At 34.2% G+C, this 53,861-nt stretch overlaps 1 protein-coding gene across 1 annotated transcript; it reads right to left on the bottom strand.

The window, feature by feature from the left end:
- Positions 1-752: 752 nt before the first annotated feature.
- On the bottom strand, positions 753-40,321 carry LOC123713626 (tachykinin-like peptides receptor 86C). Its single transcript, XM_045667385.1, has 9 exons — positions 40,212-40,321; positions 35,600-35,813; positions 29,658-29,792; positions 24,750-24,827; positions 19,210-19,357; positions 13,580-13,776; positions 10,272-10,375; positions 3,517-3,609; positions 753-836 (listed from the first exon to the last, which is right to left on the bottom strand). The coding sequence occupies exons 1-8, from the start codon at positions 40,261-40,263 to the stop codon at positions 3,563-3,565; spliced, it is 975 nt and encodes a 324-aa protein (XP_045523341.1). The 5' UTR covers positions 40,264-40,321; the 3' UTR covers positions 753-836; positions 3,517-3,562.
- Between the last annotated feature and the right edge of the window lie 13,540 nt (positions 40,322-53,861).

The following is a 53,861-nucleotide window of genomic DNA, read 5'->3' as shown; positions in this document are numbered from 1 at the left end:
ATAACTATAAGTTTTAAAAATAATACATAGCTTTAATCCGTTCAAAAAGTGTTTTTCTCTCGGTACTTCTTTAAAATAGCAAATCATCAAACATCACTTATTTTAAAGCAAATATAGCAAATTAATTAGAAGCAGCCGATCTAGCACTAGTCACAGGCCCTTTTATCAACTAGATAATCGTTAACTTTGTAGTTCTCCTTTTTACACAGCTTTCTTTAATACATTTCTTAAATTTATTAAAAGGCAGAGATAAAAGAGCCACTGAGATTTTATTAAAGAAGAGTATCCCTTTTCCCAAAAAAACATTACTACCTTTAGATAGTCTAGAACGGATAAATTGCAGCCTGCGTTTGTTCCGAGTATTAAAAAGATTGCGAAGTATAGCTTAAGACTGTTAGAGAATGTATAAAGTTTGAAATCGATAGTGAAAATGTGACAAGATGAAAGAGCGTTGGGCGAAGAAAATGCAACAGAATAGTATTATCTCAAAGATCTGTAACTCCTGTCCTGAAAGTTTAAAATAACGTCAAAATTGCAAGTCTTATCAAGTTCCCGGAGGTATACTTAAATATTAAAGGATGAGTAAAGAAAGAAAATCATCACATTAACACTTTATTAATAAGTTACAATTCAACAGTAAATGAAGTGTATTCTCTATATATAAAAATATTTATTTACAAATAATTATGGGAATGAATTGAGCAGATGACTAGAACAATATAAAACTTAGATTTATAGCCGATGATCACAGACAAAGCCGTCCTTGGTTTCTTCACTGCGTTTTCTCGTTTTTACCGAGTTTCCATTTGTCATCGCAAACGTAAAGTTCGACTGCCCTGTAAGAGAATACTGCTAGAGTGACTTATGGAAATGCTTTTGTAAGTTGTTCGAATCATAATTCAAACCAATTGAAATTTATTTATCTACATATAGCAGTTTAGCTCAATGATTGAATTGTTGAATTGTTTTATACTGGGTAGTCATTTTTTTATTGACAGGAGTTTTAAAGATAAATGAGCCTTTGTATATTAGTTTTTATAAGGCCAAGGTTAAAACAGTGTTAATATCTAAATAAGTTTCGTTTGAAGCACGACTACTCATTATTATTGAAGTGAAACTTCTTTAGCAGCGTTGGAAAAAAAATTACCGTCATATTTTTTCGTTATACGTTTTCTTTTCCACGGTGATTCGAAGAGATTCGAAGCTATTACTGACAAAAATATATAATAACGATAACAATGAATAATATAGAATAATAACGGTAATAAGTATATTACAATTAATGAAATTCTATAATAATCTTAAAGGTAAAATCTGTATAAGGTAAAATGAAATAATTGTATTATTTGTATTCATGTTCTATGATAATAAAAGCCTTTTCAAAGACTTTATTATTTGACTTTATTTAACCAATTTCTGTAAAGTTGCATATAGTCGAGAATTTTTCGAAAAATAAGGTTATAAAGAAGTTTCAATTCTTACATGTGTACACTAGTACACGCACACATTCTTACATTAAATGCTATATTGGAACTGGCTAGCATTATCTTCCGCCTTTATCATATATAATAATTTAAGTATAATAAAAATTGTACACGAGAACTCATACTAATTTCATTATTTTATTTTTTTTGTAACATTATTATTCTGTTATAACAGGAAAATTTTCGTCCGAGTCCTTTGTTTTTCACATTCAATGTATACTATTTTTTTTTTGGTTTTATATTAATACCTAATTGCTATGTATGAATTTCCATTATTCTTTGCATATTCGCGAATGTTGGTCTAATGGCTTCTGCTTGCGACTCTCATTCCTGAGGTCGTAGGTTCGATCCTCGGCTGTGCACCAATGGACTTATACGTAACACTCGCTCGAACGGTGAGGTAAAACATGGTGATGAAACTAACCAGCTTGCCTTGCAACCCAAAACCTCGAAGGCCTGTGTCAGATATAGGAGGCTGATCACCTACTTGCTTATTAGATTGATAAATAATCATCAAACAGATACAGAAATCTGAGGCCTAAACCTGAACAAGATTATAGCACCACTGTGTGCCAACTCACGATTGCGAGAAAGGCGATTGGATCTGATTGGCTTTAGCGTGATTCATAAGTTCTTATATCATATTAACAATGATCGGACAAGATATTTTTTTATAATAATTACTGCACAACTAGTAGTACTAAACATTAAAATAAAATTTATTTTTGTCTCCCTCTGACGACTAAATTAATAATTGCATATATTTAAAATAACAAAAATTAAGTCCTGTAGCCAGACCACACATCCTGGCAATCATTTATTTTAAGATTTTTTTTATTTTTCTATCTACTGTATACGTTACAAAATGTTTTATCAAAGGTATGACAATTACAACACATAAATGTTACAAAAAACATTAAAATAAATACAAGACAAAATAAAAATACCAGTCATTTTAAGCAGAAAAATATTTACCAGCAAAACATCGTATTAGGTACGAGATAGGACCTTAAAAAATGCTTTCTTTAAAATTAATAAGCGCACTACCGAATATATCCAGCTCCTTAAGTACTGTTTAATCCTTTAAAATCACGTAAAATTTGAAAGATTTCTGTTACTGTAAACTTATGATATGTTTTTTAGTAGACATACCATATAAAATGAATTCTATACAAAAATAGGATGCCATTTATTAAGCTAAAGAGAAAAATGAGTTAGTTGAACTGACAACATCGACTTATGCCTTGTCAACAATTTACTTTTATTCATCGGGTTCATTGACCTATAGTTATTTTCTGAGACATTTACGACTTTACTGAAAATGTTTTGCAAAGGGATTTGAACAGTTCAACTGTTTAAGGATTTGTATACACATCTGTATCGTTTATATAGTTGACTTTTAAACATTAACGACCAGATTTCAAATTAAGTTTTTAGGATAATAAATTATATTATAGACATGGAGAATGTCTATTATATAACAAATATGTCCCTTTAGTTTTTGTGCTATAAATCCTTCGATATCAGTGTTGAGCATCAAGATTTCCATACGTAATTGCTAATTTGGCCTTGACTGAATGTAAGCTACATTTTATGTTAATTAAAGTTTATGTAAAGATCTTAATTAGTTGTTACTCCGCTATTCAAATAATATTCTATTTTATTACATATTTCTAGATAATTGTAAAGTAATTGGTTGGCCTAGGTAACGCTGGATCAGGACCTGCTGCAGCTGTAAGCCAGCAATTGGAGGTGGCACAGGAAGCGTTGTTAGATTCTCGTTTCGGAGGTCAAGACACTTTTTTTTCTTTGTCTCCTTTTTCCGCTCAAATAAAATTATATTTCTAAGTGTTGTACCAGGTAATAAACTCGTATGCAGCTGTTTAATATAATTAACTTCACTGAACTAAATGTATAATAGTTTTTAATAGACTGATATCACTAATTGAACTTTCCAACGGGTTCAACACGTACAATTTTACGTAAATAATATTTTTAAAGTATTGTTCATTAATTAGCAATATAATATTACCATTCGGCGTAAGGGAGCGTGACGGATTGCTCCGACGTCGCGAATGTCAGGCTCTCGTGAACGACGACGCTTCGCGGCAATGTCTGTGGCTCGCTGTAACAACAAGCTGTTATTAATAACGTACACACAAAGAAATAATGATTAATAACATTTATTACTGCTTCAGGGCCTTGTCACTTCAGTGTGCGACTCAGGGATCATCCCTGAGGTCGTGGGTTCGAACATCAGCTATAAATGGACTTAAAAACATCGTGAGGAAACCGACATGCCTTACACATAATTAGGGTGTGTCAGGCACATATGACTGACTTTCCTGATATCAAATGATCACGAAACAGATACAATAATGTTATCAACCTAATCTGATAGATTACTACTGACTACTATTTATTTTCTATCTGAAAGGAAAAAAATACCGTTTTACGAAAGTGCCTTAAAATGTATTCTTTAAATATAAATCTCGCCTATGACGTTTAGTATCTCTATGAAATCGTACTTCAACAATAAGTTTTGCTGTTTATTATGAATAACCAACTCTGTCTTTCATATTGCTATGATACCCTGGAATGTATTGATATATAGAACTGAATTTCAAGTTTAGATGCGCATTACGAACGTAATACGACGAAATAGGTTACCTCCAAGGGCCATTAAGTATGCTTGTTGAAATAGAAATTATAAGTTGCTTCAACTTTAAACGCTTACAATAATATTATTATTAAAAATAAATAAGGTAAAAACGCAAAAGAAAAAAGTTCTATTATGTTAAGTAATGGTCTGTGATAAGCACAGAGCATAACACTTGACGCTCGGGCTCCTTTGTATAAACGTCGTAGTGATGTCACTTTCAGTTATATTTAATTACTGCTTTTAAAAATCTTCTATAACGCTAATTTAAAAAATATATTTTACAAGCTTTGATGTAGAGATTGCCAAAATACAAAAAACATATACTTATGGCTGTATTTTCTTACCAAACCATACAATAATAATACTAACTATGACACGTACATTACATTACAATTACTTGCTAAATATAAAGAATGTCAACCCAGATGTGACAGTTTTGATACCTTACTTTATTAAATCCCATAAATATGATTAAACAATAACTGTTCACTATCTAAAATGATTATACCGACTGACAAACTTCGTAAAACTAACCTAAGACCTATTATTATTATTTATAGAATTGACGATCAAGATTAGATTATACTGTCATTTTCATGCAAAATTAGTTTTTGACTTTCTACATAAACTACTCTTAAGGCATCTAGACTAATATACTTTAATTAAATAATTTGTGTCTTTAATTTTAATATAACGATATTTAAATTAATATAATAGGATATTATTTTGTTTTTAGTTTTTTTTCGCGTCAAACCAGCCCACATTAAAAACAAAAGTCATGAAACAAGTCATACATCATATTCAAATATTAGGTCCTTACGTATGAAATTGGCGTCTTGTCGTATTGGCCACTTTGACCTCAAATACCTCCTCTTTGGTTAGGAATTTCAAATTCAAATTTGTACAGCTATTTACTCATGTATTTGTGCTGCGATGACCGTCATTCATTTGATTTTTCCTTCCGTTTTTTTCTGTTTGCGTCACTCATTTTACAAAATGGAAAACTTAAAGTATCGCATTATTTACGAGTACGAGTTCCGCCTTGGCACTAGTGCTGCGGAAACGACTCGAAGGATGAATGATGTGTATGGCGGCGGTCATGTTGCAAAAGAAAACACACACAGTTCGTTTTTGGTTCCAACGTTTTCGTTCTGGAAATTTCGACCTGCACAACAAGCCCCGTGGACGGCCTGAGATTGCAAACCATGATGGAAAAGCTAGCGGCTAAACAACCTAGGCTGGTCAATCGCTCCACGCCACTGCTACTTCACGACAACGCTAGACCACACGCAGCACAACAGACGACTACCAAATTAGAAGAGCTCAATTGGAATGTCTAAGACATCCTCCGTACTTCCCGGACCTTGCTCCAACAGATTACCATTTTATTCCAAATTTGGACAACTTCTTGCAAGGGAAAAAATTTAACTCTGATGGGGCAGTCCAAATCGCCTTCACAGATTTTATTGATTCCCGTCCGACTGGTTTTTTTAGTAAAGGGATCAATGAACTACCTATGAGATGGCAAAAGTGCAAAGAAAACAATGGTTCATACTTTGATTTATTTATTTATTTATTTATTGTTGTATAAGTGTTCTTAATATAAAGGTAGTTGATGTGGTGGAAACACAAACTGTGCACAGTTTTTCTATCCACCAGGACGTCGAACATAATTAAATCATTAACACACATATATATATACTAAGGCCAGTGACATATAAACTGTAAATTTATAACAATCAAACCATTCAAACGATTTAAAATTGCACGTAAAACGTCATAAACAAATCTAAACACTGACGCGCCATATTTAGCCGATGCAGGAAACCTGTTCTTGTCGAGAATTCTTATTCACATACAGGATGAGTTCCTATATTCGAATATATATATATTTTAATGACGTATATGGCATAATTTATGTTATGCATAATTTATAATTGTTTGACTTATGTAGTATTTTTTTAATTTAAATTTAATATTGTTTCTTGTTATATTCGTAAGAAGTGTAGCTGGTATCGAGTTTATTAAATTTGGAATAATGTAATCTAATGTTTTTTTCCCATATAAATTATTGTATTTGGGTAATAGAAATTCGTTTTTTAATTTTCTACGTGTTGAGTAGTGATAGTGAGTTTTAATTGTTTTGAGATAATTTTCTGTAAAGTAGTTTTCATTTAATAATCCTAGTTGTACTTTCTCGTGTATAGGTATAATTTTGATTAATTATATATATTAAATATATTAAATAAATTATTATTAAATATATTAATTAAATTCGAATATTTAAAAATATTCGAATTTTTGTTCCTCCCATACAAAACGCCAATTTCATATGTAAGGACCTAATATTTATTATTGTCATAACATAATTACAAGAAAAAATACATACCTAAATAGCTTAGAAAATAACATTTGAGATTACGACTGTTTTAGTTTAACTTAGGTTGAGATTGAGCCGTATTTGTAAGTAATAAGTTGCGGAATAATACATTTTCTTTATCAAAGAAAAGAAAAGTTTTTCGCAACCGAAATGAATACATCGCGTTATGTTGTTAAGCGCGTCGAAGTCTCGTACGATTTAGTTAAGAGAAATAAAGGAGAAAAAATTGAAAGGATTTTCCTCGGATTTCCCAATTTATACGGGAATTGAAACGGAAAATTCGTAGTTATCTTTAGACTTTTGACATTTTAAATTTTTCTTACAATTGAATTAATTTTTATGCAACTTGATTAATTGAAAGCAACATCATTAATTCCGCTTTAAAAGTACTTGTAGAATGTTATCTAGGAATTTAAATACACTTAGAATGTTGCAATAACCTCTATGCTAAAATTAATAAAAAATGAGTTTGTATCTGAGGCGGTAAAAGGCATATTAATTAATCAATTATTTACATGAATCAGACGAAGTTTGATTTCCGAATTTCCGAAACTCCACTATCAGCTGATTATATAGTTTCTGTCAAATCAACCGTATAGTAAGCAAGAAGAAAGAACGAAAAAAAAAAGAATTACACATTAAAAAGGTATAGTTAAAAAATAAAAGTTCACTAGACCTTACACTTTGATTTCCTGTGTTTTCCTTCCTAGGTATTTAACTCAAATTCTACATAACACTTACAATTTTTTAATTAAACTACTGTTGCACAAGAAGAATACTTTCCGTTTCATTATAGAACAGGTTTCTTAGTAATTGTATAAAGGTCTGAATCGATAGTGGAAAATGTATGGTACTATAAAACAGAAAAAGCATTGGGCGAAGAAGCGTTTTTTGCGTTCTATGGGGTTTGTTCTTCGGTATTATGCAATTAAGTATAGTTGTCAACTGTTACAAGTTTTGTTTCATTTGTAAGGGCTAGTTGATCTAGTTCTCATGGTAGGAAATGAAACACTCCAATAATGACATGATTCACTATAATTCACTTCACTGACTTTACAGTTCTGTATAACTTCAAATTTAACAAAAGCCCGTGCGCATGTGTCACAACCACTTCTTATCTATTCCCTACTCCGACTCGACCATCCCACTTCATTGATATGTTCAAGTCAATTCGTAAATAATTGAACTAGGCAAATGCGCACTTGTAGCAAGATTCTTAACGATTTCGTCACGCTAAATCATAAAAATAAGTAGGTATTTTACAAACTGTTTACCGTAATTTTTAGTTATAATCGACATATTTCGACTAGCATCTATACCACATCTACCTTTCGAGCGGCCAGATATTTTATTTTTTATAAGAACGTCTTAATCTCACTTTGTTGAATATAGAGCATGATTTAACTAAATAAAACTATATTAAAAGTGTTACTTTGCCGATATCTATATTTCCAAAATAAATTACTTGTAAATGTATTTTGTTTTTTCAATACCCTAAACTTGAGAAGTTAAAGCAAGCCAAGGGCCCCTTGATAAATTTGCTACAGGCCTCGCGCTGGCTTAATCCGGAACTGACACACCGTACAATTTTGAAGGTAGCAAAAGGATTGTTAACAATGAGTACCTTCAATGTAAAACAGAACTTTTAAAAAAAGAAGGTAAAAGTACGCAAAACTGTATAAGAGTGTGTAAACATTTCTAAAATATTTAACCTACCCGTCCCGTTCTAATGTATTGAGGGTCGACACACAAATTTCATTTGTCAATATTAGAGATAGTCGTTGGCGACAGTCCCTTTGCTTGGATAAAAATGGGTTACTGAATAGCTTAATATAAACTAAACAAAGATACTACTATAAAGAACACGCTATGTTACGTCAAAAGTATTACTTTAGGTAACTTATGAATGTCAAAAATTTTAATCGAGGGAAAGCGGACTAGAAGAACTGACGAGAACCGCGTCTTTATTTAAAGGCCAGCTATTTTGTTTTATAATACCTGTAGGAACCATTAAACCTTGCTCCACGTAACATGAAGACATTACAAATAATGAAAACAAACAAATTGAAACTCCGAAATTACACCATTAATACACCAAATAAAAATTTCTCTCCAAAATTTGAGATACGTGGGTATGTGTTCTACTTTTGATTCTACTACTAATATCGATCTTTTTTCGCACTCCTCTACTGCTTCATTTAAGAATAGGTTAAAATAACTATTCGAGTAGTAAACCTTGTATCTTTCTTCTTATTTTGGCTACTAGTATATCTGTCGTTCTACCGATCTATAAACTTTGTATTGTAACTTGTGTACTTAAATATTTTGTTCTCTGTCATGTCACGTTTTGTTTTGCTTTATATCCTTTTTTATATCAGTGAAACTTTTTGTGGATATATCCAATGCTTTAATTCTTATGTTTATATTTCTTTTCTGACTTCTACTTTTAGAGATGTATCTGTTTGTTTCCCAAATGAATAAATAAACACTGAATATATTTAGAACTGGCCAGTTAAAAACATTGCTAATGAAAACTTTTTTTGAATTTAAATTTTAGAACTCTAATGTAGTTTATTGCATTCATTTGTCATTTGTTTTTGTGAATTGGCGGCAAATCTAAAACTCTTCTTACATGTGAAAATGAACCTAACGCGAGAAAATTTTCGGTCAATGATTTATTATGACTTTCTTTGTGGGCTTACTCAACAACAAAGCTATGATAGGCTGTAGTATTTCGTAATGAAGCCCCATCTCGTGCCACTATTTACAATTGGTTTAACGTGTTTAAGCGTGGGCGTAGCAATCACAATGATAATCCGCGTGAGGGGCGTCCTTTAACAGCGACTACTGAAGATAACATCAGTGCTGTGCGACGCATGATAGAGAAAGATATGAGAGTGACCTAACAGCAGATACGGACAAGGTATTGGTATGAGTCAAGTTCAAAAATATAAAACGAACATTTAGGCGTCCGAAGCTTTGTACCAGATGGATTCCCCATACTTTAACCGACGACCAAAACCACCTTTGCATGGACTGGTGTCGCCAAATCTTAGTTAAGTTCGACGACGATGACTCAACTGGATATATTGCTACGAACCCGAGAGGGTCTCTTCTATGGCATTGGAAGAAAGAATATGCCTAAGGACGAATGGGCCCACAGCCTTTCTCAGTGGTTCCATCGAATGCAACGATGTGTAGAGAGGAACGTCGATCAACACACAAAAGATATATAGAAATGAATAAAAATGTTTCTGGCAGATTCGTTCGTAGATAATATATTTTTTAAGTGAACTAAACTTTCCTTTATTTTAACATCCGTAAATTTAATTAATAACTTTTTCCTCTACATTTTTTTAAAACTAATTTTATGTTTCAGACAGCTACTTTGCACACTTTTTTATTTAATGAAGTTATACTACTTTTAGCGCGTTAGGGATAAATGATGAGAGTATTTTTTTTCTATTGTTAGTGGCGTTTTTTTGTTACGCCAAAAAAGTATAACTTCTAAAGCGTGTACATAAGTAAACACACGTTTTTTGTAACCATGTTAGCCCGAGTTTCGAAACGCTGCAGACTTTAATTAGCCAAACACCGTTTCATTTGGCACCAATTCTGCTTGCAGGATATACTCCTTATTATACTCCTGTTTACATTCTATTCCAGATCGTTTGGTCCCATATCTCGAAGACTTTATTAGGTACTAAGTAATCTACACATTAGTATAAGTTCTAAAAATACATACCTGAAAATGATTTGTTCAGTTCTAATTGTTTTCTGAGATCGTCAGGTGTCGCAGTTTTCACAGTTTGACACCAACACAGCACCAAACGGAAATATATTCTGAACCTATTGACAAAATAAATCATATAGTCTTACTGTGTTAATCAAGTTTTGACCTTATTAAAATCATAAATGTGAGTTGAATAATATGATATATGCCTTGGTTGTTGACTTCACCGACAGGAGTTAGATTTAAATGGGCCAAGTTCCTGAAATTTATTTTTAACATAGAACATTTTACAACAACTAAATAATTTCGTCTTTTAGCTTAAGTTATATTGGAAAAATAGTCATGTAAGAGTTGTTTAATGGCCAGTTTCTACCAGGAAGCCAAATTTTCGGAAGAATAAAATAAGAAGTTTTTAGCCGTCCAAAAGGTTCGTGTAACACACACGGTGCCGCTCACCAGTACTGTTTGCTTTAAGTTGACTTTGAACGTGTCTAGTACAAAATTAGTTAATATCCTGTCAGGTTTATTAATTATTATGACACTGATAAGGACCAAACATTTGAGAATTAAGTGTACGATTATAAATGAATTCACTTTCATTCAATTATACGTAGAAAGTTACTTAGAGATTTTAATTATGTGCCAGTACCTTCATCCCGATGTGAGTTAATGCAAATGCTAAACATAGCGTAATTTGCAAGAAATTCGTAATTTAATAACATACTATTGTAATCCATATTTTGTATAATCATTGTACTACAACTTGTAACTGAATTATATACGTGATGGATTGATGGATGTTCATAAATGCCACCTTACATCGAAACCACATTTTTACACACCATAAATATAATTTAATGAAGAAAACTAAAATAAATTTCCACATTAATTTATCACCATTCCTTTAGGTCCATTATACCTGACGTTAAATCTCTAATTATAAATTGATATAATTAGAGATTATATCAATTAGCTTTAAATGGTGATCAATATTTTGATTTCTGGCTTATATGTCACAGAAGAATCGGAATACTGTATATTAATATATATTAAAATAATATTTAATATAAGCCATATAAGCCAGAAATCAAAATATTGATCACCATTTAATTTTATTCAAAGAAATAAAGCCCTATATAAAATATTATTTAAATGTTTCATGCTAATAGTATGTTTATAAAGTCGAACGCGAGCACGAAGCGGCGTGGCGCGAATGTAATAATGCGGTTGTGCATTATTATATTATCGAATGTCTAACTTGTACTTTTCCAACTCCTCATTCACCGTCACTCCCATTCACTGTAGCCATGCAGACCTCGTAGACTAAATTTACATTCAAGAAGCAATTTATAACATTGTATCATAAATCATAGTTTATCTATGTGTATTTTTATAGTGAGTAGTTTAACGTTGTTTTACATTCAGTGTTGTATTTGTAATGTCTATATTATTTATGTATGGGTTGTCTGGAAAAAACTACTTATAGGAATGAGACTCATTTAAATATTTTGTCTTCATTTATTTAATATTATTTTTCTTTGACATTTTATTATTAACTTAAAAAAACGTTTCGTGTGTATATTTTGAACTAAACAAAAACACTAACTAACAATAATTGAACGTATATAAAACTATAATTATACCATAAATCTACTCTCAAACTGTCATATTATTGCATTGGCATATACTAAAACATAATAAAACATTCGTAACGGTGACTCATGGCACCGCAACGCGTCGCACTCAATTCAAGTTCACCGGATCGGACCGCTTCATAATCGCCTTTACCAACATAGAACATACGTAAACGTTTCATTAAACTCATAATAGCTACAATTCCAGCTAGTTTGCACATATTTCAAATAAAGAACCAAAGTTTAATAAAATAAGAATTTCATTTCGATTCCTAGTAACATCGTGCGAGAACTTATGTTATTGTCAATATCGTTTTATTCAAATCTTGCGAGTGTTACTTGAAATCCAGAATTTGCATCTTGTAGATTTCTGTTCGTAAATTTGCTTTATTAAAAAATCAATTTAATTCATTCTCGTTCTCATTAATTCAGAGCATTTGTCTATGATACGTTGCCAATAAGATTAGCAAAAACATAAGCAAATCTAAATTCTGTCTTTTGGTAAGCTATGTTTTTTTATTGTTATTGCCTGAAACAATTAATCAATCTTTCTTTAGAATATTTTAAAAGATATTATGATATACACAAAGAAAATACATTATGAGTCTCGTAATCATGTAGGATAAACGTGCCTTTTGCGCCTAACAACTCGAAACTTCAAGTTATATATTTTGTTTTGTGATGATGTTAAGTGATACGCCCATGGACACTCTCAATGCCAGAGGGCTCGCGAGTGCGTTGCCGGCCTTTTAAGAATTGGTACGCTCTTTCTTGAAGGGGACCCTAAGTCGAAATGGTTCGGAAATACTTTAGTGGGCAGCTGGTTCCACACAGTGGTGGTGCGCGGCAACAATTGCCTTGAAAAACAAATTGCCGTGGAATGCCACGACTGAGCGTTTTTAGTCGGACGTCGCGGTGATACGGGTGGGATTGATTTTTTATTATTAATATATAGTATATACCACTGTGATAACCCATCTCTGAGTTTACCATTGCTATACTATTTGTCGCAGTATCTAGTCTTCTATATTATATATCTAAAATATGTTTTGAATAAAGCTCACCGGTTTTCCAGATGATAAATATTCCACAATAAAGTGCTGGCTAATATACTAGCCTTTTTCGTCTCTTCATTAGTGAAACTGAAGAATTTGTTTGTTTGGTTCAACGAGGTAAATACCTAATAAATCTAAAAAAGACAAATCTTTTGCTGTTGGATATTACATTTTTATACGCTATTATTTCTGTTATCCGTGTTAATTTAAAGTATGGCGTTCTACGGCAGCTTTGAATGCACTTTATAAATACAACCACACACACTCCTCCCCTCACACTTTGAAATCTATTTTTTTTTCTCTTGTTATGTTAGCCTGTAAGTGCTTGTCAGAATAAAACGTGTATTTTTAATGTCTAATGTACCAATGTATCAGTAGGCCGAGATTTGAAAAATCTCAAGCATCTCAGCATTTGTATTTAAATACAGTGCCTGATTCTTTAAAAACAATCAGTGGCGCTACAACCTTTTTAGGTCTGAGCCTCAGATTTCTGTGTGTTTCATGATCATTTGTTAATGTTATATCTAAGCTGATTCTCAAAGGCCTAAACATACAAGCATGAGGTGTTGCAAGTGTCTAGAGCCGATTAGCACTTACCCATTTGTCGTCTGTCCAAAAGGATAATACTTACTTGTTACTCATCCAATAGTAGATCAGAGGATTGAACATAGAGTTGGCCATGGCCAGCCAGTAGAAGGCCAGATATGTATGCTGTGCGAATGGCGCTGAGGCTAGAGACTGGTGGTGGTACACCAGAACGAAGTATGCGTGATACGGTAGCCAGCATAACGCGAATACCATCACCACTAACACGAACATTCGGACAACCTGTGTACAAATATTTAAAAATATTAAAAAAAAGCCTTATCTATTTATTAGGGAAGGCATAAAATAAATAGTGGCCCTACAAGCAATCTTGTTTGTATTGTTTATCTATGTATAGTGTTTTTAGTTACTCTGTGCACACACGCCGTCGATTTTTAGGTCTAAGACATGGCACTTCCCCCATGTTTTCTCCATATGAGTCTTAAAAGCGCACGAAAAAATATCCATAGGTGTAAAGTCCGGGCTACGAACCTACAACCTCACAGGTGAGAGCTTAAGACTAGGCCACGGCTGCTCATAAAACAACAGATTCAGAAATAAATATAGATGTATATAAAATGTGTTTTAATAAAATCTAAAACAGTATAATAAAGTCATAGGTACAACGATAACTTCAGTGACAGAGATTAATTAGTACGGTTAGTCTGGGCCTCAAATCTGTTTCATGATCATTTATCAATCTAATAGGCAAGTAGGTAATCAGCCGCCTATGCCTGACACACACGTCGATTTTTTGGTCTAAGGCAAGCAAGTTTCTTCACAATGTTTTCACCGTTAGAGCGAATGTTAAATGCGCATGAAAAAGAAAATTGGTGCTGGGCTGGAGATCGACCTCATTTGTGTCGCACCTTGAAGCTACTACCAAAGTTATACCAATATCCAAAGTTATAGATTACATATTTTAAAATAGGCTCACTCCGAAAAGCCAGTTCTATGGGCCTGTCGGTAAATGTTGATAAAACAAAGTATATGACGACAACACCATTAGACACACACACAACTTTCTCTACAGCTGTGATACTTTTGACATTCAACACCTTTTGTCTTCAGTCACCGTGACCACGCAAGCTGTAAAGCACGCGAAACGTCGGAAAATTTTAAATTTTTATTTATGAACTAGTAGCCGTTTCTACTTACAAGTCCGATTGATTTATTAAATATACGCGTTGCACTGCTTTCATTTCTTGATAGGTTTCTTGAGCCTTCTTATAGTAGTACAACATAAATCTAATTTATCTTACAAACAAATCAACAAACAAAATGATTCTATGGTATGGCGTCATATAGGTGCTCCATTCTGTGTTAGTAGATTCACGGATCGTTAATTTCCTTAAAGTAATTTGAATTTGGAACTCATTCGGGCCCACAAAAGTTGAAGCCGCGCTTCCATTTAGACCGTGATTCGAAAATTTAATTTGATAACCCTATACATTCCTATACCGCCTTCAAAGTTTTTAGTTGTCTAACAATTAAATATTTAAAAATGGAATTAATTTTAAACACATTCTATTTTTGAACAGTATTTATTAACTTGTTAGGTTTTAGGTATAAATTTAAAAAGAAAACAAAAAATAACTTAATTATTATTTTTAATACCGCAGATATACATACGTACGTAATGTAATTGTAGATTATGCTAAAACATTATGTGTACAAAGAGGGCGTTAATGCTATGCATAATGTCTACAAGAAAGCGTAGCGCCTTAGTACTTTACACCACATTCTCGCTTTTTGTACTGGCAATCAGTCGCTCTCTGTCAAACACATTCGAATTTTGTTTATATTTTTGATAAATGGTATTAGGAAAATGTTTACTTGATGCTGACTTAACTGATGATACCCACGGTAGCCATAGACTAGGCACATAGAAGCGAAATATATCAAAAAAAACAAGTCCTGGTGACTTCTGGGTGTATACGTAATTTACGATAATATTAATTTTAATTTACGGACGCGGTAGTCAGTACGCCCACAGGCAACATCCAAATTAAAATCTTTGAATCAATAACTTCTTCTCGGCTTCTTTAGATGTATGCCAAAAATAAAATTATCCTTAACGAACTCCTAACCCTTCATGTATGACAATTACTTTCAGTCAAAAAATATGGTTTGAATACTAAACAGCCGATTCTTGATAAATGTAATAAAAAGTTATATCAATAACGTAATCGATGAAATTATTGAGATCGAAAGGTGCCAAGTTATTTCTTAATAATGTTGCCTCAAATTTGTTAAGAAAATAGAATTAATTTTTTTTGGTTTCTTTTGGCATTTTCTAAATTTACTTTACAAGTATTTAAGTTGGTAAGGACTAAACTATTATGAATACGGTAGATGGCAACATTTTCGCGGTTATTGAGTTATGAGAAGGTCATTTAGGCCTTCAAATGTTGGTGACTTGGTACGTGACCCGAACCTTGAACCCTTGCTTGAACTTCACGCTGCCGCATGATTATAATTTTTATTAGCCATCAAATATCCTGCATACGCATAATTCAAAAATGCTGGCCAAACAATTTAATACTTTAGATAGAAAATAATATTACTTATTTTATAAAGTATTAAATGTCAAATAATAAATTGAATTGTACGCTTATAAAAATCAGTTCTAAGAAATGGTTTTTAAGTTAACAGAATAAATATTTTGAAATATTCATTGAACAAAAAGTTTTTTAAAACTTGTTTTATTTAAAGAATAAATATATATATTTTACAGCTGAAAAATTGAACTAACGAAAAGTATAAAAAAAACTGAATTTCATCATAACGTATCAACAACTCGACGTTCTTCCACAACTGAGCGTTTTATTTGCCTATGTGGAACCAGCTGCCCACTAAAGTATTTCCGAACCAATTCGACTTAGGGTCGTTCAAGAAAAGAGGGTACCGATTCTTAAAAGGCTGGCAACGCACTCGCAAGCATTCTGGCATTGAAAGTGTCCAATATCAGTGGCACCACTTAAGATCAGGTGGCCGATTGCCCACTGTTCTGTAAAATAGCGCCTTGCTCTGTAACTTCCAATAATGACAGCGATATCCCGATGTTTTTGTGTGCAAGACCAATGGAGCTCTATCAATAACAGTTCGGTAAAAATCATAGTTGCTCAGAGGCTCAGAGCCCTTGCAACTTTTACTAGCGACAGAGCTAAACTCATTATTAAAAGCGTTATCGAGGTCGCCAATGGCAGTAACAGAGACAGGACGTTGGTTGGAAAGAATTTATAGTAATCTGACAAGAATTACCAAATTATTTTTAATGGTAAGTTCCAGTTATGTACTTCGGATCCCAAAAAATATCATAGTTATGTTAGTTATTGAGTAATGAAGGATCCTGGTTCTAAATATTACATATTGCAGCACCTCTAATATTGTGTTAGTCTTAGGACACTGTCGTAAGATCATTTCAGTTTCTTAATCTCTAGGTAATCTCTAGGATGATCTCAAAAGACTTGATTATTCATTCATGACAACTGGATGTAACTCGCTAATTCATTCTTACAATAATTCTACAATATTCACCGTCTATTATTGAGTTCCTAACATTATTTAATGATAACATTAAGGCGAGCAGTGTTGGCCTAGTGGCTTCAGCTGTGACTCTAATCCCTGAGGTCGTAGGTTCGATCCTCGACCAATGGATTTTCTTTCTATGTGCGCATTTAACAATAGCTCGAACGGTGAAGGAAAACATCGTGAGGAAACCGGCTTGCCTTAGAACCAAAAAAAAAAGTCGACGGTGTGTGTCAGGCACAGTAGGCTGATCACCTACTTGCCTATTCAATTCACAAACGATCATGAAACAGACACAGAAATCTGAGGCCCAGACCTAAAAAAAAGGTTGTAGCGCCATTGATTTATTTTATTTTATTATCATTAAGTGCCGTCTACGGTAGGCGTGTTTTAATGATAACAATGACATTAATAATCATTAACTGTGCTTTCCGAACAATATAACTAAAAGCCGTCTTAATTTGTTATCCGATTAATTTTGTAAATAAATAAAGAACGCGAAGTTCATAGGTGCGCTAACGGTAAAACTGAAATTTAAAAAGGCAGGTCATATTGCAAGGTACAGACAGATGGACCGAAATATAGGAAGCTTTTGCTTTTGCTTTTTTACAAAACTTCGCTTTTGGCTTTTGGCTAATGAAACAATTATAATTTCTGGAGAGAAAGGATGGAAGAAGTAAAAAGCACATCCAAATGGAAAGTTCAACAGGAGGCTTTTACCGAAATGTGGTCCACATAGTCAACATAACTGCAAGACACGAAGCAATAAGAATAACACTATGTAACTTAGACTAGTGTGTGTGTGACAGACCAATTTGATATGTTGAGATTGTTTGGAATTATTATTTTTAATAAATTAAAAATCTTTATTGACACCTGAGACTTTAATAATGGCAAAAATAAAGCGTGCTCGCGAGACGGATGTAGTATGAAACGGGTTTATTTGTATTTAACAACTTTTTTATTAATATCGAGAAAGATTTATTTTCAAGTTTGTCAGAGTTATAGAATCCCAAATCTCACTAAAACTACGGACTTATTAAAGTATAAATCTACAGTAGAAACTCTAAATAAAATGAATATAAATGCAAATATGTATTACTTTGTTTAACGTTTGAATGCTTAAACAGTAAGTTTTTATTTTATTGTTGTTATCGCTTTAACTAATCGTAATTAATGTCCATTCATAAATAGTTATCAACAAACAGAGATACACAAAATGATGTAACACATTCTTCAGCTGAATTTACGAAATAACGGATATCTAAATATAAATCTTTTCTTATAACATAAATGTTCGAAATGTGTTAATTCCTTCAACCGTTATTTGTGTAGGTTCAATGATATTGATTTTTACATATATATCGCGTCCTTTATGGATATTTAATTCCGAATTTACAGTATACACTTTTATATGTATACTGTTGTATGTATACTGAATTGTAATAAAAACACATTTGGATCATAATTCGTACTTGTAAAAACCGTTCAAGACCTCTCAAAACCTTTACTATCTATTAAATATAATCTGTAATGAATGTCTTCAAAATTTAGTAGAAATTAAAATGATATATGTGTTAAACCTTTAAATGCTTCTGCGGTACTCTCTAACTTTCAATACCAAATCTTTTTCTAGATAAGTTATGACTTAAAGGTTACCAGGTCATGAAATTAAAAAAAAATCAATACAAATTACACCAAAAGCCCAAACGCCATTAACAAACATTGATGTTTGAAATGTATCAAAATGTCAACATAGGGATTTTATCGTTATTATAACAGAAACTGTGCTGTTCTTCATATACTCGTATAATTATACTCAAAGGAGGATAAGTTTCCTTATCTTTTATTCCTGTTATTGAACGAGTAGACAACTCTTACATAATATTAAAATCTGTAAATTGTAGGACCGCTGAAAAAGATTATTGATTCAGGGAGTTAAACAAAGTACATATTAACTTCATATATTCGGTTATTATTAATTTTTTGGTCATGTTCAATTATTTTCAATGACTAAAGACAAAACATTCAATAGCTATTCAAGGTTTTCACTGAAGTTATTCGAAATATAAAGAAAATATACGAATGTAATTGTAATCCTATTTGGATCATTTAAAGTCGGCTAATAAAGAGATATGTTAGTACCTTTCTCTTAGCTCTGACGACCTGCATCTGATGATGGGTACACTCTCCAATAGTCCTTCCCCGAAGGACGGCACTCATCTTGGCGTAGGCCCATACCATCACCGACATTGGCAGCACATAGGTCACACCCAGAAACACCAGGTTATAACTGCAAGTACAACACACTTGGAAATATATTTAGAAATGGTTGCTTGGCGGTTCCATGCGACCACTTCGATACAAAGAGGGCGGGCTACTCAATTATGGGGAAGTTACATTTAATATATTTTCATAAATATCTAATTGTCCTCATTTTAACATGTGTGATATTTGAGACCAAAAACGAAATCAATACAAAAAAAAGGCTAATGCTCGCCCTAACAATGCTCTCTAGGCTATCATGGTAGCTTATCTCTATGTTGACAAACAAAATGCAAAAGTTTTGGCACACAGTCAAGTCCTCTATTCCATAACTTTCATACTAAGATAATGCGAATATACCACTTGACCACATAAACATCAGAGCATGCGCATGAGAGCTTTACGTGCTTAACAACCACCGCTAACTTCTAAAAACATTTTTTAAATCAGTGATACCGATGGCCTATCAGATATACTAGTCACTGGAACATTGTTGCAGTCTTACATTGCTTGCCCGTCCCGTCTTGATCCTTTCGTTATTCAAAGATATATGATGCTCTTAATAAAAGAATTGGAACAAACATTGTGTAGTAATTGAAATGGCGATATGGATGGAGGCATCTAAGTGTTTAAATGTAATGTTTCTGCCTCTTTAAGTATACCATTAGAAAGTACAGGCGATAATAATGGTAGAATGTTAAAGGGTATTAAGTCACATGGATAGTGCTTAAGCTCCTCGTGTTGTAATTTCGTCTGGCGCAATGTCGGAAATGTATATGTATATTTCTGGATATAAATACTGTTACAATTAAATTAAACAAAGAATACATTTGAATTTGGAATCTGTAATTTTTATTGTTCACTGAGTTTTCTCATTTTGGTGCCAATACATTGTACAATATTTTGTGATATTAAAATAGAGTGGGATGATAAAGAAAACCGAATCGCTGTGATTGCATTACACAAAATAGGTATGGAGCCCAATGCCATTTTTTAACTCTCTACTTGGTATTAGCAAAATGTTTGTGTGTAGCCCGGGGCTAGTTATATCTACAACGAGACCTTCTCTGTTTTTGACAAAAAAGATCTGGCCGTATTATTTCTATGTGCGCATAACATAAGCTCGAACGGTGAAGGAAAACATCGTGAGGAAACCGGCTTGTCTTAGACCCAAAAAGTCAACACCGAGCGTCAGGCACAGGAGGCTGATCACCTATTTGCCTATTCGATTAACAAATGATCATGAAACAGATACAGAATCTGAGGCCCAGATTCTGTATGACCTAAAAAGGTTGTAGCGCCATTGATTTATTATTTTTTTTGTAGAATAGTTCATAATTTTTTTTGTAATTTCCCAAACACACAAGACAGAAGGCAAACTAGAATAAAATTTTCATAAAGTGATAACCGCTGCCTATGGACGACCTGTGACGCCGGGGCCGATCGGGTCTGACGCTGACCTTTCAGGAATTGGTACGCTCAGATACAGAGGGAATCTATTTTTTTTCCTTATAGGCAAGTAGTTTTGCTAACTATGCCTATTCATCGTATCCGCAATCTACGCGTGTATAGTCTGTAACGTAGGTGTTATGCTATTATATAAACCGGGCTACTATTAAGCATAATATAGAAGGCCTAATTCCCATAAGGATCTCCCGTAAAACCACTTCAAACAAAGTACGAACTTTGATGAAATTGCAGTATTTGCATATTGTGATAAGCCAAGGTAGTTTACCTTATTCCGTGTTAATTTGTCAACTAAAATTAGTATACATAGGATTGTTAATGATTAGAAAATGTTAATGTATAAATAAATAATAATCTGACCAAGTTTTTTGAACAAGAAATTAACAAATCATTTTTAATTTATGTTAAGTTACACGTACAAGGTAATAAACTTTGTTTAGTTTACGTTTCCAGATACAGTGTAAACTCCATGTAAGGTACCTCGATTTAACGACGAACTCCATAAAGCATCGAAATCAATTGCACTTGATACACACTACATAGCATTACACCCACTGTTAATAATGACAACCATTGAGTAATAAAGTACTTTTTAAGTTGCTCAACTTAGTAAAAACTGCGCAGCTGTGTACATTCTTTTGTCGCTTTATTATCCTAGCCCGCAATAAACTCGACTGTCGGCTTCATGCATACGAACTTTCTAAGAAATTCGTTCTTTTCTTTACACATTGGCATTGCTTGCACGTGTAGACTGTTGTTGACCGTGACTAATTGTTGGGGTCATGGATTATCTATACATATTTCTCGAAACCACTTAATGACACCATAAAATATAGAGACCCTTCAGTGGCGTTATATAGAGTTAACACTGTATAAATATAAATACATCAAAGTCAATCACTACGCAATTACAGGTTCAATCTTACTTTGTTATTCAACTCTTTATGTGATTTATGAAAGGACTATTAAAGGTTCGACCCACACCTTCGATAAATAATGGTTTATAGGGGTTTAATATAAAATGACTTCAATAAACACGTCGCTTAGATTTTAAAAGGGTTTGAATTGATAAGTAAGTTTAGTAACGGGTCAGATTTAGGCGATAATTTTATCGTGTATCAATAAATAAGTGATTTGACCTTGACTAAGTCAAATGATGTAGTACTAAGTAGTGTACTTTTTTAAATTAAAATACATAAATCAGTGGCGCTACATTTTTTTGGTCTGGGCCACAGATTTCTGAATCTGTTTCATGATCATTTGTTAAAGGCCTCCTGTGCCTGACACGCCGTCGACTTTTTGGGTCGGTCTCCTCACAATGTTTTCCTTCACCGTTCGAGCGAATGTTAAATGCGCAGCGTAAATACCGGAAATAAGATAAATTTAGATTTCATTAATAAATAATTTATAATTATAAGGAAGGAGAGATTTGTGTGGATAAACGGACATTGATTTAGGGGCCATATTTTAAAGATTTAGAGTCTTTATTTCAGATACTTTATATTTAAATACATTTTTATTTCTATGATCTCAATCATTTCTAGGTATCCATGTGGCAAAAGCCTCCTCCAGATCCCGCCATTTCTGTCCCTGACATTTACTTGTTGTTTTCCTTTATCAGTTCTAGCCTTCTAATTTGTCTTCCTCTTTAACGTTTATGTACCTTGGGCACCAGTTTAATACTTTGTTGCTCCATTGGTCTGTTCCTCTTGCCATGCCATGTCCCATGCCTCGGCCAATTTCCAATTAAGATTATTTACTTACATCTGCTGCCTGAGTTATTCTTCTGTCTGTTTGACTTACCTAATAAGGTCTATGACTCTTAAATTTTGAATGATATTCCCACGATATTTTCCTACTAGCAAATTAATATTACTATATGTAAGTGTTTACATTTCGTTGCATTACAATGAGAATATTCAATTATTTAGAAGGGCACGAACGAACGGCCTCGCTACTTTCAAGCGGTCTCTTGCAGGCAACCACTATAACCACTGAAGTATTTCCGAACCTATTTGACTTAGAATCCTACAAAAAAAGAGCGTACCAATTCTTAAAAAGCCGGCGAGCATTCTGGCATTGAGAGTGTCCATGGGCGGTGATATCACTTAACATCAGGCGAGTCTCCTGCCCGTTTGCAATATATGCGTTCTATAAAAAAACATATATTACTAATAAAAAAAACCAGTGCCGCTACAACCCTTGATGGACGAAATTTATCTTCTGGTTTTTCTTAAGGCCGGTATCCTCGCGATGTTCCCCTTCACTGTCCGAGTGAGTATAAAATTGCATACATAGAAAGAATACTCTAAAAGTAACGACAGTAAGCCTGCCGTAAATCGAACACACGACCTCACGGTTAAAACGTCCGCGCCTAGCCTCACACTGCTCCAGTTAACAATATTTTCTAAAAAAAACGAACCTGTTTACCGTAAGATAATAATTAATTACGGCCTTCATCTTAAGAAGAAATTATATTCTTTAATTCTCTTGAGTAAATAAACCCCAATAATAACATAACTCGAGAATTAGGAAGATCTTGTTACAGATTTCAAGGCTCTTTCAAGGCTTCTAATATCGGTTAACGACTTCCGTTTGGGAGATAACCGGAAACCGTGGTTTTAAATGTCTTCTTAAATGGAGATAAGTTCAAGGGAATGTTAATCACATATAATCAAATTAAGCAACAAAATACTTCATTAACATATTGTTTACGTTTTTAATAAAATACCTTAGTTCATTTTCTATCTAAGATTGTGTGATCGATCTATATTTGTGTTAAATTTATTTTAAAATTCGGTTATTCAATTAAATAATAAGATTTTTTGACGCCTCTGGATAAAATAAGATTTTCATACAAATATTTGGTGCATACCTTCTTTACGTTAGTGTTTAATACTTTTCCAAAATGGCCGTAGAGGTACCATATATTTGAAGTTGTGGAGGTAGGATGGTGTACAGTTACAACGTAAAGGATGTTTGATCAATCTAATCACTGACTGCTCGGCCCCAGTGGCTATTTTTTAAATCTCACTGTTGTCCTGAGAACGTTAACAGTTTTTCGCGCATATTTTATCGCGGTTTACAAGGGCGTCTCCTATGAAACTCGGACCTCGCCTTAGGCCGTCTCAGGGAGGTCTGAAAGGCAAGACGGAAGACCTTCTCGGGGAAGTTGGTTTTTATTTATAATTAGCTATGGGATTGGATTGTCTGTCTTGTCTGTCCGTTAGAACGAGCATGTGCCTTCTATTAGTCTTTTTTGTCGGATACGCGTAGTGGTTGATGCTTATACACATGAGTTGGGATGGTGTCGAATAGTCTTGTCGAAGTGCCGTGTCAATTTCATCCATTGAGCAATTTGACTGTAGCACCGGTAGCTGGTGAATTGTGCGCCCACGCAATAAGCGAAAACTATGCTAGCGTAGGCCATACGTGGTCGGATACATGTCGTGTGCAGTGTCATCTTGTGTCTATGTATATCTGACTTCTTTTATTCAGGTGGAAGTTTAAGCGAGAGGCAAACACGGCCTTACGAATACGGAATACTTTTGTTACGACATGGCTTTCCCGTGCTTTACCTTTCTTTTACAATTACACATACTTTCTAGGTCCCACTTGGTCTTGCACGCTGAGGCCTATGATCATTAGAATGTCAATTGGAAAAGAACAGCTGCTCATGACACAGGACAACCTAGAGCGGGACCTGCACTCTCCCGTGTACATCTTTTTTTATTTCACAAGAAGTATAGTTTTAGTTTGAGCTTAAGACAGACAACATTGTTAATGAAAATGTAAGTTTTGAATCAAGAGAGAGTGATCAAAATGTATCAGCAAAACTGATACATTTTGATTATTTTTCTTATGAGGAAACCACAGACATACCTCCAGAAATATTGAAAAGCCAGAAGTTATATAAATATAGAACTGCCTATAAATAGAAAATATCCACTTACCAATAATCCGTTTTAGAAGTAGGATAGCTCCCATCTGGCCATTTCATAAAACATATTTCTCGCTCGCCATTAATGTACCTTGGGACAAAGTTAACGGTCATAAATTAGAAAACCAAAAATTCTTTTGTTTTCTAAAACAAGTATACATGTGACTTTAATTTTAAATTCATTTATTAAAATGGCTGTTAAGGTAAGGACACTTTTGAATCAACGAAAATTTGAAAGCCTGCCAACACAATAGCAAGCCTACTGGTAATGTGCATGGGCGGCGGCAGATATTATATTGGATGATCCTTTAACGCAGTTTTCTCTTAATCTAAAAAAGAAATCGCTTTCAGTAAATTTTGTTCACGCTGCGATGACCTACTTTCGTTAAAACAGTGCTTTCACATGCTATGAATAAAATTATAATGAGGATTAATATGAGATTGATTTTAATTCTATGTGTATAATATACTCACAGAAGACTGACCGCGAAAATATATAATTTAGAAGGTAAGACACTTCACAATCCACAAACTATATAAAAGTAAATGTTCGTTTTGAGTTTATAAATATAAAATTAAAGAGCAGTGTTGGTCTAGTGGCTTAAGCGTGCGACTCTCATCCCTGACGTCGTAGGTTCGATCCTCGACCAATGGATTTTCTATCAATCTGCGCATTAAACATTAGCTCGAACGATGAAGGAAAACATCGTGAGGAAACCGGCTTGTCTTAGACCCAAAAAGTCGACGGCTTGCGGCAGGCTGATCACCTACTTGCCCATTAGCTTAACAAATGATCATGAAACAGATACAGAAATCTGAGGCCAAGACTTAAAAAGGTTGTAGCGCCATAAATCATTATTTATTTAAAATAGAAGAGAATCGGCAAACAATTGCATACGTATTTGGTTTCTGAACGCTCTGGAACCAGCTGTCTAATAGGCTATGTATTTCTGGACCAATACAAGGGCCATTCAAGAGAAGATATATACAACATACAAATTCTTAAAAGGCCGGCAAAGAACTCGCAAGACATCTGATATTGAGAGGCGGGGCGGTCCTGACCTGGTGTTTTCCTCGCTCAACAGTACACACAGAAAGAAAACTTTTAAAAGTACTTTTAGGTTTAGTTAGTTAGCCCATTATTAAAAATAATTATATTTATATTCATTCATTTTATTTGGAATAATTTATAATAAATAAAATATGTAAATCATCATTGAATTGTGAGTCTCGAAACAGACTATTTGTAATATAGAATAAGGTCAACGACCAACTTTAATCATCTAGTAAAACCTCGCCCAATACAACGGGTATTGGGTGACTTACATATTAGGTGATTCAGTTCGTAGGCTGACACATAGTATTAAACACACTACTAGTATTAAACCATTTTTTAGTTAGCCCTAACTTCCAAAAGACTTAGTTAGACAGACTATCAGTATATGAGATATAGTATTAAGAGTGAATGACGTTTGTTTAAAAAAAATGAATAAAATTTCGTGTCGTTACAATAAGACGCAGGTGCAAGACAATCTATAAATAAATAGAAATTAATAAACCTTACCAAGTAGCGACAAAAAAAATATTCCTAACATTCCAATATGATAAGAAGTAAATCAACACTTCGAAACAAAGTTTTAACAACGCTGGCAGGTACTTAGATTACTTTACTTGTGATTGTTAAGTGCCCCTTACAAAAGCTTAGCGGCCTCCAATAGACATTTGAATTCCATGTTATCTTGAAATAATTAATAATTTTTAGGCTTTTACAAAGTTGTTTTCTGTTTGTACAAAAGGTATCAGCAGAAAAAATAGGCCAAATGACACCAATTCTACGTAATAAATAAGTAATCATTGATTGATATTGATATTGATTGACCATTGATATAACTGTAGTGATGCTCATATTGTATTGGAAATCCTTCAAAGAAAACAATTTTTTACCGGATTGAAGCTATGTATTATTATAAACTTATATTTTTTTTTACATAATTTTAAATTTCTCCCGACGTTTCGCGTGCTTTACAACGTACATGGTCACGTTGACTGAAGACAAAAGGTGTTGAATGTCAAAAAGTATCACAGCTGTAGGAAGTTGTATTCTTTAACTGATAAAACCGCAAATTTATTTACATTAAACCCGGACAAAAGTAATGTATTTTAGTGACTTTAAATAATTCATTATTAAAATAGGTGATTTTTGCTAAAACAATTTCATACTTAACTGTCCAGTTGAAATCCCGTGCTCGGCGGCCTTTAATTTATTTGATTAAAACCTAAACACCGGAAAATCCACCACATTCCCATGATTTGAAGACTAAGTTTGTGCTGAGTGGATTTTCGGTTCTGTTGTGTGGTAGATTCATTTGAATTTTATTAGGATAAGACTATTTCTGATGATGACTTCCGTTTGTCAAAAACGTCCTGGTTTTCAATCCTTGGTCGGTTGTCCCTAATACTGTCAATGTTGTTGATATTTAATTATGAATATGACAGTTCCATTGGTCTAACTTAACTCTTATTAGAATTGAATGTAATAAAAACTATATTTATATTTTCGAAAATGTCCTTCTGGCATTCACGCGTCACAAAAACCCGACACCCGCACACCGTCACAAAACACCGACACCCTGAAGTTAGAAGAGTCAACATTTTAAATTAAAAAATGTCAATTTCTATATTTATGTAGAAATATTTTTTTTGTGATATTTAAATAAACTTTATTTAACTAAATAATGCGTTATAATAAAACTTTCAAAGTAATAAATACCTTTTACCTAGTCTTAGTGTCGTTTTTTCTACAAACGTAAAACAGTAAAATATTTAAAAAGATTGATAGGTGATTTGATTTAATGAGTTAGGTTAGCCATCTACTGAAGACTTGGCTGTATGGCCCTTTGCTTACTCAGAACGGGTGAAGAAAACAAAAAAATCTCTGCTTATATTCTTTTACGATTGGTGCCATTTTTCAAAAAAATCTTGATAGTTTAGTTGCTTGTTCACCACCGGAACTCAGTATAATTGCACAAAATGCTTCGGTGAACATTTTACCCGAAAAGTCGCTACATATCTACATACGACGAAATTTGTTGGAGAGAAGAGATGAAAGCAAATAGTTTTATTAAATTGCTTCATTTTTTCGCAACTGTATTAAAAATAGTTGTTCAGTTCACGTGCAAAACCGTCATTGGAACTCTTTGCAATGACAGGCATTCCACACTTGTAATAAAATATAATATTTATCTTATAAGTATCAACTAACGCGTGTACATAAGTACACACAAGGTTCACCTGGATTTATTTGTTTAGTTAGGATACGCCTGAAACTATAGTTATGAATATGAACTGAATATGTACATAAATTATTCGTAAAAACTTTTTGTTATTCATTTAACATAATCGTCTAAAATTTTGTTCAACACTATTGTAAATTTACTAATAAACAACGACCTTAAAGGTTATATTAAAAAAATATAATTAAAATTATTACATTAACTAAAGACTTATGTATCTGAAATAAGGACTTGAGTAACTAATTCTCGGAATCCTCGGAATTGTTCTAATGCTTTATGATTTATTTACATTTATATACGTATTATTTCAAAATTAACGCGACTTCCGTACGCTTTTGTAATAACAGTCTATTTTTAACTTAAATTACAATCAGCAAAAATGAATTGATAATATTAATAATCTTAAAAGGACTTTTCATGGGGGTGTTTTTATGACATAGACAAAAGACTTTCATCTCATTTTTCATGACAAATATAGACGGTCATAAACCCAGGTACCACTTCCTTGTTTATTCAGATTTTATTGCCAATTCTCGAAATGAATGCCGCAATCCCACTGCAGCCTTGGAAATATAATTTTGAGAGAAGAGAGAGAGAAAATTTGGTACATATATTATTTTACATGACCGTTACATTACAATCACAGCCACTTATATAATTCATTAAGTAATTTGGTTGTTCAAAGATTACATTTGATATATATCTTTTAACGAAATTCTGTAAGATTTGTAAAATATATTTTTTAAGTAAAGCTAACTTTTGTTAAACATACAATAAATTAAGTTTTTAGTATTATTTGATTTAAGATAAGAGCGTGGTATGGCGTTGGAGTTCTGACAAATAAATCATTAGTTCAAATGTGACTTTGATAGATAAATAGACAACTTTATTTAGATGATTAATAATTACTAAACGGTTTATTTACGAAATACGTGGAAGATGTTTCCGTAAAGGAGAGCGTTGTTAAAAATATATAAGCATACAAATAGTAGAAAACTACCTTTTAAAACTACGTACATATAATCTAATATATAGTTATTAAACTTTGTAGAAATCAGGAAATACTGGGGTGTGAATTTTTGTAATAGCAACCTAAAACAGCTGGAAATTGTATTTAAATATTTTAGAGAGAAATATAGGCATACACTCAGTGATATGAAGCACAGTGAAAGAATTTTTAAACTTAGTTCAGTACGTAATGAGAATATTCTTTACAAACATACAAATCTCTCCTCACTATAATGTAAGTAAAGACGATTCGACATACATCGATGACATGTCTTAATATCTACCCGCTCACAGTCTACAATCTACAATCTAAAAATACGACTAAAGGACTGGCTTATGAACAAACCCTACGCAGTGTTAAAGTTGCTTCTGAGACCTAGTATGTAGTTACACACTTTATTCATTCCACACGCAAAAGTGCGTGAGTGTGAGGCGGGACCCACACACGCACTTTTGCTACGTTCACATCGGTATAAGGTGCAACATATTCATTACTTATCTGTTATACAATTGTCCTCGTAGTAACTAAATAATATTTCCCGTTTGACTACCGCAATCAGACGTTTCCCCATTCATTTTCCGAATTGCATATTAGGCAAGAAGGTATTAAACATACTTACTTTTTCTTATAAGTATCAGAGTAGAGTAAACTGGGTATCGCTAACAATGCACTTGCAAACCACACTGTGAATAATGCAGCTCTCGCCACACGACGACTCAACCTGTGTTGGAGTGGCTTGACTATCGCAACGTATCTGGAAACGAAATGATTTATTACAATAATAAAAAAAATATTTAATGTTTAAAGAATTTTATTTTTCATTAAAAAATGTATTTCTATTTACATGAGAAACTGAACATATAATATATATGAGATACAAGTCGCCATCAGCCCTCCTAATTTACTCTACTAAGCTCATCCTGTATGCCCTTTTGTATTGGATAAACGCGCTATTACGAATTTTAGACGGTTATTGGTTAAATAATTGCACACCCTCATACTTAAACTTCTTCAAATAATTTGTACGCGCTAAATAATAGTATAGCAAAGTAGAAATGTGTTTTTTAATGATAAGCTACTATGGAGAGACTAATTTTTTTTTTAGGTTAAGATACAGCTACTATAAACAGACACGTAGTTGTTCAATTATCATAATTTTGGTTTCTTGGTAGATTTTATTGGTCTGTGTTAATTTTTTTTATCTAAATAGTGCTTTTATTCATTTGAAACATTAGTTGTCAGAGGTTGGTTATTTTAACTCAAATATTATTAAACGCCTTTTGATTTTATTAATTTTATATTACGGAATGAAGATTAGAAGAGTAACCTATCTTTGTTTGATAATAATAAACTTGTTTATAGAAGTTTACGATATCATGACCTTGTAATTGAGTAATATTCAACTGGTTTATGTTAAAAAGAATTTAGAGTAACTGTGGAGTAAAATATCAAATAATCAACTAGTTAATTTCCAATTTATAAATAGTTAATACATTTGAATTATTTTTGTTTGTTTGATAGCGGAAATTTTCCCATTAAGAACTTATTTTTCCAAGTAAATAATGTAGGTAAAATTGCTGTTTCAATTTTCTGTGCAAAGTCTAATAGAAATGATTCCTTTTTTAAAGACCACACTTTATCTAGAATAGAACTACATCGAACGTAGTAGATTGTAACATTCAATTTTGCGTAGCAAACCGGAAATGCTACGCATATACTCGCGTTTACAGTGTGTTTTAGTATCGACACTAAAATTTATACGACATGGGCACTTGTTAGTTACGTATTCATGATGATAACATATCCAAAAACTTTTTGATATAGCATTTATTAGTTGCTTTGAATTATAATTCCTTCCAAGCTCTTCGTAATATTTTAATGTTTGTTTATAAGAAAATAATTAGGCTAATTACCCCTATTTACAGCTAACTAAGAGAAACATTTAAACTTAAGACAAACTTAGGACCGTTTTCATTCCTAATATCCTTTAATTTGGGAATTAGCCACACCTGCGCTTCCGTAACATCTGGTTTAAGGAAAATCATTAAATAAAACTGATATAATATGGAAATAAAAGATAATACATCATTTATTATTCAATTCCCATCTAGAATGTTTGCAATTTGTATCCGTTGTAACAATTTTCGTGTAATGGGTACGTTGATCTTGAAGTAATTAAATAGTAATTTGTTTCTTTCATTGGGCAATTTTGGCCGGAGTCAACTCAATAAAAATGAGATCGTTATGTCTAATGAGAACTATTTTCATATTCGATTAAATTTTTAATGTATTTATTTATTATTACAAACGGGCAAGCTCCCAGTGTTGGTTTTTCCATTAGGATACGACCGTGTTAAAAGAGCGTGTTTCAACCATAGAAGCAACCCACTAACAGAATGCTTGTCCATGAGCTGTGATAGCTGGCTTTTAAAGCCTTTATAGCCGTATGCTAGTTTGCTATTGTATAAAGAAAAGCTTTGTACTGTTATTTATCGAAATTGGTTGGAATAAACTTTCCTGAGAATGATATCTTAAGATTTATTTTTCTATGAATACTTGAGTAGACTTGTCCCAGGACACCGAGCCAATCATGTGATAAAATTCCACGAAGCTCTCATTGAACGAATCTTTCAATGTTAATGATATATGAAATAATATTATAATTTATCGTTAGGATCGGATTCACTAGTCTTATTGAATACAAGACAGAAATAAAACATTGGGAAAGTTCTTTATGTTCTGAGGTCAATTGAAGCGTTATCCAAATTCTTTTGAAAAATACTATAAAATATTATCCTGTGTACGTAGAACGTTTTGCGAAATCTTATCTATTCTAAAATACGAAGTAAATTTTTTAAATTCTTTTACCAACAGAGCCGCGTTTGTGAGTTTCGTAAGCATATTAACCCGAAAAATGAAAAGATTGTTTGTCCGGATTCGGTTTGGATTTGCAAAGTAACTTGGACAAACAAAAACAGAACTGTTTCAGTTCAGATCAAACAATATAAAAGAAATGGCGCTACAACCTTTTTAAGTCCGGGCCTCAAGTTTCTAAATCTGTTTCATGATCATTTGTTAATTTAATAGGCAAGTAGGTTTATCAGTCTCCTGTGCCTGACACACGCCGTCTACTTTCGTCGACGTTAAAATACACATACAAAGAAAGTCCATTAGTGCACAGCCGGGAATCGAACCTACGACCTCAGGGTTGATAGTCACAACCAACACTGCTAAAAAAAACATATATAACCACATAATAATAATCAACTTTGACCCTAAGTAAGAACACTCAATCATTAATTACAAATATTTGGCATTATTACTAAGTTGTTATTTACAACACAAAGGCACTTTAACAGTTAACTATCAAAGGACTGTGTTGCGTATTAATATTTAGTTATCGAATCTGTTTTAATTATTAATAAGCTATGTCAACGGTTCAGTACTAGGCTTTGTCAGTCGTTACAATAAACACTAATGAATAACTGTGGCACTTAAATGAGGGTACCTTAATTAGGGATTTCATTGCCGTGAAATTAAAATCTAGGATCTGAACGTTATCAATTTAGGTCAACGTAAAATTTTATAGTGTTACGACAGTTACCTTTGCTGGGTGATAAACTTTAACGATGGAGAAATATTGGTATTTTAGGTATAGAAATCATTTAGAGAATATAAACACTTGGTCTTATAAGAATATTGTGAAACTTCTTTATCGTCATTGGTAATAATTTATCGTCATTTTCCGTTACGCACCATCTTTTTCTAGTTCCTACCACGGTTGATTCGAAGAGATTCGAAGCCATTAAAAACAAAAATATATAATAACGGTAACAATGATAGTAATAATTTTATTATAATTAATAAAATTCTGTAATAATCTTAGTACTAATAAGGTAAAATGAAATAATTGTATTATTTGCATTCATGTCTATGATAGTAAAATACTTTTGTTAATCTTTATCTTATTTAATTTTATTTAACCAATTTCCGTAAAGTTTCATATAGTAAGTACATCATTTTTCGAATAATAAGGTTTATGACCTTTTCACATAAGAAGTTTCAATACTTACGTATGTACACGCACACGTTATAGATAAACTTCGTTATATACGATTAATTATGTTTACATTATTAATTTTAAAAATCAATCTTTAAAAATCCCAGACGAGTTTGCCGCAACAATAAACTTTCTCGATCAGCTTTCTAATAAATACCCGGTGTTTGGTTCATTATAATATTTAACAGCTACGATTGTCATAGATAGTTACACCCCTCTTTTCGTGTCGATGTTAATACTTTAAATTATAATATTAACTTATTAAGCGTAGAATTAATAGACATAGAAAACAACAGGTATATCATTGAAGTTTGGATGCCAAAAAAACAAGTGGCTAATGGATTGTTAATGGACCTAAGCGCTTTGTAGCACTATACAGTATAATTAACAAAATAATCTTTTCAATCATAATGACGTTTCCATCTAATATGACCATGTGTGGTGTGTAATTAAAATATATATAGTGGTTATTTGTTTTTGTACAGTGTATTTTTTTTTAATATTTCAAACTTAGTCCCTATGGAATCGTCACGTGTCAGCGGTGAATATATTTTTTTTGTAATTCTTTTCATTATAGTTGTTTTCGAAATTTGTATCTATAAAAATATCTAAATCTCATCTACCTTGATTAATCAAATTATTTTGTAAAATGTAGAGTGCAAAGTTTTGAAACCTCACGTCAGCAGTATGATAATCTATAATAAAATATTATGCATTTCATTAATAAATGACTTATTCATTGATTTAAAATACTTAGTTTACACGAGAAGTTTTTTCGAATGTGGTTATAAGCTAGAATTTGTTTTTTAGATTACTTCAGTTCAAATTGAAACGAAAAGCTTTCGAAGAATTCTTCATCTTCTACTAGCTATAAGATTTAGTTTATTACAAGATTTAGTAATGTCTGAACTCGACACACGAAAAATTTATTATATTTGATAAGCAAAAATAACTTTTGCTTTACTAAATACTTTTCTTACATACGTAAACAAATAATACCTATATTTTGTAAGCTTTGCGAGCTAAATGTCATAAAATCTTTGATGAATTGTCGATGGGACGCTATAGATTATACTAGTGACGGAGTGGGCCGAACCATTCGGGAGTGGCGATTATATTCAAGGAGTGTTAATTTATTAATCTAGGCGGAGAATGATATGATATACATATGAATAACTAAAATTGGTCACCGATTTTGTCCCTTGCAAAATAGCAATATTGCAAAGCGATGAAAAAGCATAAAAATGATTGCGGGCCCACTATGGAATGTAGTTGTGCACGATTCTAGGCTATTTGTAATTTTTTGCGACAAATTATTAAACTAAAACACTTCTAGCCTAAACAAACCTAATCTGTAACTGGGCTGACGTTAAACGTAAGCAGCAATTGTTTTTACGGAAGTAGGTGGCATTTTATACCTGACACACGTTGACATTAGGGTTTAAGTAGCATACCTTACTACTCGCTTCAGAGCGACCTTTTTGTGAAGCGTATGGGGGTAATATTCTGTGATTTAAAAATATACTTCGAAGAGATTACATAGAAAAAGGTTTTCCATTAATTAAAAAAAATCACTTAATTGTAAGTCTTAATCTTTTTAGTTGTAATTTGACCATACATTAGCGAGCGTAACGTACGTAAAAGTGTTAATAGTGCACATCATAATAATGAAAATTCCAGTAATTCACCCGCGGTCAAACAGTGGGTACTGCTCAAGGGTGATTTGTTTAAGACGAACGTTAGGCGATTTACGGATGAAAAATACTTTAATTAAAAGATAACGATCGACTTGCGATATTTGCTTTAATCTCATTGCTTGCGGTAATGATGTTTAAGATTGACAATATATTTTAGTATTCATTAAATATTTAACTATAAATCTTGTCTTGCTGTTGCAGGAGTTAACGATTGCAGATTCGTCAGAGATAAAACTAAGTCGTTCTTTTTAAAAAAAATTAAGTAAAGTAAATGAAGCATACAAAAAATGCACATATTCGAGTAATTCCAAGTATTAGGAAAGTCTGTAACTATTTAAAAGAAATTAATAAAAGCATAAATATATTTATTTTTAATAAAATTGTAACACCTTTACCGCTGAGAATAAAATTTCCGTAGAGTCTGTTGTTACAACAAATAGTTTTGATACGAAATATTTGAAATAAAGTTAGCATTCAGTTTCAGATATTATAATTTGAGACCGCAATACAGTTAGTCAAAGGCAAGTGCAATTTATTTCTCCCAACTATCAAAACCCTCTGAGACGGAGAACAAATTTGCTATTGCCTGTGTTTGTTTATAATATGGAAAATTACTTAATAAAATCGACCTTTGAGGTCTGGACCTTTCTATATTAGTTTCGTGATCATTTGTTTTTTCTTAATATGCAACTGGATACAACACCGTACGAGGGAGTACTAAATGCGCCGGGTTCGAACCGATGACCTCAGGGATGAGAGTCGCACGCTGAAGCACCAAAATATATAATATCAGAAGCGCGTTACCTGTCAACAGTAATGGCGACAAGCGTGAACACCCCAGCCGACACAGTAAGGTTCGCTGTAAAGTTGCTTGCTGTGCAGGTCACGGCACCAAAGGGCCAATGTGCTGTGACCAAGAACACGAAGTTTGGTGCTCCGTTGAGCGTTGCCATAAGAAGATCTGCCACAGCCAGGTTCACGAGGAAACAGTTCGTCACTGTACGCATACGACGGTGAGCTGAAAATGTTAATTCGTTTTAGTCTAACTTAATTATAGCCTTGATGGGAATGAGCCTATACGCTAATGTTTTATTACATTATATAATTTAACGTTATTTTTTATTAAAACAAAACCTTTAGTTAATACGTATTTCCTTTCCATATACATTAAAAGATATTTCGGCGTAACAACAATATTATCGTGCCCGCCAAAACGACTCGTCAGTTTTGGCTTGACACTTGACTTGTCTTTGAGGTACTCGTCTGTTAGTTTCATTACCGCGGGAATTCTATCTTTGTTACAGTAATGAAAATAGACATATTTTAGTCTTTGACAATTGCTTTAGAATACTTTTTTGTTATTATTTTGAATTTATTATATATTAATTCCAAGTTATTTCCAAGTTATTTGTGTAATACTTTAAATAAACATTTAATAAATTTGATAAACACTTTAATCTCTTACAGTTTTTGAGCGTCGCCAACTGTAGTAAAAGTTATAGGGCGTCTTCGCAGTGTTGCCAATTAACTGAAGTAAACAAAAATTGGCGAAAATACTCAATTAAGTTTAGTAAAATGCACTCGTTTCAAAAGAACTTAAATGTTTTTAAGGTTACTGGATTTTATGAAACATAACAGCAATCAAATGTAACTGAAATTAGCCTAGACTAGAACAGTGTTTATGCCTATAATTATCAGTACAATGTTTAATAGATAGACAAATTAAAAAAAAACAGTGTAGTTAATTTCCAAAGTCTGGTTGCATCATGGTCAATCCTTTGAAATACTATCGACTATAGTGCCAGTCTATCTTTTGGACATAGCACTGAAATTAACCATAAACGATAATTAATCATTACTTTTATTGTATTATTTACCAAAAGCCGTTGTTGGGCTGTTCAAAGATTACGTAAGCACTATAGGGGGAGGGGGTCTTTGTTTTTCTTATTTGGTGATTACGTCAACAGTACGCGTTACACATATTACCTACACATTGTCTATGCTTGAAAACTAAATACATTTCGAGGATTCCTACGTTTATGTACTATTATTTTGAGAGCTTTGCTTTCTTTTGCTGACAAGAGGAGGGTCGGATAACGGCCCCTTAGATGAAAACGAAACATTGTCTAAAATATTAGGTAAGTTAGGGAGTTATACAACACGGGACCAAGTTTCTAAGCGCATTACAACTAATTAGTTGTATGGCTTCCTAACTGAATACGGTCGTTTATGAATATTAATTTGAACACGATATAATATATATCCTGGTGTCGCATGAAGTTTAATAGATATTATTTATAAACATAATATTATATGTTTTCGAAGCCAGAAACACTTATTTGTTTCAATTTGTTAATTCTCCCTTGGTTTCTGTTGTTGTTTAAATATATAAAAGAACAGATTAAATAGCTTATTTTACATGTAAATAAAATGGCAATGTGACTATGGGTGCCATCAAACACCAGCTGAGCCTCCTGTCCGTTTGTCCCCTGTTTAAAAAAAAACAATATGTATAAAATAAATGGGGAAAGTTCAGCAGCGTTTAGTGCATAATCCGACTCAAGCTTGTCTTCAATTTAATCCATGGTTTAAGCTGTACCGAATTCGTTATCATAGTTACTCCAAGAAGCCATTATCATATTTATTACACTTAAGTTTAAGAAAATCAGTACTGTGCAAGTAGTTGTTTCCTTAAACAACAGCTATTATAATAGTCTTAGGGATCAGACTTAGCGCTAAGTTCAAGACTAGATATGAACGTTATAATGAAAATTATATTTGTAATATTTGTAAGCAGTAATATTGAACTTCAGAACACATTTTGACAATTCTTTGATTAAGCATTAGTGACGTTTAATTGAATATATTTCCTGTTTTTAGATGAACGAAATCATGTATAATGAGATTCTAATAAATATAGGAACGTCAATGACCTTCTAATGATAAAAAGGAAATATTTTAGAATTGTTGTGATGAGGTAAACAAAATAAAATTCATTATTATTATTATTATTACAGTGTATTAACATACTTAGCGCTCAGAAATTATTATCTGCAATTTGCATAGGAACAACTTCTGCACACTATCTGGGACGGATGCTGGAACTAACACAATTATGAGACTTCCTCTAGAATTAAATGGAGTTGGCTAAAGTGTTACTTATCGGTTTTAAATCTTATTCTAAGAAAATAATTTAAAAGTTTCACGTCAGGTGGAAAGATAAGAATTAAAATGCGAGCCTCTTTAAAATTATCGAGTTGTGTTCTGTTAGTGTGTTTGGTTGTTATAGAAGATATATTGTATTTATTTGCGAAAATTTACGGTTTGGTATTCTAATTTATGCTTATTCAAGTTATTATTAGGTTTATTTTTATTTGTATAATTACCTACTATGCTCAAAATAATATACTTCCACGTATCGTAAATCTATTCAAAAGAAGTCTTGGCTTAGTCTATATTATCCCCGAGAATTTTTGAAGGAGATAAGCAAATCATGATTTTTAGATGACATAAAAACTACACCCCACTCATTTGCACGTTGCATTACACCTCAACCGGTAAATTAGTAGTACTTGGTATTTGTTAGTACATAATCTTTGTCGTATATATGGTGTTAACAGTTTTAACTATATTTGTCTTAATATATTTTTTAAAGCGCTGTGTATGATAAAACAGAGACAATAATTAAAATGTAAATAAATAACTATTGCAATAGTAAAATACATACAACAGTAAAATCTTTGAAAAAACTCAAAAACAACGTCACCGATTTTGATAATTCTTTCACCATTAAAATACTGTATTAAAATACTAAGGAAAGTCCTAACCCTAGGAAGCCAGGACTGTTCGTTAGTGGGAAATAAGAATAAAATTAAATATTCATCAGCTTAATTTGATATCTATTCTTTGCTTGCGCGGGTAAAGGTCAAAATTGAACCAATTTCTGATAAAGTGCCAAGTGACAGAAATGATCGAAATCTATAGAGCTTAATTGAGCGATAAAAGCTGTCAGTTTGTTAAAATGTCGGTACGATATAATTAAGCTTTTCGATTTATTTTCGAGTGATATTTTATCTTGGTAATAATGATCGGGGCACATTTCTGCATATAATTGATTTCGGTTTGTTTAAGGCAAGTCAATATTCTGTGAATTCCGTTTGGCTAAACTTTGCCTAGATTGATAAGATCTTTCTTCGACGGTTACTGTAATGACAATAATACTTACTATGTGGGACATGAAATGTCTAAAAATGATCTGTATTTACTATCATTTTCCTGAGTTCACGAGACTATACAAATCAAGATATAATTAATAGGTACATATCGTCAAACGACTCTAAATCAATATGAACTATCCGATCTCAAATCATAGGCGTATAGAGGAGAAGACTGGAAACTATTTTAATAGCCAAGTATTTTAAACGACTGAAATTCTATTCAATACATTGGTGTATGTAATATATTTATAAATTTTTAGTCTGATCTATCGTTGAAGTCAACATCCAAAACATAGACTAGAAGTAGGGGCTAACTTAACTAACGTTTCGTACCTTTGTCTTGCACAACGAGGCCAATCAATACAAAAATATTGTTAATTAAAACTTTTTGCGCATTCGGTTATTTTTTATTTTACTTGAAACTATGAGCATGAGTAAATTACACCAATACATTATGTTTGTAACACAGTTTCAAAATGATAAAGGCCGTTAAAACCCAAAACAAGCTACACCAAAGCAATTACTGTTACATTTGGATTTACGCGATGCGTAAATTTTTCGAGGCTGATCCCAAAATTACTTCCTTACAGGCTTGTAAAGAAAGCATTTTATTATTACCGTTTTATCTTCGCACATTCTAGTTTAATATCGTTACTTGAGTAGTAAACTGTTCAATGTCGTTACGTTTATGGTGTTAGAACCAGTTGATAACAGCTTTGCCTCACATATTGTTTAATCTAATGGAAACTAATATAAAGCCAATGTCAAGTTTTAAGGCTTTTTGCCCTTATACGCCTTTGGTTGTAAATGAATGCTTTGTTTGTTGTTCACGTTTTTGTCTAGACATGTTTGATTTTGAACTATGGCTATAGGGGGCAAACGGGCAGGAGGCTCTCTGATCTGAAGTGACCGCCGCCTATAGACACTGTCAATGCCAGGGGTTTCGCGAATTGCCAGCCTTTTAAGAATTATTACCCTCTTTTTTGCTTGAAGGAATAATGCGTATCGGTTCGTCAATACCTCAGCTGGCAGCTGGTTCCACGTAGTGGTGGTGTGCAGCTAAAACGCTTTGTTGTGGTGGATGATAATGTGTCGTAATTTATACAGACAATATTTATGTACAACACAAGAGATAGTTGTGTTTACCTAGAGGGCATTTCAGTAACTTGTCATAAAATGTTTGACACAGACCAACTTACCTAAGACAATCCATATGACAAGAGTATTTCCCAGTACAGCAAGCAGCAACATAACAGCGAAGACGACAAACCAAGCAAGCTGCCCCCACCATGGGGGGACATAGGGTCTCTTGCCCATACCCATACAATTGCTCAGGGTTACTCTGAAAATAAATAAAACATATTTTGAAACATAAAACTCTAAGATACCTTTAATTTACAATACAAAATAGACCTTTTATATCTAGTCTTAGTATGGACTTTTGTTAACATAGCTTTTACACATTTAAAGAAAATACTTTTTTACCGGATTGAAGCTATGTATTATTATAAACTATTAAATATAGCACGACAAAGTGTTGGAATCATATCGCTCCGCCGTTGTTTCCACTTCGGCTAGAAACGTCGCGTATTAATTATTGTGACCGAATAAGTGCAACGCGCTGACGCAGCGCCGCGATCGCGTTACGATGAATCGTTGACCTAATATTTGTTATTGTGTAATAAATAAAGGCGAGGTTTTGTCTTTATAATTTTAATTATTATATTAAATTTATGATGTCATCTCCAAGTGTTTTTGAAATTATAACCCAAAACGAGCAATTTCTAGTGGCTGAACTGAAAAAGGAAAGAGCCCGATGCTCGGACCTGGAAACTATTGTCTATCAACTGAAGGAACGAATAGCTCAGCTCGAGAAAAAAATAGAGCAGCCCTTAACACAAAGGGACGAGGCAGCCGCTGAATCAATTCAGTATGAGACGGACGAAGAAGAACTGGCTAAAGAAACGGAATGGGTGCGACAAAAAACCAGAAAGAAAAGGAAACTAAACACCTCCCCTTCCCCCATGAAAGAAGTTACTTGTAATAAAGTAACCAAAGAAAAGCCTAAAAAAGAACCCCTTCCACCCCCGATTATTGTCGAAAATGTAATTGAATACCAATCATTCTACGATTCCTTACTTAAAAAAGAATTGAATAAGGACTCGTTCACAGTAAAAATGCTTAGAAATGGATCGGTGAAGATTAACACCAATAGTGAAGCTACCTACAGAGTGATCACAAAACATCTTAAAGAAGAAGATGCCTCGTGGTTATCTTACGAAAACAAGCAGAGCAGGCCAATAAGAGTAATGGCAAAAAATCTCCATGCTTCTTGCAAGCCTGAAAGGATAGTTGAAGACCTTACTCGCCAAGGATTTAAAATTTTAGACGCAGCCGTCAAATATAGCTGGAAAACCAAAGAACCGCTTAACATGTTTATTCTGTCTTTCCACCATCAGGAAAACATAAAAAATATCTACGAAATAAAATCCATACTTGGCTGCAAAATTGATGTACAGCCACTGAAATCACCGAAATTGATTCCCCAATGCAAGAGGTGTCAGGCTTATGGGCATACACAGAAATACTGCTCCAAGGAGTCGAGGTGTGTGAAATGCACTGCAAAGCATCTCACAGTCGATTGTAACAAGCCACAAGACGTGAAACCGAAGTGTGTTCACTGTGGTGAGTCACATCCAGCTAATTACAGAGGCTGTGTAGTAGCAAAAGAATTACAGAAAATGAGAAATGTCTTAAAATCAAAATCAATGATAGAAACGGACAAATCGGTAAAACCAGCAAAATTAGTTTCCAAAACTGTTTCCTTTGCCCAGGTAACTAAAGGTCCTAAGACTCCATCACAACAAAATGAGATAGCTAGCACAGGCATGGATGAAAAGATTAACACCATACTTTCATTATTGACATCCTTTGATGAAAGACTTAAAAAACTAGAAAGCGGCACCAAAATAGCTGCTCCCAAACGTCTTAAGCAATAATGGCTTTAAAAATAATGGCATGGAATGCTAATGGGCTTTTAAAACACCAAAGAGAACTTCAGATAATTCTTAAACATGAAAACATTAACATCTGCTTGGTATCGGAAACACATTTTACCAGGGAGTCATACATTCAATTTAAAGGATATAATGCCTACCATGCCCTTCACCCAAGTAATAAATCCAGTGGGGGAAGTACAGTTATAATAAAGGATAGCTTAAAACACCATGAGGTCTTTAAATATGAAAAAGAGCATATACAGGCTGTGGCTGTGAGCCTATCAATGAAGCGGTATCCATTAACAATATCATCTATTTACTGCCCACCAAGACATGCACTTAAGTACGACCAGTACAAAACCCTGCTAGAAAGTCTTGGAAATAGATTTGTGTTGGGAGGCGACTTCAATGCAAAACATACCTACTGGGGATCAAGATTAATATCGACCAAAGGAAAAGAACTGTTCAATGCTATGAAAAATTTGAGATGTGATGCAATTTCCACAGGAAGGCCCACATACTGGCCAACAGACAAGAATAAAATACCAGATCTTATAGATTTCTTCATATTTAGAGAAGTATCACCAAATGTTCTCCAAATAGAGGAAGCCTATGATATGAACTCAGATCACTCACAAATCTTACTCACAATTGGCGAAGACCCTATAAAGCGAAAACTGAATCCATCTCTCGTGAACACGCATACGGACTGGGACAGCTTCAAAATTTATCTTGTCAATATGGTAGACCTTAGAGTACCTTTAAAGACTGAGGAACAATTAGATTTAGAAGTCAATAGATTTACAAAGAACATCCAACAAGCTGCTTGGTACAAAAAGGTACAAAACAACTACTTCCCAGAAGAGATTAAAAATTTGATAAAGACAAAACGAACTCAAAGAAAAAGATGGCATTCCACAAGATGTCCAGAAGACAAAAAACATCTGAATAACCTCACTAAACAACTGAGGAGAGAGATTAAAATACATAAAGATACTTCAATAAAGAGATACCTAAACCAATTAACTTCTGATGGTTCCACCGATTACTCCATCTGGAAAGCGATAAGAAATATCAAAAAACCTACAACACATATTCCTCCCTTACGAGAGTCTAATGGGAATTGGGCTGCAAGTAACATACAAAAAGTTAAGAGGTTCGCTGATCATCTAGAAAATATATTTCAAATCGATGAAGAAGATTTTCTTAACTTCGAAGAAATAACGTCAGAAGAGCTGAACATCCGTCTAGTCACACCAAAAGAGGTCTTAAGTGAAATTAAATGTCTAACTAAAAATAAGGCACCAGGTTTTGATCTAATTACGGGTGAAGTCCTTCAGCATCTCCCCCGTAAAGCCGTAGTTAAATTGACAACCTTAATAAATGCCTCATTTCGACTTCAATATGTTCCCAATATGTGGAAAGTTGCAGAAGTTATAATGATTCCCAAGCCAGGAAAACCTCCACACGAAGTCACGTCTTACAGGCCAATCTCACTGTTACCTGTTATAGCAAAGCTATTTGAGAAAATCTTTCTCAAACGTCTTAACCCTATTATTGTCAAAAAGCAGCTCATACCAGATTACCAATTCGGTTTTAGAGAAAAACATTCTACCATAGAGCAAGTTCATAGAATCACAAATAATATTGAAAAAGCACTAGAAGAACAAAAAGTCTGCTCCACTGTCTTTCTGGATGTAGCTCAAGCATTTGATAAAGTGTGGCATCGAGGACTTGTTCATAAATTAAGGAAATTACTGCCTCGTCAATTTTCAAATATCCTTGAGTCATATTTAACACAAAGAATGTTTAGAGTACGACAAGATGATGATTATTCAGAACCAAAAGAAATAAAAGCTGGGGTGCCGCAAGGGAGTGTATTAGGTCCGGTCCTGTACCTCTTATACACATGCGATATTCCTGATCTAAAAGATAACGTTATCGCGACCTTTGCCGATGATACTGCTATCATGTCTACGGCGACTACTGAAAAGGAAGCGGTAGTAAAATTACAAAAAGCCATAAATATTGTTGGCTTGTGGACCAAAAAATGGCGGATAAAACTAAATCAGTCTAAATCAGTTCACATAAACTTTTCCAACAAAACATCAAATTACCTGCCAGTATATATTGATAACGTCAAAGTGCCGTTCCAAAATTCAGCTAAGTACCTAGGTATGACGCTAGACACCAAACTCCGATGGAAGGTCCATGTTAAAAAGAAACGCGAAGAGTTGGATCTCCGTTACTCTAAATTGTACTGGTTGCTCGGAAGGCATTCCACGTTATCAGTACAAAATAAATTATTGATCTACAAACAAGTCCTGACACCTGTATGGACTTATGGTTGCCAGCTGTGGGGCTGTACCAGTAATAGTAATATCCAAGTAATCCAACGATTCCAAAACAAAGTGCTCAGGGGAATAGTCAATGCTCCCAGGTACATTCGCAATTACGACCTCCATCGGGACCTTAATGTAGAGGACGTCACCACATTAATAAAAAAGGCTGCTGGAGCACACGAACATAGGCTCCACCATCACGTGAATGTCGAGGCTATTCAACTCCTTGATACCACTGACCTAGTGAGAAGATTGAAAAGGATAAAACCATTTGAACTAGTGAATTAGTGTTAGTGTACTTTAATATTAAGTGCTAAACAGTGAATGAAAAAATGAAAACACAAGAACAGCGTGTCTTCCCTTTAATAGAGACTATAAGTAGCGTTATTGGACACTTACTTATTACAATCCTTTTTAGTAAATTAGGTTAGACTTAAATTACTTATTAGTCTTAAATTAGGCTAGATCGTAATGTTCCATGATGTCGTAGTAAAGACACATGTATATAAAAAAAAAAAAAAAAAATATCGCTCCGCCGTTGAAAAATCTTCAACTAAAATCAAATTTTCTTCGCAATTATAAAAAAACTATTTACTTAACAAAAATCTCACGTAATATAGTTTTTAATCCGCCCAAAAATATTTATTTATATATAACAATTATTCTTATTTTTAATTTTATTTTCTTTGCTTATACTGCTAACTTTTACTATTATTATTTTTATTTGTTTCTACTGTGTATTACATTCTTATTTGTTTTTTTTTTTCGCGACAGAGGCGCAAACTGCTGTGGCCTCCGGCAATGACCAGCGCTGTGGAACAACTCTGCTCCTCAGCATAATGCTGAGCCACTGCCAGGGCCAGGGCCAAAGAACCACGCATTACACAATTAAAACTTTTTCTTAAAAAAATTGTTATCTCCCTATTATTATTGTTTTTAATTGGTTTTATTTTTTTGATTATTGTTATTTTATGTGTTTCTGTGTGTGTGTTTTGTTAGTAATAAATGTTATGTCTATGTCTATTTTACATAATTTTATATTTCTCACCACCTTAGTTCCCTCACATTAGTCACCGTGACCACGCACGCTGTAAAGCACGCGAAACGTCGGGAGAAATTTAAAATTATGTAAAAAAAATTATAAGTTTATAAATTATTATAAACTTATAATTATGTATTAACATAGCTTCAATCCGGTAAAAAGTGTTTACTTTGAATATCTTGTCTTATTAAAACGTATTATTGAACATAATTTATTTGATTTACCTTAACTTTAACTGACTTAAAACTATTGGAGCTACTATTTTAAAATTCTTTGTCGGGTAACAAAAGTTTTTTTTTCATATATATATATGAATTTCTATTCGTTTGTCACGAGAAAGTATGTATGTGTGTCTGTTATGGCTGTACCGATTTGATTGTGGAAGTTCAGGGAAAGTTTAAACGGTAGAAAACAAATAATAGGTAACGAAAAATATTAATAACGACAATTGTCGCTTCATTGTCATATAAATATGTCGCAGCCAACTAGTTTAGCCGTTCAATTAACAGCCTAGCCTTTTAACTAAAGGGTGCCGTTTAACACCCCTTCATCATACAATACAAGGCAAACCCAACTATTCCAGATTCCTCGGTCTAATAAAAACTATAGACGTAACTCAGCCATGTATCGTATACTTTCAGATTATAACACACATTACCAGCAAATAGATATATTTAATGTGACTAAAGAATGCTTTAAACTCTTGTATATTTTATTAATAATGGCTTCGTTATTCTTCCTTTACATTAAATATTTATTATAATGATCAATGAATCTTAGAACTTATAATCTAGAATTTAGTATGAATTTGTACTTTGTTATATATTTTGTATAAATAGGTGCTGTGCTTAAAAACTGTGCTTTATGTTTATATTTGAATGTGTATTCCGTTCTTGACTTTTGTGGATAATATAATTGCTTGAATAGTGTTTAATGAGTTGCTGTAGGAATACTTTAATAAATAAAAAATTATAAAACCATTTGATAAAACAGCTAGGCAAAAGACTTGGATCGATGACGTTTCATCACTTGCCTATAGTGTATCATAGCTGTTGTATACAGTCCGATATCTTTGGTCTGTTTTAAAAATGTTGTATTAAGTTTTGAGACAAATATATGAAGGTGATACGATAAGTTCACCGGGTCATAGTAGACAATTTAATCATAAAAACTTCGTACAAATTTAAATTACCGCTGCAATGTTCCGATGCTTTAATTTATTCGAAGCTTTTACTTTTACAATACTGAAAAGTATTTTTTATTATAAACAAACAAAGCATATTAATTAGGAACATCCTTCCTTTAAAAAGAGCAGTTGGCGGACCCTTTTAAACAATTTGTTGTTCGTAGTCGTCCATCTTTTAGCAAACACGACCGGAAACACATAAAGTTAGGAAAGTCCATAGAAAACTTCAAACCTAATTTTTAAAGAATCTAAAAGCGAAATAATTACATTATTTGTAGTCGTTTCGCCGTTATCGTATCTGTTCGTATTAGTTAATTTAAAAAAAGGTAAATAAATTTTATTTTAACCCACGAATTCTACATAATAATTACATCTTTACTAAGTATATTATTATTAGAATGAGGAAATATTTGATTTTTTGTGTGTTAGTAACGAATAGACTAAAAATGTACCTATTTCATAAAACAGGTAAGTTTTACTTTTTCATTATTTAAAAAAAATAAGTGTTGCGTTGGATGATCTTATGTCGCGTTTCGAAACTCAAAATTGATAATATCGCGAACCCGACCAAATTGAATAATGGAAAAAAGTGTATTTTACAGCACAGAATGCAGTACAAACAGCTGCTCTGGCTGAGCCATCTACTACATTAACCAGTTTTTTTTGTTGTATAAATGCCAAAACGATGATCTTGCACAAACATTGTTATATTTTGTAATGCCAAAATATTATACTTGGAATCAATCCTCAAGGAGATTTATACGACGGAAACAAGTCCTGGCCTGGCCGCGCCCAATCGTCCAATGCATGATGCTTTTGCACCGAGAAAAACTGTGTGATCTCAACAGTTTGAAAGAATTAATTCAAACAATCTTCCACGATTGAATGCACAACAGAAGTATGTATTTGATACTCTTATGAAAGTAACAAATTATGAAATTAGGGATTTAATTCTTAGATGCACCTGGTGGTACAGGAAAAACTTTTTTGGTTTCATTGATATTAGCAACAATTCGCTCACAAAATAAAATTGCACTTGCAGTCGCTTTGCCACGAATCGCAGCAACTTTGCTTGAAGGTGGTCGAACAGCCCATTCAGAATTAAAATTACCATTAAATATGCCACGCAATGAAACTCCAACCTGCAACATTTCGAAGAACTCTACAATGGCATAGTTTTTGCAGCAATGTAAATAGATTGTTTTGCATGAATGCACGATGGCACATAAAAAATTAGTGGAGGCTTTAGATAGAACCTTTAAACATCTACGAAACAATCATAACCGATTTGGTGGTGCAATGATTTTATTAACAGAAGATTTTCGTAGCAGTAAGCAGCTGATGAACTCAATGCATGTTTAAAGTCTATAAAGGACACTTTCGCCACTTTTAAATACAATCATATCGGATAATTATCCGTCTATTTGTATTTTAATGTCATTGAAACACGCAGTTTTTATATCACTTATCACTTTAGGTTCCCACTGTCCCTTTAGATTATTTTCCAATCAGGTTTGAACCCTAAGTTCGCCTCTTAGTTTGAAGCCCTCTAGCAGACATCCCAGTCGGGATTTTTGAGCGGGTCACAGATGGGTGGCCAAAGTTCGTGGCAGCGACGGTACTTTGGTCACCCGAGCTGAGAATTTTACGCGCCGACTATAAAGTAGGCAGGAACCAAAAAACTCCCACATACCAAATCTTTTGGACAGAACGAAGTCTGTCGGGTCCGCTAGAAATAATATAAAGTGTGTGATATATTCTTCTGGCTATATCAGGTCTTTTGACCCATATTCCAATACAAAGGTAAGATTATTTCCTGTTACTACTTGACCTATCAAATTTAATAAAAGACTTAATAAAGAGCTCCGTAATTAATGCGGAATTCAATATCCCAGGTTCAAGTTTTAGTAAAATAATTGTTTCAAGCGGAAGCATGCAAAAAATTTAAAGTGAATCTGAATCTATGCGCCCTCACACCCTTTTCTTACGGAATTTTGTTTTACGCAGAGAAGCTTAAAAGTAGCTTAGTAGAAGTTTAAGAGATACGCGGTATGAAACCAGACAATTTAAAAACCAAAGGGGGCACAATTCCAAACCAATTTCAATACATCATAATAATATCATACTCGTATGTTTATATAAATAATACAAATATTTAAAGTATATAAATAAATAAGCAGATCCGATGTTATTCTGTACCCACGTCTTAAGTACAAAAAACTTATTTTAATTCTAAACCATTCTTGAATCAACATTGTTTAGATTTGAACATTATTGACCAACTGCTGACACGGCTCACAGTATTTCAAATTACCACCACCGTGAACTTTTGATCTTACCCGTAGGGATCTGTTATCTTAGGTCTGTACATCCCGCACTTATTTTTATATAACATATTCACTATCTATGTGTTAGGTTGCAGCAACATACAATTGACATAATTGAATGAAAATCAGATGAATATGAACTGCCGGCTTATCGCTTTCGAGAATAAAATTAAATATTCAATTGTGAGAATGGATTTATTCATTCATTGAATAGCGATTCAACTTATTTCCTCTTTAAAAGTCTAGACTTCCGTCTAGTCCAGACCTAATATAAGATAAAGGTAGAGAAGCCAATTTTCAACCAGCGAAGGCGGCACAAACGACTTTAAACCTGGAATCGATTTTAGGCTTACAGCGTTTCATTGTGCGATACTTTGTAATATTAACAACTAATTCACTTCATAGCATTCATAACTTCATGACATAACATTGACAGAATACGTCTTTCAAGTATCGTCAAAAAGGATATAACAAACATTTATGTCGTTTAAAACAAATGCTTATAGAGTTATTATATTGATAAAATACTATGGTATAATAAAGTAATGAAAATCCATGTTTTTCACATGGCCAGTTATATACCTCCTGTTTCCATATCGGAATACCAGCAAAACTATTTATATACGCCAGAAAGACAAACAAAAAATATTGTATATCATAAAGCGTTTGTAGTTAATTATACCAATTCGAAATTAATATTCATAGTTAAGACATGTCTGGTCCGCTATTATAATATAATAAATGATTCATCACAAAGGTTATCTTAGGTCTTTTTGTAAATATTTTTATTTTAAGTATAGAAAAGCCACCTTCCACCTGTACAGGTTTCACGAATGAAAAATCATCCATATACTAATAATTTACTAATTTTTTTTTTTTTTTTTTATAAAATAGGGGGCAAACGGGCAGGAGGCTCACCTGATGTTAAGTGATACCGCCGCCCATGGACACTCTCAATGCCAGAGGGCTCGCGAGTGCGTTGCCGGCCTTTTAAGAATTTGTACGCTCTTTTCTTGAAGGACCCTAAGTCGAATTGGTTCGGAAATACTTCAGTGGGCAGCTGGTTCCACATAGCGGTGGTGCGCGGCAAAAATTGCCTTGAGAAACGCTCAGTCGTGGAACGTCGGACGTCGAGGTGATACGGGTGGAATTTTGTATTTTGCCTCGACGTCCGATGCTGAAACTCAGCTGCAGGTATTAATCCGAACAACTCCTCTGAACACTCTCCATGGTAAATGCGGTAGAAGATGCAGAGTGACCCCACATCTCTACGCAACGCCAAAGGATCGAGCCGCTCGGAGAGGGATTGGTCATCGACGATTCGAACCGCTCTTCGTTGGATACGGTCAAGTGGAAGGAGCTGGTACTGGGGAGCCCCCGCCCAGAGGTGAGAACAGTATTCCATGTGGGGCCGTATTTGCGCTTTATAGAGTTGCAAGCGGTGGCCCGGAGTGAAGTACCGTCTCGCCTTGCTGAGCACACCAAGCTTTTTGGAGGCTAATTTAGCCTTTCCCTCCAAATGACCGCGAAACTGAACGTCGTTCGATATGTCAACGCCAAGTATTCCGATGCTGGATGTGGCTTCAAGAAGAGTGTTTTCGAAAAGAGGAGTAGCGACAAAGGGTATTTTTTTCGCGGAAAACGCGCAAACTTGTGTCTTCTTGGGGTTAAATTGGACTAGGTTTAGTCTACCCCAGTCCGAGACTCCACGTAAAAGAGTTTCGACTTCAGACACAAGTTTGTTCCGGTACTCATCGACAACTGCCCGAGAAATACCTGCCCGGCCAGTGTAAAGAGTATCCCCAGTGCTGTCGTCCGCATAGCAATGAATGTTGCTAAGTTGCAACATGTCATTGATATGCAGAAGAAACAGGGTCGGGGGCAGAACACAGCCTTGTGGGACCCCAGCATTCACGGGTTTAAGGTCGGAACATGCTCCGTCGACGACGACCTTGATGCTCCGATCGGCTAGAAAGCTGGAGATCCAGTCGCATAATTTCTCAGGAAGCCCGTAGGCTGGAAGCTTCGAGAGCAGTGCTTTGTGCCACACCCGATCGAAGGCTTTCGCTATGTCCAAACTAACCGCTAGTGCCTCCCCCTTGGACTCAATTGCCTCTGCCCATCTATGAGTAAGGTATACTAGAAGGTCACCAGCCGAACGACCACGACGAAAGCCGTACTGATAATCGCTAATCAGCTGGTGGCCCTCTAGATAACTCAAGAGCTGGCCATTAATAATGGATTCCATTATTTTGGAGAACAAGGAGGTTATTGCGATTGGGCGATAGTTGGATGGATCAGAGCGATCGCCTTTTTTAGGGATCGGATGTATCGAAGCGGTCTTCCAGCACTTCGGGACAGTGCCGAGCGAGTACAGGTACCGGAAAAGGCGCGTCAGGACCGGAGCCAACTCAGGAGCACATGTACGCAGCACAATTGGAGGGATACCATCCGGCCCGCTCGACTTATGAATGTCCAAGGAAGATAGTGCTCTGCGAACAGCACTTTGCCGGAATGTGATTTCCGGCATTGAGTTATCACACCGCGAAATCGCCGGTGGTGATCTCCCCCGGTCATCCAAAGTCGAGTTGGACGCGAAGAGACAGCCCAAGAGGTCGGCCTTCTCCTTCGCAGTGTGGGCGAGCGAGTCATCCTCTCTGTGCAGCGGTGGTATCGATGGCTGACAAAAATTCCCTTGTACAGCTTTGGCGAGAGACCAGAAGGCTCGGGTCCCAGAAGGGAGTTGGGCCAATCTCTCGCCAAATCTGGCGATGTGCTCCGACTTTGCCTTAGCGATTTCCCGTTTGAAGGACCTGGAGGCTGAGTTATATGCTTTTTTATGTTCGCTGGTATTGGCATCACGAGATATCGCCGCTTCCGCCCATGCGTTAAAGCATTCTCGCTTCAGGGCTGTGACTTGCCACCGATCGGCACCGCAGAGAATGGAATAAAAAGTTCCATGCCCTGCAGAACCACTTCGGCGACAAAGGCAGCGACGGAATCTGGAGCTTCCGACGAAAAGCACATAGGCCCCCAAGGGTAGGACGCAAAGAAAGACCGCATCCCATCCCAATCTGCTGACCGATAGTGCCAAATACGACGACAACCCGAAAAACGGGGCCGAGGAGGGCGCGTAGTAGGCACAGTACTCCGGACCACACAATGATCCGATGAACCCAATGGCGGGTCAACAGAGACTTGATAGGTCTCCGGATGTGAGGTCAGCAGAAGGTCCAACAAAGAGGGTTTATGACCATCCACATCTGGTATTCGCGTAATCGCAGGGACCATTTGTGACAGGTCGTAAGCTAAAGCAAAGTCGTGAAAGGATCTTCCCGCGTGATCGGTGGTTTCCGAACCGAGCCAATCGGCATGGTGAGCGTTAAAATCGCCAAGTATCACGATTTCAGCGGTAGGAACCCCTTCGAGCAGGGAATCTGTAGCCATTTGGATGTGCTCAATGAGTCGCTCAGTTTCGGTATTTCCGCTATGGGACCTATACAGGCATGCGTAGAATCGCGGATGGTCATCGCAGTCTACGCGCAGCCAGAGGCTAGATAGGTCCCTTCCTTCAAGCGACCCGAGGCGACGAGAACAGATATCCTCTCTGACGTACACGCAAACTCCCGCCCGCGGCACAAATGAATGTTCCAATTTGTACCCCGGGTAGGAGAGGTAGGAAGTATCAGCCGGGAAGGATATCTGAGTCTCAGTAAGGAAGAATAAGGCCGGCTTCGCAGTTTCGAGGTGAAAGTGAATCGCGTTAAGATTAGAGTTGAGCCCCCTAACATTGGTAAAGTCCACTGAGAGCGTGGAAGGGGATGCCTTCGGTAAATTCTTCCGTTTGCCCCGAGATCGAAACCTATAGTTTTTTGAGCAGTTTTTGCCCACCCCAGAATACGAAGGGCAGCCTGTGCATCCACCACCAAATACTGATTGTTCCGATGATGGACGCTCAGAGGGGGATTCTCCACAGCGGAAACGTGTGGTACCCCCCTGGGGTAATCTCTGTTTAAACTGCATCTTCATATTCTGGGGGGGGGAGGAATTGATGGGCTCCGGGAGTCTCACTCACCGCACGAAACGCGAGTACAATAAGATGAACCTATTGCATCACTTCACGCCGGTTTTCTGTGAGACAGTGGTACTGCCCCGGTCGTGCCTGCCCGATTGGCTGAAGCCCGAAAGCAACAGCATGGCACTCCCACTAACATGGCACTCCCACTAAAAAAAATTCGGAATATATAAAAATCGGACAAGTTATTTTTAAAATTATCGTTTATTTGTATGGGTAATCCAAAATAAATAATAAATAATAGGTTAAGTCGTCTAGCATTTCCTTATTTAAGCTTTGAATGGCATAGCGCGACCTTAGATGAGGATTTTGCACCCTTCAAACGACCTTAGGGGATTCTTTGGGTAAGTTTAATGTCGGCACAAAATTTATTTCGTAACAGCGTTACATGTTTAACAGCTATCCTATTTATTTTGGGGATCAACTACAAGTGAAATTTTAAGACAGTGTTAAACATAAGTCCGACATAAAAACCAATGTCAGTATTACTTAACACCTGTATAAGTTACCAAGTTCACTATAAATGTATATGACTAACTGCTTTTCACCCAATTATTATGAAGCAATTTCTTTAGAATGTCATCACTGTATAATTTGAAATGTGTTTAATAATATGAATAAAACACACACAATTTATATGCGTACTGTAAACCGAAAACGGATATTAAATATTTGAAATTAAAGTAACAAAACGTTCATTAACTGTTTAAGAATTGACTCTTTTACTGATAAAAATTAAAACAGTATTACAGTGTAAACTCTATATAAAGACACTTAAGAGACTGTGCACTGTGCATTGTATGGTATTATTAGGTTTAATTAATGGAGAGAAGAAAAACATTTAGATAATCCACGACTCCAATTTATTAGTGTCTGTG

This window comes from Pieris brassicae, chromosome 8, assembly GCF_905147105.1.
Source record: "Pieris brassicae chromosome 8, ilPieBrab1.1, whole genome shotgun sequence".
Classification (NCBI taxonomy): domain Eukaryota; kingdom Metazoa; phylum Arthropoda; class Insecta; order Lepidoptera; family Pieridae; genus Pieris; species Pieris brassicae.
The sequence above is the reverse complement of the archived record's forward strand: the minus strand, read 5'-3'. Positions and strand labels throughout refer to the sequence as shown.

Bases quoted from the DNA above. Each gene is read 5' to 3' on its own strand.
- LOC123713626 (XM_045667385.1), bottom strand. From the start codon at position 40,263: ATGTTGCTGCTTGCTGTACTGGGAAATACTCTTGTCATATGGATTGTC. The intron at 29,793-35,599 runs GTAACGCGCTTC...TTTCGTTTCCAG, and splicing joins GTCGCCATTACTGTTGACAG to ATACGTTGCGATAGTCAAGC. The intron at 13,777-19,209 runs GTACTAACATAT...ATTTGTACACAG, and splicing joins TCGTCAGAGCTAAGAGAAAG to GTTGTCCGAATGTTCGTGTT.